This window comes from Zingiber officinale, chromosome 6A (assembly GCF_018446385.1).
Source record: "Zingiber officinale cultivar Zhangliang chromosome 6A, Zo_v1.1, whole genome shotgun sequence".
Classification (NCBI taxonomy): domain Eukaryota; kingdom Viridiplantae; phylum Streptophyta; class Magnoliopsida; order Zingiberales; family Zingiberaceae; genus Zingiber; species Zingiber officinale.
This window is the reverse complement of record NC_055997.1, coordinates 121,674,276-121,746,364: the sequence shown is the minus strand read 5'-3', so window position 1 is coordinate 121,746,364 and position 72,089 is coordinate 121,674,276. Positions and strand designations below refer to the sequence as shown.

Below are 72,089 nucleotides of genomic sequence, written 5' to 3'. Positions count from 1 at the left end.
TTCCAGTCGCTAGTCCCATGCAATCTACGAGGATGTTTATTTGTCTTTTTGTGTCTTTTACTAGACTATATTGAGACTTGTTTTATTTTGATATACTTGGAATATTATATAGACATTGTCGATGAGTTTTTATTTGGATTTGTTTTACTACATGCCTGCCTGGATGACAGAAGAGGTAAGTTGATCTTATCGTCGGATTTGAGCTTTATGAATGTAGTGGAGTAGGAATATGTTTTGAGCTTTATGGGTGTAGTTGAGTAGGGTTGCTTTTGAGTCATATTATCACTGTTACAGTTTCTTAAATTATTAACTGTGTGGGTGATTGTTTATATTATTGTTATTGTTCTTGTAACAATCCAAATTTCCTCCTTTTGAGTCCCAAAAATAATTTAAAAATATTTTAAAATGCTATAGAAAAATTCTAGAGATTTTAAGAAATTTTTAGAGTATTTTTATGGAATTTTTGGAGGTCGTTTGGTATTTTTACTAAAAGAAATAAGTTGTGACAAAAAAATATCCAAGCCGAGGCTCAAACCGGCAACCCCTGACCCGAGCAAAACCCGGCTAACCAACTGGGCTAGCAGTTGTTACTTAATCAAATAAAGGGAGAATTTTATTTAATTAATAGAAGTTAATAGTAAGAAATAATAGAAAGAAAATAGGTTGCAGTCGGGATTCGAACCCACGAGCCGGGCCTTAAGCAGAACGCAGCCCGCCAACAGACCAGCCGAACTTTTCTTAACTAAACCTATATCAAAATATATTTAAGTAGTACTAGTTAATAGAGACCTTAGAGTTATTAAAGGAGAACTTAGGTGTTAATTACCGTAACCCGAAACCTTTTCCCTAAACCTAATTTTCCTCTCCTTCCTCTCTCCCGACGGCGTTTCCCTTCTCGCGCGACTTCGACCTCAGCTCGGTGGACCGCAGCAGAAGGCAAGGGCGTCGATTCTGACGGTCGGCCAAGGTTCTCCGAGGGGTTCCTCCACCTCCTTAAGCTTTTCTTGACGAGGAGAAGTCGGGAGCACGAAGATGAGTCGGGATTTCGAGCTCGCCGAAAACCCTAGAAGTCTCCTTCTCGACTGTAAGTCCAAGAAACCCAAGGTAAGTCGCTACTCACCTGTGGTAAGAGTTGTTTGAGTTCGGATTTGTGTCTTCCTTGTTGTTATTGATTCAGTTGGAGATTCTTAATGGATTTCTGCGAGAATTGGGATGTTGCAAATTTTCTCTTTGCTTTGTTTCAGATTCGAGAGATGTTGTTTAGAATTGATGATTGTTTTGCTTTCCTGTGTGGTTTTGATTCACTGATTAATTGGTTTCCCCAAGGTTTCTTGCACTATCCTTCAAAAGGTTTCTCCGAATCAGGTTGGGCTTTTACCAGAGCGGTATAGATTTGATGATTTAGGTAGGGATTTATGATGTTTTGCTTCTTCCTATTGTTTCCGGAAGTTTTGGAGCAGATCATTGATAGATTAAGGTTTGATTAGAGAAGTTTTTCATTTTTCTTATTGCTGCTGATTAGTGGACTGATTGCTGATGGAAATAAGACCTAGGGATGGAGATGTATGTTTTTGTTATTGGTTCTGGAAACTTGGATTGGGTTTATGGGGACTAAGTTTTTGATTGATGATGTACTGTTGGAATTTTCTCTAGTGCTGTTGTACGCAGATTTTGATAGAATTAGACATAAGAATGAAGATGTTGTGTTCTTTGATGGTTTTGATCCATTTCTGTGGAAGGCTAAGGTAGTAGCATAAATGTTGATTGAATTTGTTTTCTCTTGATGCAATAAAGGTTCGGACAGATTATGGTAGAGTCAATCCCTGATATTTCCGTATCATTAAATAGCTAAAGTTTTCTAAAGGTTCGGACAAATTATGGTAGAGTTAATCCTTGATATAACGAGTCATGTATAAAGGACTTATAGGAATGAACAATCCGGTTCTGTGAATTTTGATTTGCTTTAGAGATTATAGTGTAGAAATTTATTAGCTAAGAATGCAGAATTCCGAGTAGCATGTTATGTAGATTCTTAGATAAGCTTAGTATGCAGATTTTAGATAAGCTTAGTATGCAGATTTTAGATAAGTTTAATATGTAGATTTTAGTTAAGCTTAATATGCAGATTTTTGTTTAAACTTGTATACAGATTTTATCTAAGCATTGCAGTGTTAGAATTTGTTTAAACATTTCAGTTTTGTAAGAAGCATTCTTTTATAAGAAAAGTATAAGAAAGATTAAGAAAAGAAAGAAAAAGGCCAAGGCCTTAAGTAAATCCCAAAGTCAAGACTTTAGGGATTTTGGCACACAAGGTGCTTATTAAAATGCCAAGGCATTATATATTAGAAGTATTAAAAGATAACAAGTATTCTACTTTTATCAGTGGCACTGTGCTGGACTCTCAGTTGTCCTTGGGTTGACCTAGTAGTAACAGCACAGCCGACGGTCGACGGTCGACGACCCGAGGGTTGCCAAATGGGCCGCCAAATGGGTCGGGTCGTTACAAAAGTAAAAGCACAGTTGTCGGGCCCAAGAGAAGTTGATTATTATTTTGAAGTATTATAAGTATAAGTTTTTGAACAAGTAAAACGAGTTTTACATAAGTATAAAAGTATTAAAGAAGAAGTTTTTAAACAAGTGATAAAATTAAGTTTAGAACAAATGAAATAAGTTTCATATAGTTCTAACAATCAGTAAGTTTAGTTCTTTATTCTACCATGCTTATCTAGTGGATGAGTAGTTCTCATGTTTACCTATTAGATGAGTAGCATGATTAGCTATTAGAATTACATGAGTAGATTCCTTAGCTTTTCTTTGCTATTAGTTTGACATGAGCAGTTATGTTTATGCTTTATTTCTTTTTAGAGCATATAGTTTCTAGTTCTTTTCGTATACATGCACATTCGTGATTTTGTGAGTTAGATAGCGCTTACTAAGCAAATTTTGTTTATAGATTGCACTTCCTCTTACTGCAGATACAGGAAAGGAAAAGATATAGAAAGGAAGGCAACAAGGAGGTGTTCAAAGGATGTGTGATGCCAGGACTATGGAAGCATTGAGACTAGGAAAGAAGTTTTATTTTAGTTTCCATTGTCTTTTGCTATGTTAGGAGTATTTGAGATAGTATTTGTTATTTTGATATGATTAGGACGTAGTAGAAGAATTGTAATCTTGTGTGATGATTTCTGGTGTTGTTTTCTTTATTTTGGATCTATTATACTGTGTGGTTGATTGATATGTGTTCCAGCCGCTTGTGGCTGAGTATATATTGCATGTATTGTTGAATATGGTCACCGATACAGGGGAGATTCTGCCGAAATTTTTCGGTAGGGTTTCCATGTGTTTTTTAATCATACCGGTTAAGTAGAGTTAGTAGTTAAGTAACGGTCATCCTTAGAGAGTAGTAGTAGTAAGAAGGGTGGTCGTTACAGTTCCGGCCGTGTTGGCCGAGGTATATGTGGCCCAGAGGGCGATGTAGAAAGTTTCAGATTGTCCGTCGTACAGGGGAGATGCTGTCGAAATTTTTCGGACAGGGACTCCTCTGGGGCATGACATTCCCTTTGCCTAACCGCTGCTAGGACTTTCCTGAAATACTCAATCATCCACATTAGATAAGAATTAAACTTAACTTTGAATCCCTTTGCCATTATCAAAACTTGAGTTTAATCGTCGAATGCTTCCCGCACCAACAATCTCCCCCTTTTTGATTATGGCAACCGAAATTCAAAGTTAAGAAAAAAAATGCAATAAAGATCAACATAAATTAGCACAAGCATAAATAAAACATAAGCATATTAAAGCTCCCCCTTAATAGAAGCTCCCCCTTAAAATAATTTCTTTTTTATTTTAAATTTTCTTTATTTTCTTTTGAATTTCCTTATACTCTCCCCCTTTGTCATATATCAAAATAAATAAGAGAGTAAAATGAGTACAGACATAAACACTTAGCTCTTTTAAAATTAGTTTTCTTGTAAATGTTTAGCTAAGTTGGAAAATTTGCCATAAGTTTGGAACCACAATTTTTTCAATGATTTTAAAATTTAAGTTTGAGAAGTAATTTTAAAATTTTTCAAATTTCCAAAGTATGCTTTTAAAAGATTTTTCAAATGATTTTTCAAGGCATTTTAAAAGATTTAAATGCAATTTTTAAATAAGTTTTTGAAATAATTTATTAAAGGATTTTAAAATAAGTTTTTGAAATAATTCTCAAAGGATTTTAAAATAAGTTTTTGAAATAATTTTTGAAGATTTTCTTTTTAAAATGAATTTTCAAATAATTTTTAAAGAATTTTTTTTAATGAATTTTCAAATAATTTTAAAAGAATTTAGGTTGATTGGGTTTAGTTGATTTTAATTAAACTTGATTAAGTTTTGAACAATTTGAACTTATTTGAACCTAGATCCATCTCACCCGATTCTAAATTATCAATCAGGTAATTTTAAGTAATTTTGTGAGATGATTATCTTTAATTTAGGTCATTTCTAAGGATTAATTTACATTTGAATTAAACTTAGGTTTTCCAATTAGTCAATTAAATATGTCTTTCCATGATTGATTCCCAGGTCAGGGCGAGGCTCTAGGTCTTCTTGGGTATGAGATCATCCACCCCTTCCTAGACAGAATCGCTCAAAGAAATATATATTTAATTTTCTTTTTGAAACTCCTAGATTTAACTAGCAAGTATAAATTATGCCTAGATCCTTAAGCTATCCTAGTCTAAGCATGTATATTGCAAGGAAAATAAAAAACAAGCATCAATCAGTTCTATCTATTGGTAAAGATGGTCTTTCTATTGGCTTTCCCTGGATCATAGCCTCGATATGATCTATCAAGGTAATGGATCTGATCCTTGGGGACCCAATATTGTCCAAGTCTAACTTGATTAACCAAGTTTAACTTGGGGACCCATGCATGAATTGTGTTTCTATTATTTCTATTTACTAACGACAGATATGATTTGTACTTTGTTTTGGTCTTAAATCCAAGTCCAGATTTGTTGTAAATGGCTCGCTATTTTCCAAGAATCAAATCCAGATTCTTGGAACCCAAGGTGAACCGTTCCAACGTGTCCTTGAGTTCTTTAATTTGAGTTTTCAAATTGGAATTTTCTTCCTCAAGTTGTTGGACTTGAGTTGAACTTTTAATTTGAACTGGCTTAATTAAAGAACTCGAGTCAGTCGCTTCCTTAAGGGCTATTACCTCCTTTTGGAGTGACTTGACCCGAACATTGGATTTAGCTAATTTCTTAAGCAAGTAAGGAATTAACTTTTGCAAATCATCTAATTGAGTTTCGGCAAGTAAGGTACTAACAGTGGGGTTTGGTCCTTCGGAAACGAATGCGGATTCGTGGCTTCGTTCGGACTCGGTTTCTGACTCGCTCTCCATTTCGGATTCGAACTCGGACTCTGTGTCGACAATGTTCGCTTGCACTGGTAACGCGAGGAAGCTCATCGGTTCTTCTTCATCAGTCTCGGATTCATCTGATGACTCGGACCAAGTTGCCTTCAATACCTTTCTTCTTTTCTTCTTTTCTTCTTGTTTGGATAATTTGGCTTGTAGTGCCCCTTCAGGTTACAGCTGTAGCAGGTGACTCCAGTCTTGTCCTCCTTGGTTGTTTGAGTCACCTTTTTTAATTTTCATATCTTCCGCACAACCTTTACTAGTTCGGAAATAACCTCATCGTCGTCTTTTGCGTCTGTTTCATCTTTGGACTTGAGTTTGGTTTTGCGCCTCGATGTCGGTTCACGCATTCTGTTGGTACCTGCAACCAAGGCAACACCTTTCTCGGCCGGACGTGAGTTAACCTGTTTGTGTAACTCAAACTCTGCAAATAATTCATCTAACTTAATCAAAGATAAGTCCTTGGATACCTTGTACACATCTACCATAGATGCCCACAATGTATTCCTAGGGAAGGCGTTTAAAGCATACCTCACGATGTCCCGGTTCTCAACTTTTTGTCTGATTGCATGTAGACCGTTGAGTAGGTCTTATATCCGGGCATGAAGCTGGCTGACCGACTCACCTTCCTACATTTTAATATTATATAATTTATTGAAAATTAAGTCCCTCTTACTTACCTTAGCGTTGGAGGTGCCCTCGTGTAGTTCAATCAGCTTCTCCCATAGCTCTTTGGCGCTTGAGAAGGGTCCTACTCTGTTGAGTTCCTCCTTTGTCAGCCCACATTGTAGCATGTAGGTTGCTTTGGCATCGGGTTCAACCTTCTTCTTTATACTAGCATCCCAGTTGATGCATGAGACTAGTTCTCCCGCGCCGTCACGTGGAAGTTCGAGACCGGTCTGGATGATAATCCACATCTCGACTTACGTATTGAGGTGGCATTCCATCCAGTTCTTCCAATAAGAAAAATCCTCGCTGGAGAAGAGTGGCGGGTGGACTGTGCTAAAGCCTTCTTGGAGGGCCATTTTAAACCTTGCACACAGAGAATATGAAAACAGAATATCGCAGGACTTGATCCTGGATTAGCAGTGCGGTATGGAATTAAAAAAGAAAAGTGAGCTCAAGTGGTGTTGCACCGACTTCGAGCAAAAATCAATTCGAATGAAAAACTAGATCGGAATATAGTAATTATACTAATTCCGATCGACTCCGAAAAATTTGAAAACACCACGAAAAATTTGCTTGACTGGTGGTTGCACCAAATCGAAGCGACCCCGCTCTGATACCAATTGTTGGATCAAAAATAATTTTAGATATCTCTACAATGGCATGATATTGTCCACTTTGGGTCTAAGCCCTTATGGTGTTGCTCTTGGGCTTTACCCAAAAGGCCTCATGCCAATGGAGATATCTTTTCTCTTATAAACCCATGATCTTTCCCATGTATTTTCAATATGGGACTATGTTTGCAACCTTGCAATCCCAACAACCTATGACACCAAGGTGAGTAAAAGAGACCTTTTGTTTAATAAATTATATAACCTAAAAATGTAGGACGGAGAGACAGCAAGTCAACTCCACGCACGCATACAAGACATTCTCAACTCCCTCCATGCGATCAGGCAAAGAGTCGAGAATCGGGATATTATAAGGTACGCTCTAAATACTTTTCCAAGGAGTACATTGTGGGCATCAATGGTAGATGCCTACAAAGTCTCCAAGGACTTATCTTCCATTAGACTAGATGAATTATTTTCAGAATTTGAACTGTATGAACAGACTAATACACAGTCAACCAAGAAGGGTATTGCTTTGGTTGCAGGTACCAGTCGAACACGCGAACCAAGATCACGACGAAGAACTGAACCGGAGTCGGAACACGAACCCGACTCAGACAATAAAGACGACAAATTGACCTCCGAACTCATGAATCTTGTGAATAAGCTCTATAAGAAGAAGAAGGGCTTCAACAAGAGGGACCTAAAGAAAGCAGTCCAATCCAAGGAGAGTCAACCAAGCTCAAAAGTCAAGTTCGAGGTAACTTGCTACGGGTGCAACCATAAAGGGCACATCAAGGCCAACTGCCCAAATTAGAAGGAAGCAAAGAAGCAGAAGAAAAAGAAGGTGCTGAAGGCGATATGGGACGAATCCTCAGAAGAAGATATCGACGATGAACTCGAACAGACGAGTCTACTTGCACTGATGGCCCGGGACCAGATCAATTTGTCCAAGAGTGAGAGCGAGTTGGAAGTCGAGTCCGAGCGAAGCCACGGATCCGTATCCGTTTCTGAAGGGCCTGACACCGCTGTAAGTATTCCTCGGTTAAACAATTTAGTTAATTACTTATTACGCAAATTAGCTAAATCAAACCTTAAGGTCAAGTCACTTCTAAAGGAAATAGCAGTCCTTAAAGAAGTAACTAACTCCAAAACCTTGCCTGACCCAGTTCTGGAAATTCAACTCAAGTTCAAGAACTTGAGGAAGAAAATTCCAGTCTGAAAACTCAGGTCAAGGATTTGAAAAATACATTAGAATGGTTCTTTTGGGGCTCCAAGAAGCTTGACCTAATTCTTGGGACACAAAAAGCCGTTTACAATAGAACTGGGCTTAGTAAACAGACAAAATAGTAAATCAATCCAAGCACGAGTACCCAAGTCCAACCTTATCAATCAAGCTGGACTTGGTCAATATTGGATCCCTAAGGATCAAATATATTACCTCGATAGACCATATCGAGGCTATGATCCAGGGGGATCTAGTAGAAAAATTATATCAATAAAAAGAACATAATTAAATAAAAAACAAATTAAAAATTAAAATTAAAATTAAATTCAAAATAAAAATTTAGATTAATTCAAAATTTAAATTAAATTCTTACAAAATCTTAAAAATCCAAGGGAAGGCTCCAGAATAGTTGGCACCTCCAACACTTAATCTACCCGACAAGGGTAACCAAGAGTAGACTACCCGGCAGGGTAATTAAGGTTAGATTAAAATGAGCTAGGTTTAACTTGACTCACGGTATTGGTGAAGTATTGGATGATAGTACGTTGGGGAAGCTTAGTCATCGCATGTCTAGGAAGATATGACTTCGACCTGGTGTGTTTGGCCAAGTGGAATTAACCAAAGCTACCCTTTATGGATCCTAACTAGTTAGACCAAGGTTTTGTACTAAATTCAATGGGTAGGACTATTTGGAAAACCTCGAAGGCATAATTACTTTAATGATGTCTTTGTGACTCACCATATCCCAGAAGTTTATCCAAAGAATGCCTACTTGTTGAACCCAAAACTAAACCTGAATCTAACACAAAGTTAAATCAAACCCTAAAATTGAACCATAATTCATCTCACAAAAATTATAGGATTCCCTAATTGAAAATTTAGATCGGGTGAGATGACTAAGGAATAGAAATTAAAAGAAACTCAAATTTGAAATTCAAATTCAAATCAAATTCGAAATTCGAAATTAAAATTCGTAATTAAAATTAAATTAATTCAAATTAAAATTTGAAATTCAAATTTAAAATTAAAATTCATAATTAAATTTAACTATTTTTCAAAATTTAATCAACTTAATTATCTTTCAAATTTAATCAACTTAATTATCTTTCAAATTTAATCAACTTAATTATTTTTCAAATTTAATTAACTTAATTATTTTTTAAATCTAATTAACTTAATTATTTTTCAAATCTAATTAACTTAATTATTTCTCAAACTAAATTAACTTAATTATCTTTCAAATTAAATTAACTTAATTATCTTTCAAATTAAATTAACTTTATTAACCTTCAAATCAAAAATTTAATTAATACTTTTTCAAAATTTAATTAACCTTTAATATCTTCCTCAATCCTAATATTTACTCAAATTTAACCACTTCACTTTCTTTTCATCAAATAGAGTCCAACACTTTATGTGTAGGAACATAAAGAATTGGATCAGTGGATGTTGGATAGTGGCTGCTCCAGACATATGACTGGAGATAAATTAAAGTTCACGAAGCTCAAACTAAAGAATTTAGGGTTTGTTGCATTCGACAATGACGGCAAACTTAAGGTAATCGGAAGAGGTAACATCGAACTCAAATCCGATTTCATTATTCAAAAAGTATTGCTAGTTGAAAACTTTAACTTTAATTTACTCAGTATAAATCAATTGTGTGATAGTGGTTATTCAGTTCACTTTACAAAATCTGAATGTATAGTTAAAAATATTGATAATCCTGAAATCATACTTAAGGGCACTAGGAGAGATAATGTCTACACAATTAACCTATTAACATCCTCAATAAAGTGTTTCTAACATAACAAGAGGAAACTGAGTTATGGCATAGAAGACTGGGACACACTCACACTAGACTCATGGTAAAAATGAGTCAAAATGGTCTAGTTAGAGGTTTGCCCAAATTAAAATTTATTGAAAACTCAACCTGTAATGCTTATCAACAAGGTAAACAAACTAAGGCAAACCATAAATTAACTAACCTTAATAGAACAACCTCAATACTTGAGCTCCTTCACCTAGACTTGTTTGATTCACATGGAGCCAAGTCACTAAGTAAAAATCAATATTGCTTAGTGATAATCAACGATTACTCAAGATTTACTTGGGTAAAATTTATAAAAAATAAAAATGAAACCTTTGAAGTATTTAAAATCTTCTGTAAACTAATAGAAAATGAAAAAGACACTCAAATAAAAAAAATTAGAAGTGACCACGGGGGGAATTTGAAAATCACAACTTTACTGAATTTTGTGAAATTAATGGGTATCAACATAAATACTCTTGCCCTAGGACCCCCCAACAAAATGGCCTAGTAGAACGTAAAAATCAAACCCTACAAGAAGCCGCTAGGACTATGTTAAATGAATACAAACTATGCAACCAATTCTGGGCTGAAGCGATAAATACAGCATGTTATATCCAAAATAGAATCTTAATTAACAAATCCCATAATAAAACACCCTATGAAATGTATTATAATAAAATTCCTAATCTAAATTACTTAAAAGTTTTTGGATGTAAAGTACACATTTTAAACACTAAAGACTACATAGGGAAATTTTCATCAAAAACAACTCTAGGAATATTTTTAGGGTATTTAACAACCAGTAGGGCATATAGGGTGTATAACAAACATACTCTAAAAGTTGAAGAAACAATAAATGTAATATTTGATGAAGATAATAAAATAACAAATGAAAATAATACATAAAATCTTAACCCAAGAATTATTGAAGATGATGAAATTCAATCTAACTCTAATAAACCAGAGGAACAAACCTCTGACCCAAATATAAGACCAACAAGAGTAAGTACTTCTCACCCACCTGACTAAATTTTGGGTGATCCAAACCTAGGAGTCAGAACTAGATCTTCCTATAGAAACCAGAGTCAGATTGCCCTTATTTCTAAAATTGAACCTAAGACCATTGAAGAAGCCCTACTTGACCCAGACTGGATCATTGTCACGCAGGAAGAATTAACCCAATTTGATAAAAACCAAGTCTGGGAACTTGTACCTAAACCCGTAGATAAGTCTATAATTGACACCAAATGGGTATTTAGGAACAAATTAAATGATCAGGGTGATATAGTGAGAAATAAGGCAAGACTAGTAGCCAAAGGGTTCAACCAGGTTGAAGGTTTGGACTATGACGAAACCTATGCACCAGTAGCTAGACTCGAATCCATTAGGATGCTACTGACTTATGCAGCACATAAAGGATTTAGATTATATCAAATGGATGTCAAGTCGGCCTTTTTGAATGAGTTTATTAAGGAAGAAGTATATGTAAGTCAACCTCCAGGGTTTGAGGACTTAGACAACCCAAACCATGTATTTAGGCTGAAAAATGCATTATTTGGATTAAAGCAAGCACCTAGGGCATGGTATAAACAGTTATCTAATCACTTGATATCCAAAGGCTTTAACCAAGGTCAAATAGATCCGACCCTATTTGTAAAAACCATAGAAAAAGACATCTTCATAGCCCAAATCTATGTTGATGATATAATTTTTGGCTCAACCAACTCTAAACTTTTAAAATAATTTATTAAACTAATGGAAAATGAATTTAAAATGAGTTTGGTTGGGGAACTTAATTTTTTCTTAGGCTTACAAATCAAATAAACCAAAGATGGAATCTATATTTATCAAACTAAATATGCTAAGGAATTGATTAAAAAAATTTGGCATGGAAAATTCAAAAATTATAAATACTCCAATGGCAACCAACATCAACATTGACTCTGACCCAGAAGGAAAACCAGTAAACCCAAAGTACTATAGAAGTACAATAGGTAGCCTACTCTACCTAACTACAAGTCGACCCGATATATTATTTGCAGTAGGTATGTGCGCAAGATACCAATCTTGTGCAAAAGAATCGCACCTAACATATGTTAAAAGGATACTTAGGTACATTAAAGGTAGCCTAAACGTAGGACTTTGGTACCCTAGAACTTGCACCTTTGACCTTTTTGGCTATTCTGATTCAGACTATGTCGGGTGTAAACTAGACAGAAAAAGCACAAGTGGTAGCTGCCAAATTCTAGGTTAGTGCCTAGTAAGTTGGTCAAGCAGAAAGCTACACTGTGTTCCTCTATCCACTACTGAAGCTGAATACATAGCCCTATGAGAGTGTGCCTCTCAACTTGTGGATGATGCATACACTAAAAGACTATCAACTAGAATACAAAAATATAAATATTTTAATTGACAATATGAGTTCAATTAATCTAACCAAAAATCCAATTCACCACTCAAGGACTAAACACATAGAGGTAAAACACCATTTTGTAAGGGATCATGTAGCCAAGGGTGAAATTATACTCAACTATGTTGAGTCCAAATCAAACCTAGCTGACATTTTCACAAAACCCTTACTTAAACTTGAGTTCAGTGCACTTAGAAGGCAAATAAGAATGTGTTAGGTAGAATAGATTTTGATTTTCAAATCAGTTTACTACCATTATTCTTATTTTCAAAATCATCTTGTGGTTTAAAAATTCTAGGAAAAATTTTGTTTTCAAAATTCCAATTTTACTAGATTTTCAAATTTGAACTTAGCCTAAGCTCTACCTTAGAAATCATGCTCCCCTAGAATTCAGCCAGAGCATCTCACAAACACCTAGGCTTACCTTGATTGTGCTTGAAAAACTTAGAATGGTGTGAGATGCATATGGTACAGCATGGACTCAAGAATGCTTATATATGTGCATCAATATGAGTCTGGACGTTAAATACCTAATATACAGTAATAAAGTCAAGTCATCCAGCTCTAGTCAAATCTAACTAGATCTATTGATTTAACTTGACTAACCAAGTGAAAATTGTTGTTCTCTAAACAATCAGCTAGTAGCTAGATGGTTAGACAAAGTTAAGTATTTGATCTTTTAAGGTTACTCAACTTACACATTAGGGCTCTGATACCTTACTAAAAGAACTTAGTGAACTTACAATCAAATTAACTCAACTCATGCTTGGACATTAAGGTTTAACCTTATTGCTCCTCCTTGGCCGTTAAGTATATTGGAATTCATTATTCAGTTAAATATTTTTCAAAAATAGTCTTAGACTTTCTTAATATTTTTTTTCAAAATCCTTTGAAAATTTAGTGAAGTTTATTTCAAGCTATTATTTAAAAAACTTGTTCAAACTTAAAAAAATATTTTCCAATAAAGCTTTGAAAATCTATCTAACGGAGTTTGAAAATTTATTTTTCCCCAAAGATTTCAACTAAGTTTCAAAATTGGCTAAAGTTATTTGTCAAAGTAAACTTTTTACTAGCTTAGTTGAAAGAAAATCATCTCTTTAGACATTTAGCTAAGAATTTTACAATGAAAATTAATTATAAAAAGCTAAGTGTTTGAAAAATTCTTTAAATTAGCCAAAAATCCTTTCCTTAAAGCTAAGTGTTTTATTTAAAAGTTTTTTTCTAAACTTAATTCAATTTTCGTACTTAAGAAAATCCCTTTTAAAAGACTTTTAAGTTTAACGAAAAATCTTTAAATAAAGTCTTTAAAAGCTTAAGTTTTCAAAATTTTGGCTGAACAGAGTTGTTTTGCACTTAAACTATTTTTACTTAGCAAAATTTTACTAAGTTTTTTCCTACAAAGTTTTCCCTACAAAGTTTTAAAAGCCAAGTATTTAAATGTTATTTTTGGGCTTCAACATTTTTCCAAAGTTTTCCTACAAAGTGTTTGATATATGGCAAAGGGGGAGAGTAGGACAAAAATTCAAATTATGATAAGAGTTCTCTTATTAAGGGGGAGCCTTAACTTTGTAAATTTTAAAGGTAAACTTAAATTTTAAAATCTCTTTAGCTTGTACTTAACTTGTTACTTAAGTATGCTTACGTTTGTGCTTAAACTTCTTATTTAAAAGCATGCTTATGTTTATTTATGCATTCTATTTTACTTAATTTTGAATATGAGTTGCCATAATCAAAAAGGGGGAGATTGTTGGTGCGGGAAGCATCAGACGATCGAACCCAAGTTTTGATAATGGCAAAGGGTTCAAAGTTAAGTTGTCTTGTGATCTAACAAGTTCATGGAGCTTGCAGGAAAGTCCTAAGTGGTACTTAGGCAAAAGTCCTAGCTGCAGTTAGGTAGGTGAAAAACCCTAGGGGGTGGTAACCCTAGGTCATAGGGGGTGGTAACCCTATGCGGAAAGTCTTGGTGGGTCGAGAGCTTCAGGCAAAAAGTCCTAGAGGGTGGTAACCCTAGGTGGAAAGTCCCTGTGTCGCGAACCAGGTGGAAGACTGGACGGGCCGGGAAGCGGAAGTCCAGCAGAAAGTCTGGAAGCTTCGAACGTTGAGCAAAAGTCCAGTCGATCTGGAGGATCGCACTGGCAATAGGTAAATCTCCTGAGTAAAGTAGGTGAGGGCGCGTTCCCCGTAGAGGGAACAGTAGGCGTCGGGTCGACCTAGGATTTCCGATTGGAAATTCGAAGTTAGACCCGGACAGTCCAATGACTGTCGATTATATCATTTATCATATTACTGTGCTAACTTTGTTTTGCAGGGTTTGTGTTTGGGACTAATACATTTTGCAGGAACAAAGAAGCAAATTTAACCTTGGATGAACAGTGTCCGAGACGCCTCCATGGGGCTTGGAGGCGCCTCGAGTGCGAGCCAGAAAAAGCCAGCGCGGCAGAGCTGAAGCACCTCGGACCAGGCTGAAGGCGCCTTGGACCAAGCTTTGGAGGCGCCTTGGATCAGTCTTGAGGCGCCTTCAATGGGATAAGGCGCGACCAGATCAGAGCTGATCCATGCGTGCGACTCGGCGGCCTGGAGGCGCCTCGGACAGCCTTGGAGGTGCCTCCAGCACAGTATAAAAAGGGGGTCGAGGCAGCAGCTCAAAATAACAACTTCCGAGTAACCCTAACACTACAAGCTGCCAACAAGACGATCCCGAAGTGCTGCAACATCATCCCGACGACCCGGAGCTCCAGATTACATTTCTTTGTTGTCGGTATTACTTAATTCTGTTGTACTTAATTCATGTCTGTACTATTGTGATTTAATAATGAATTGCCCAAAGTAATCACTCAACGAGCGAGGGCCTTGGAATAGGAGTCGTCCAAGGCTCTGAACCAAGTAAAAACACTTGGGTCCTTTCTATGTTTGGTTTTTCCTTTATTTCCGCTGCATTACTCTTAAACAATTTCCGAATACGAAACAAACGAAATAGCCACGAGCGCTATTCACCCATCCTCTAGCACTTTCGATCCAATACTACAACTTCATCCTTTAACGAACTATCTATAATAATACTCACTCTATTTCTTGCTTTACTTTTTCCTGTGTATCATAACTTAAAACCCGAGTTCTTATCATCTTTGCCTTCTTGTCTATCTATTTTATCTCTTGTACACACAAAATATTAATTATTCTCTTAATCATCATATATATTACCTCCATTGATTTACTAGTGAGGATTTATATATTTTATATTCTAAATCTTAGACTATTAGTTGCAAATGTATATCTAAACTTAAAAATAGTTCCAAGTTTAAAAAAAATAGTAAGACATCTAAAATTAAAGACCTTGAATTTTTTAGCTATTTTTCTAGCTGAAAATCATTCTTTTTCAAATCTAAGTATGTGTTGTTATTATTTTAAATATGTTTAAGAGTTTTTCTTAATAAGTATGATCTCAATTTTCTTTCTAATATTATATTCTTATTTATTATTCTATTCATCTTTGTATGTTCACATGTCCACTTCTAACATCTCTTCTTTGTGACTTCCTGTTAGTACATGGAGCACCAGACGATCGAACCTAAGTTTTGAGTATGACAAAGGGTCCAAAGTTAATGTTACTTATTGTCTAAAAAGGTTGAATGAGCTTGCAGGAAAAGTCCTAACTATTCTTAGACAAAAGTCCTAGCTGCGGTTAGGCAGGTGGAAAACCCTAAGAGGTGGTAACCCTAAGTGAAAAGTCTTGGTGGGTCGAGTGCTTTGGTGAAATCCTAGAGTCGGGGACTCTAGGTGAAAATCTTGGTGGTTGCGGACCAGGTGAAAGTTTAAACGGTTCGTAGAGCGGGCGTTCAACATGAAGACCTGAAGTCTCGGGCACTGAGCAAAAGTCCAGTCGGTATGGAGGACCAGTTTAGCAATAGGTAACTTCTCCTGAGAAGAGTAGGTGAGGACGTGTTCCTCGTTGAGGGAACAGTAGATGTCGGTTCGACCTAGGGTTTCTAGAGGAAATCCAAAAGTCAGAATTGGACAGTCCGAAGGCTGTCATAAGTTATTTTCATACATTACTTTATCATTTGTTGTTCATCTAACTCTATTTTGCAGGGAAACTAATACTTTTGCAGGTTAAAGTTTCGACCTTGATCGGTCGACCGAACCGGGGATCGGTCGACCGAACTGGGGATCGGTCGATCGAGCCTCCAATCAGCAATATCAGATTTCCAACGGGTGGACCAGGTTCGACCAGGGGATTAATCGACTAAACATCAAGTTCAGTTGATCGAACCAAGATAAGAAGCGACTTGATCGAGCTGGGTCAATCGGGTTGGAGATCATCGGCGGATTAGTTGATCGAACGGCGGGATCGATCGACCGAACGAGGATTTATCCAAGTAGCAGAACTTGGATGAGAAACTAGGCCGATTCAGGCAGGCTTGGTCGACTGATCCGGGGGATCAATCGACCGATTGGAGTTAGCTCAAACCTAATCCTGAGATTAGTAGATCTGGATCAAGTCTGAGGTGGCTATAAAAGGAGGGCAGACTAGCAGCTTCGAACAACACAATTTTCGAGATTAAGAACGAATAAATGTTGCTCTCTTCAAAGCTGCTTCGACAATCGACGAAAGACTTCTAATTCTATTATTGTCGATAACTTTGTTATATTGTATTTCAAGTTTTGTAATCTTTATTTGAATTTATAGTGATTGCCCAACGAAAGCGATCAACTATCACAGGCTTTGGAGTAGGAGTTGTCACAGGCTCCGAACCAAGTAAAAGAAATTATGTTAGCAATTACTTTTGTTTCTTTCTTTATTTCCGCTGCGTAGTTTACTTTGTGTTTTCTGAAACGAGTGAAAAAGCCATGCGCGCTATTCATCCCCCCTCTAGCACGTCTCGATCCTACAATTGGTATTAGAGCGGAGCCGCTTTGAATAGGTGAAACCACCATTCAAGCATTTTTTTTCCTTTTCGTGGTATTTTCAATTTTTTTCAGAGTCATCGGAATCGGTAAAGTTATCGCTCTCCGATCAGATTTATCGATCGAGTTTTTTTTGTTGGTTAGTCCTAGGAAGATAGTACCGGTTCCACTATACAAAAATTTTATACAAGTGTCGAACCTTTCCTAAATAACCTATTGTGTTCTTTAGAAGTTAAATTAGGAATCGCAAACGGAACTTAACATTATTGATTCCAAATTTAACTTATCTGTTCTTAATGGTTTAGACTTGGATCGCAAGCAGAACTTAACACTATTGATCCAAACCCACCTACGTTATAAATTTAATTAAATATTAATTTCCAAAATTGACTTACAGGACTACATGGTGAGGCACATGACCTTCTTGAGTATGGGAGCATCCACCACCGCCTAGACAAAGGCTTTTAAGGAAAGCTAATATTTAATTTCCTTATATAACTCTAGGTTTAACCAAAAAGAACAATCGAATCATAAATTCGAAAAACAAAGAAAAACATAAACACGAATTACTAATTCGAAAAACTAGATCTAATGCCTCTTGTGTTTGGAATTCATATAAAGAAAAATAACTAGCATGATGCGGAAAACAATTGCTAATTATATCTTTTCTTTGCAAGCTAATGACCTCGAGATCTTCTGCCGTATTCCTTGCCTCGCTTTGGACGTCGTGTGGGCGACGATCCTCCAAGATGAACACCACCCAAAGCCTTCTTCTCCTTCTTCTAAATTTCGGCCACCACCACCACAAAAGAAAAGAGAGCAAAGGGAAAGGGAGAAGAGAGAGGGCCGGCCACACCAAGAGAACCACCAAGCAAGAGAATAAGAGTTGTATCTCATGAGGCCTCCTCACCTCTGCTTTTATATTACTTGCCCAAGGAATATAAGGGAAGAATTTTTACAAAAATTAAAATCTTCCTCTAGTTTTTCCTTTTCCCTTTTATTTTTCCTTTTCTTTCCTCTTGATTGAATCAATCACCAAATCAATGATTGGCTTGATTTAATCTTGGTCGGCCCCTTGCCTGGGCACCAAGCAAGGGTGGCCGGCCACTTATAGGAAGAAATAAATTCTTTTTATAAAATTTTACAAGAAGAAATCCTCTTATAAAATTTTACAAGCTCTCTTTCCTAAAGTGGATGTTAAAAAGGAAAGTTTTAAAAATTAAAACCATGTTTTAAAATTTAAAACTTCTCTTAAAAAATTTCCTTTTTAACATGAATAGAAAATTTTAATTTTTAAAACTTCTCTTCCTTTTTTTCTAAAACCATGAGGATGGATAAAAATAGAAAGTTTTAAAACTTTTAAAACTCTCTATTAAACCATGTGGCCTAATTCAAATAAGGAAATTTTTAAAATTAAAATCTTTCTTTTAAAACTTATAGTTTTCTACAAAGAGAATATTTTAAAAATTCAAAACACCCTTCCTATTTGAATTTATTTTGGCCGGCCCCTACTTGCTTGGTCACCAAGCAAGAGGGTCGGCCCTCTTAAGGAGATGGTGGCCGACCATTGCTTGGTCACCAAGCAATGGATCGGCCTCCTTTCTTGGACACCAAGAAGGGCTTTTAATGAGTGGTTTATAGGGCACTAATGAGGCTACGACAGGGACCTAGAGGAGAATTGGTTTTGGCCTTCCGATAAGCTTGAGTATCCCGTGTTCACCCCAAACACACAACTCAAATTCATCAATAATAACTCATTCCACTAGAGAGTTATTGTTGCACTACCGCACCAATCCCAAATTACATTATGGGCTCCTTCTTACCATGAGTGTGTTAGTCTCCCTGTGTTTAAGATAACGAATGCCCACTAATTAAGTAAGTTACTGACAATTCACTTAATTAATATCTAGCTCTAAGAGTAGTACCACTTAAGAGTAGTACCACTTAATATCTAGCTCTAAGAGATAAAGGATTTCAGCCACACAAGAGGAAGAGAGAAAAGGAGAAGGGTCGGCCACACCAAGGAAGAAAAGAGGGAGAAAATAGAATAGAGTTGTTCACCATGAAGCCTCCTCTACCCCCTCTTTTATAATCCTTGGTCTTGGCAAATAAGGAAAATTTAATAAAAACTTCCTTAATTCTTTTGCCATTGAAAAAGAAAATTTATTTAATTAAAAACAATTTTCTTCTCATCAATTATAATGGCCGGCCACCACAAGCTATAAACAAGGAGAGTTTTAATTAATTAAAACTTCCTAATTTGTCTCCAGAAATTTATAAAATTTTAATCCCTTCATGATTGGTTAATAAAAAAAAATTTATAAATTAAAATCTTTCTTTTAAACATGTGGATAAAAAGAAAGTTATCTCTAAAAATTAAAATCTCTTTTAATCTACAAATAAGGAAAGATATCAAATCTTTTCTTAATCTCTTGTAGAAACTTATAAAAGAGAATATTTAATTTTTAAACTCTCTTTTAAATCATGAACATGGTTAAAAAGGAAAGTTTTCTTAAAATTTAAAATCCACCTTTTAATCAACAAATAAGGAAAGATTTCAAATTTTAAACTCTCTTTTAAACATGTAGATGATTTACAAATAAGGAAAGTTTTTACCAAAAAATTAAAACCATCCTTTTAATCTACAAATAAGGAAAGAGATTAATCTCTTCTCTTAATCTTTTGTAGAAAGCTATAAAAGGAAATTTTTAATTTTTAAACTTTCTTTTAAAACCATGGTATCCACATAAGAAATAATTTTAATAAAAATCCTTTTTAATATTTTTGTGGCCGGCCACCTAAGCTTGGGACCCAAGCTTTGGCCGGCCACCAACTTGGCTCATCCACTTGGTCTTGGCCGGCCCTAGCTTGGGTTCCAAGCTAGCTTGGCCGGTCCCATTGGATGGGTAAGAAGGTGGGTATGTGGTGGGTATAAATCTCTATATACAAGAGGCTACGATAGGGACCGAGAGGAGAAATTGGTTTTGGTCTCCCGATAAAAGTAAGCATCCCGTGTTCGCCCCGAACACACAACTTAATTTTATCAATAATAATTCATTCCACTAAAGAACTATTATTGAACTACCGCACCAATCCCAAATTATATTTTGGGCTCCTTCTTATTATGAGTGTGTTAGTCTCCCTGTGTTTAAGATGTCAAATGTCCACTAATTAAGTGAGTTACTTACAACTCATTTAATTAATATCTTAGTCCAAGAGTAGTACCACTCAACCTTATCGTCATGTCGGACTAAGTCCACCTGCAGGGTTTAACATGACAATCCTTATGAGCTCCTCTTAGGGACATTCTCAACCTAGATTACTATGACACAGTTTCCTTCTATAATCAACAACACACACTATAAGTGATATCATTTTCCAACTTATCGGGCTTATTGATTTATCGAACTAAATCTCACCCATTGATAAATTAAAGAAATAAATATCAAATATATGTGCTTGTTATTATATTAGGATTAAGAGCACACACTTCCATAATAACTGAGGTCTTTGTCCCTTTATAAAGTCAGTATAAAAGAGACGACCTCTAATGGTCCTACTCAATACACTCTAAGTATACTAGTGTAATTATATAGTTAAGATAAACTAATACCTAATTACACTACGACCTTCCGATGGTTTGTTCCTTTCCATCTTGGTCGTGAGCTACTGTTTATAATTTATAAGGTACTGATAACATGATCCTCTGTGTGTGACATCACACACCATGTTATCTACAATATAAATTAATTGAACAACTACATTTATCATAAATGTAGACATTTGACCAATGTGATTCTTATTTCTAGATAAATGTTTATACCAAAAGCTAGGCTTTTAGTATACATCCTAACACACGTAATCGGTCAGAAGGTGGAGAATCGCGACGTCATTAGGTATGCACTAAATGCATTCCCTAGGAACACCTTGTGATCCTCAATGGTAGATGCTTACAAGATATCTAAAGACCTTTCCTCAATTAGATTAGATGAATTATTTTCAGAATTTGAATTACATGAACAAACTAATACACCTTTGGTTGAGAAAAAGTATTGCTCTTGTTGCGGGTACAAACAAAACAAAGGAACCAAAAGTCAAACGTCGAATTGGAGCTGAGCTTGAAGATGAGTCAGACTCAGAGGATGACGATGAGATCACCGCCGAACTCCTCAACCTTGTTTGAAAATTGTACAAGAAGAAGAAGGGCTTCACAAAACGGGAAATCAAAAAGGTAATCCAATCAAAGATGACACAACCAAGCCCAAGCTCCAAAATGAAGATTGAAGTCACCTACTATGGCTACAACAAGAAGAGCCACATCAAAGAAGTCAACTGTCCAAATCAGAAGGAAGCAAAGAAGCAACAAAGAAAAAAGGCGCTACAAGCAACATGGGATGAATCTTCATCGAAATACTCCGATGAAGACCTCGAACAAACAAGTTTCCTCACACTTTCAGCTCGAGAGCAAGTCATTTCTGAGCTAGAGTCGGAAGCTGAGTCTGAGTGAAACCACAGATCCGTATCTGGTTCAAAAGGTTCTCAAACCAATGTAAGTATCTCTTTAATTAGATCGCATAACTTAATCTCTTACCTGTCGAGAAAGTTAGTGAAGTCCAACCTCTAGATCAAGTCACTTTAAGAGGAGGTCAAAGCCCTCAAGGAAGTGGTTGTCCCAAGTTCCTTGACAGAATCAATTCAGAATGGAACTTCAACTCAAGTCCAAAAATTTGAGAGAGAAAATTCCAGTCTGAAAAATCAAGTCAAGGAACTGAAAGATACATTAGAACGGTTCACCGTGGGTTCCAAGAATCTTGATTTGATTCTTGGAAAACAAAGAGTCATATATAATCGATCTAGACTTGGATATAAGTCTAACCGTAAATTTAGATCTTATTTAGCATTGGTGAATCAACAAGTAGAAAAACAGTCCAAGCATGGGTCCCCAATTCTAACTTTGTTAATCAAGTGGGACTTGGTTAATATTGGATCCCCAAGGATCAAATTCATTATTTTGATAGACCCTATCGAGGCTATGATCCAGGGGGAGCTAATAGAAAGACTATATTCATTAGATAAATCTGTTTGATGTATGTTTTACTACTTTCTATTATTCATGCTTAGATTAGGATAGATAAGGACTTAGGCTTAATTCATACTTGACTAGTTAGACCTAGGATTTTTAGAAAGGAAATTAAATATTCAATTTCTTTAAAAGACTTTGTCTAGAAGTGGTTGATGATCTAATATCCAAGAAAGCTTAGTGTCTTGCCATAGCTTGGAAGCCAATTATTGAAGGATATTTAATTAACTAACTGCTAAAGCTTAGTCTAACTTAAATATGAAACAATCCCTAGATTTTAACTTAAAGTAAAGATAAAATTAACTATCTCACAAAAACCCATAAAGTGTTGGTTAGTCCTAAGAAAATCGTACCGATTCCACTGTAGAAAATTTTTTTGTACAAGTGTCGAACCTTTCCTTAAATAACCTATTGTGTTCTTTAGAATTTAAATCAGGAATCACAGACGAAACTTAACATTATTGATTCCAAATTTAACTTATCTGTTCTTAATGGTTTAGATTTTAATCACAAGCGGAACTTAACACTATTGATTCAAATCTACCTAAGTTATTAATTCCATAAATATTAATTTTTAAAATTGGCTTCCAGGACTGCATGGCGAGGCACATGGCCTTCTTGGATATGGGAGCAACCACCACCGCCTAGGCAAATCCTTTTAAGGAAAGCTAATATTTATTTCCTTAAATAACTCTAGGTTAACCAAAAAGAACAATCGAATCACAAATTCGAAAAAGAAGAAAACACAAACTCGAAAAAACTATTTCGAAAACTCTAGAATCATATGCCTCTTGTGTTTGGTATTTCCATAAATAACTATATAAAGAAAAACTAGTATGATGCGGAAAACAATTACTAGTTATACCTTTCTTTGTAAGCAAAATAACCTCTTGATCTTCTACCGTATTCCTCTTCTTATCTCGGACGTTGTGTGGGCAACGATCTTCCGAGACGAGAACCACCAAGCTCCTTCTTCTTCAAGCTAGATTCAGCCACCAAGAATTCTCCATGAGAAGTAGAGGTCCGACCACCACCACCAAGCTCCAAGGGATGCAAGAAACAAAAACCTCCTTTCTCTCCTTCTTCTCCTAGCTTGAACCGGCCACCATCAAGAGCTCCAAGAGGGGATAAAACCGGCCACTAGAGAAGAAGAGAAGAGGAGAGGGAGTGTAACGACCCGGCCCTTTGGCCTCTTGGGCGACCCTTGTGGCGGCCTAACTAGCGGCCCTTATGTCGTCGGCCCATTTGGTGACCTCTCATGTCATCGACCGACGACCCTTTGGTTGTGCCATTACTCACTTTCATCTCACTTGGTTACCAGGATTCATAAACTCTAATACTTAAGCCTGGAGGTTTAGAGTTCGAATCCTGGGGGAGGCAAAAATCCACTGTCAGGGGTGGAAAGTCCTAGTGAGTAACGGCACGGCCAAAGGGTCGTCGGTCGACGACATGAGAGGTCGCCAAATGGGTCGATGACATAAGAGCCACCAGTTGGGCTGCCACAAGGGCCGCCCAAGAGGCCAAAGGGCCGGGTCGTTACAGGGAGAACATCTAAGGGCCGACCACACCAAGGAGAAAAAGAGAGGAAGAAAAGAATAAAGTTGTTCACCCATGAAGGCACCTCTACCCCCTCTTTTATATTTCTTGGTCTTGGCAAATAAGGAAATTTTAATAAAAACTTCCTTAATTCCTTTGCCATGAAAAATAAAAAATTATTTATTTAAAAATAATATTCTTTTCTTAATATCAATGGCCGGCCACTTATTTCCCCCAAAACAAGGAGAGTTTTAATTAAAACAAAAATTAAAACTTTCTAATTTGTTTCCGAAAATTTATAAAAATTTCTCCAATAATTTTTTCCCTTCATGGTGGACTATAAAAAGGAAATTTTATAAATTAAAATCTTTCTTTTAAACATGTGGATAATTTCCAAAAAGGAAAGTTATCTCTAAAAATTAAAATCTCTTTTCAATCTACAAATAAGGAAAGATATCAAATCTTTTCTTAATCTTTTGTAGAAACTAATAAAACAGAATTTTTAATTTTTAAAACTCTCTTTTAAATTATGATCATGGTTAAAAAGGAAAGTTTTCTCAAAATTAAAAACTCCTTTCAATTTACAAATAACGAAAGATTTCAAATCTTTTCTTAATCTTTTGTAGAAAGCTATAAAAGGAAAATTTTAAATTTTAAATTTTAAACTCTCTTTTAAAAACATGATATCCACATAAGAAATAATTTTAATAAAAATAATTTTTAATATTCTAGTGGTCGGCCACCTAAGCTTGGGACCCAAGCTTTGGCCGACCACCAACTTGGTTCATCCACTTGGTCTTGGCCAGCCCTAGCTTGGCCGGCCCCATTAGGATGGGTAAGAAGGTGGGTATGTGGTGGGTATAAATCTCTATATATAAGAGGCTACCATAGAGACCGAGAGGAGGAATTGGTTTTGGCCTCCCGATGAAATTAAGCTTCCCGTGTTCGCCCCGAACACACAACTTAACTTCATCAATAATAATTCATACCACTAAAGAATTATTATTGAACTACCGCACCAATCTCAAATTATATTTTTGGGTTCCTTCTTATTATGGGTGTGTTAGTCTCCCTGTGCTTAAAATGTCGAATGTCCACTAATTAAGTGAGTTATTGACAACTCATTTAATTAATATCTTAGTCCAAGAGTAGTACCACTCAACCTTATCGTCATGTCAGACTAAATCCACCTGCAGGGTTTAACATGACAATCTTTATGAGCTCCTCTTGGGGACATTATCAACCTAGATTACTAGGACACAGTTTCCTTCTATAATCAACAAGTCACACTATAAGTAACATCATTCCCCAACTTATCGGGCATTTTGATTTATCGAGCTAAATCTCACCCTTTGATAAGTCAAAGAAATAAATATTAAATATATGTGCTTGTTATTATATTAGGATTAAGAGCACACACTTCCATAATAACTAAGGTCTAGTTCTTTTATTAAATCAGTATAAAAAGAACTTACCTTAAATGGTCCTACTCAATACACTTAGAGTGTACTAGTGTAATCAATTAGTCAAGATAAACTAATACCTAATTACACTACGACTATTGCAATGGTTTGTTCCTTTCCATCTTAGTCGTGAGCTACTGTTTATAATTTATAAAGAACTGATAACACGATCTTCTGTATGTGACACCACACACTATGTTATCTACAATATAAATTAATTGAACATCTACATTTGGTATATATAAATGTAGACACTTGACCAATGTGATTCTTATAAATGTTTATACAAAAGCTAGGCTTTTAGTATACACACCAACATAAAGTTCTCTGATTGAAAATCTAGAAAAGGGTGAGATGGATCTAGGTTTAAATTAGTTGACAACTTAATTAAAATTAAACTAAATTAAAATTAAAAAATTAAAATTACTTAAACTTAATTAAATAAAATTAAACTTAATTAAAATTATTCAAAATTAAACTAAATTAAAATTACTGTAGGACCGTTAGATTCGATAGAGGGGGGGTGAATATCAATTCGAAAAACAAGAGTATAAGCGCAGCAGAAAAGTAAAATAGACACAGTTGTTTTACTTCGTTCGGAGCCTGTGACGACTCCTACTCGAAGGCCCGTGGTCCTTGACCACTTTCGTTGGGCAATCACTAGCAATTCGAAATAATGATTACAAAAGAATCGTACAGTGAATGCTAATGAAAACTAAAAACAAAATACCGACAAGAAGGGAGAAGAATGGAGCGTAGTGTCGGAGCTTTGTTGGCGTCGCACTGAACGTTGAGCAGCAAGACCAGCAGTAGAAGAATTCTCAGCTTAATTGATTGATTCTGAAGCTCCTGTCTGGGGCTTCTTTTATATGCTGTTCCAGGCGCCTGGATCCCTTCCAGGCACTTGGAATGTGACGTAGCTGCACAAACCATGATGCTCCACGTGGCGACGACTCGGCTAGATAGAATTTGCCTTCCGGGCGCCCGGATCCCTTCCGGGCGCCCGGATCCCCTCCGGGCGCCCGGACTACCTTGTTCCAGATAACTCCCTTTTCCTGCAAAACAAAGTTAGTCCGAGGCAGATGTATATCCTGTAAAACAGATTGTCAGCACAGTTAAAGTTCAACAGATAAATAAAAAGAGTATGACTTAGATTCCGTCTTTCCGAGACCGGAATCTAGTCACGATCTCGACTTAGACATCCGAAATGGATCTAAGCTGGATCGACGCCTAATGTCCCCTTCCCGGGAACGCGTCCTCACAGTCACTCCCCTCCAGTGACTTACCTCACTTACCTGCCAGACGTCCGGTCAGCCCGTCGACCCGTCTGGACTTCTCGCCAGCTATCCGGTCAGCCCGTCGACCTAGCTGGACTTCTCGCCAAGCGTCCGGTCAGCCCGTCGACCCGCTTGGACTTCTCGCCAGCTATCCGGTCAGCCCGTCGACCTAGCTGGATTTCGTGCCAGACATCCGGTCAGCCCGTCGACCTGTCTGGACTTTTCCTGCACACTTGATCAAAGTGTCAGACAACAACAAAACTAACTTAACCTATTTGTCATTCATCAAAACCTGGGTTAGACCGTTAGTGCTACCCGCACCAACAATCTCCCCCTTTTTGATGGAATGACAACTTGGTTAAGTTAGTGAAAACATATGCAAGAAGCAACTTGTATTTATGTGGTTTTTAAGTTAGTTTGCATTTTCAGTTAGGTTCAGCTAACATAACCTAACTTAACCATCTAACCCTCCCCCTTTGGCATTCATCAAAAATAAGCATGGATTAAGTAATTATAGACTTCAGATAAAAAAAATGTCAAGTTAATCTGGGGGAGTTTAAGCTTTTTGAAAATTCGTTTAAAGCATTAGCTTTTAGCTTTTAGAAAGCTAGCTAACTTTAGATAGTTTCATTTTCAAACATAAGTTTTCAAAAACCAAAATTCCAAAACTAAGTTTGAAAATTTTATTTTTCCAAAAACTGATTTATTTTTCAACACTAAGTTTGTAAACGATTTAATTTAAAACTTAAGTTTTGACAATGATTTAAGTTTGAAAAATCTAACTTTCATAATTTTCAACACTAAGTTTTTGCAAATCAAATTTCAGTTTGCAAATATTGATTTTGAACTTTACTTTTAGTTTTCAAAGGAGTTTGGTAGAACTAATTTTGATAAAGTAAAATAATTAAATCTAATTTTCAAAAATCAAAATTTTAAAGTTCAAAAGTACTAGTTTCAAAACCATGGTTTAAAATACTTAAAAAGTTGAGTTTTCAAAAATTAAGTAAAAAGGATAAAAAGTTTGTGATTTAAAAGAAACAATTTTGAGTTGAAAAAATTTTCACAATTTTAATCAAGTTGATTTTGAAAATTGATTTTTAAACTTTGATTTTCAAAATTAAGGAAAATGATTTTGAGAAGCTTAGTTTGTAAACTTAAGTTTTGAAAAATCTAATTTCCACAATTTTCAAAACTAAGTTAAATCTAATTTTCAAAATCAATTTTCAATAAAAAGTAAAACCCAATTCTTAAAAACAACTTAGTTTTATAAGAGTTAGTTTTCAAAAGTAGGTTTAAAAAATTTTTAAGAAAACATTTTTCAAACAAAATTTAAAATATTTTATATAAAGGGAAATTTTTAATTAATTCCTCCCCCTGAACCTGACATAAAATTTAAAAATATTTGCTAAAAATATTCAAAGTAGATATATATTTATTTTTTAAATTGAGGTAGAATTTTCTAGAGAGATTTTAAAGAGAAGATTAAAAAATAACACTTCAGGAGATAATTAAAAAATAAACCTCCCCCTTAATTTGATACTCCTTTAATTTATTAATCCTCCTTATTTTTTACTTCCCCTTAATATAAAATTTTACAACCGTAACATATTTTTGTACCTAAGTGTTTTAGACGATTGTATAATTATCTTTATAAAATTGTTCATTTAAATTTGACTAACCGTAATTAATGTTAGATTAAGTTGAAATAAATTAACCTTTAGTGTAATGTTAAGTAAGATAAGTTGTTATTAATTCAATAATTGATCAATATTAATAATTTATTGATTAAATTTTGCTATAATCTAAATTTTGTATTAATTGATGAAGGTGTTAGTTATAATTTAACTTTTCATTTACTTCCTTTTAAGTTGGATTGACTTAGTTTAAAGTTGGTGGTAATTTGAAGTTAAACTCGTTATTAAACAAGGTTAAGTAAGGTTCAATTTAAGTCAAACTTTAATTATGTTTTAATAAAAATAATTAATATTTTAAAGGTTGATTAAGAAAAATGACTTAGAGTAATTTTAATATTTTTACTAAGGTTAAACCTAGGTTCTGATCAAATCAAGCTTAGTTCTCAAATAAAGTTAAACTTAAATAGTTAAGTTCTACTTTTTAATTACATAATTAAGTTTAAAGTTGAAGTTAACGGATTTTAAGTTTTTAAGTTAGGTGTCTAAGTTTTAAATGAATTTAAAAGAATTATAATAATTATTATTTTTAAGGGATTTCTAACAAGAATTTAATGACACTTAATATACGTACAATTCAGTTTTGATTTTAGATTAAAATTAATATCAGTGATTAATTTAGCTTTAAGTTTTAAGTTTAAGTTAAATTTTTAAGTTTTAATTTTCAGTTAGGTTAAATTAAGTTGAAAAGTAATGTTTAAATTAAGTTTTAATGAGTTTTAATTTAAGATCTAATTTTCAGTTAAGTTAAATTAAAAAATAATTTTAAGGTTAAAATGATGTTTAAGAATAAAAATGAGTTTAAAGTCAAAATAATAATTTTTAAAGTGAAAATAGTCTATAATTTATTATTATTACTATTTTTTAAGTTAAAAGAATTTTATTATAATGAAAAAATAAGAAGAATTTTTCAAAATGATACATAATTTTTAAAATAGTTTTTAAATGATTTTTAAAAGTTTTTAAAATAATTTAAAAATATGATTTTTATATTAAAATAATTTTAAGTTAAAATAATTTTTAAGTTAAAATAATTTTTTAAGTTAAAATAATTTTTATGTTAAAATAATTTTTAAAATAACAATAATTTTTAAAAGGTTTTAAAAGAATTTTTAAAGTTTTTGAAAATGATTTTTAAAAGAGTTTTTTAAAAATAATTTTTAAAATGTTTTAAAAGAATTTTTAAAAGAATTTTTTTAAGTTTTTTTTAAAATGATTTAAAATAGTTTTTAAAATAATTTTTAAAATGTTTTAAAAGAATTTTTAAAAGAATTTTTAAAAGTTTTTTAAATGATTTTTAAAAGAGTTTTTTTTTTAAAAAAAAATAATTTTTAAAATGTTTTAAAAGAATTTTTTTTTAAGTTTTTAAAATGATTTTTAAAAGAGTTTTTAAAATAATTTTTAAAATGTTTTAAAAGAATTTTTTAAAGTTTTTAAAATGATTTTTAAAATAGTTTTTTTTTAAATAATTTTAAAAAAAAAATTTAAAGTTTTTAAAATGATTTTTAAAAAAGTTTTTTAAAATAATTTTAGAAATGTTTTAAAATAATTTTTAAAAGAATTTTTAAAAGTTTTTAAAATGATTTTTAAAATAGATTTTAAAATAATTTATAAAATGTTTTAAAAGAATTTTTTAAAGTTTTTAAAATGATTTTTAAAAGAGTTTTTAAAATAATTTTCAAAAAATTTGGAAATAATTTTTAAGTTTAGAATAAAATTTTAAGTTAAATATAAAATTTTTAAAGTTAAATTTAAAATTATATTTTTTTTTAAAGTTAATTTTTGTTTTAAAATAATTTTTTAAAGTTAATTTAATTTTTTTTAAAATTAATTTAGTTTTAATTCAAAATTTAATTTTTAATTAATTCAAATTTTAATTTTAATTTGAAATTCAAAATTTAATTTTAATTAATTTTAATTTAATTTGAAATTCGAAATTTAATTTTAATTTGAAATTCAATTTGAAATTTGAAATTTAATTTTAATTTGAAATTCAATTTAAAATTTGAAATTTAATTTTAATTAATTTTAATTTAATTTGAAAATTAATTTGATCCTTATTCATCTCACCCGATCTAGATTATCAATCAGGGAATCCTATAATTTTGTGAGATGAATTAGATTTAATTACAGAGTTTGGTTTAACTTTTGTTAGATTCAGGTTTAGCTTTGGTCTCAACAAATAGGCATTCTTCGGATAAACTTCTAAGCTTGGTGAGTCACTTGGACGTCATTAGAAGTAGCCAACCTTTCGAGGTTTTCCGAATAGTCCTATCCACGGAGCTTAGTATTAAACCTTGGTCTAACTAGTTAGGATCCATTTAAGGGTAGCTTCGGTCAGTTCCACTTGGCCAAATGCACCAGATCGAAGCCATATCTTTCTAGACATGCGATGCCCAAGCTTCCCTAACATACTATCATCCAAAAACTTTACCAGTACCATGATTCAAGTTAAACTTGGTCTCTTTTTAACTAATCCTAATTACCCTGCCGGGTTAGTTTGTTTGGGTTACCCTGTCGGGTAAGTTAGTTTTGGAGGTGCCAGCTATTCTGGAGTCTCCCCCTAAATCATTGGTCTTTAATTTAAGATTTTTGTATAATTAGAGTTGGTTTTAGTTAAGTTGTAATGTTTAATTTGTAATTTAAATTTAAGTTTTTAATTTTGAATTAATTAAATTGGTCAAATTATCTTTCTTTAAGAGAGTGTATTTAATATTTGAATGTTCTTTCAATTTCAATTTTATTGGGTTAATTGAATTATCTTTCTTTAATAGCTTATTTTTAAAGTTTAAGTTTTTATTTATTTTTAAATTTGAATTAACTAAACAGTTTGAATTATATTTTCTTAATGGTTTATCTTTTAGCTTTTTATTAATTGTTAATTTTGAAATTTCTAGATTATTTTTGTTTAATATGTTATCTTTAACATTTAATTTTAAGTTTGTTAAATTCCGTTTTGATTTTATCAAAGTGTTTGATTTTATCCTTATATTTTCCTTGCCTTTTAAATTGATATGGTTAATTGAATTTATTAGATTAGTTTTATCTTTAAAGTTTAATTTCTTATTAATTAAATTATCTTGGTTTTGGATAGAATTTTCTAGATTAAATCATTTATTAATTTTATCTTGATCAATATTGACCTTGTCATCTTTTTTGTTTGAATTTTCAAATTTGTTTAGGTTTAAATTCAAATTTTTAGATTTATTAATTATTTTCAGATTTTCTGTATTTTCTAAATTAATTATATTTGTTTTATCAGAAAATATCCTAGAGGTATTTTTGCAAGTATTGTCATGTACACTATTTTCACATATACTTTCAGACATATCCAAATTAACAGTCGCATATTTTAAACTACTACCAGCAAGGGTGTTTTGGTAAATATTACTAACCTTGAGCGCAACCCCTAATTCAGCAGGCTTCTCCGTTGGATCTGACTCGAGTTCAGATTCGACTTTAACTTGATCTTCTAGCTCCATCGGCATCTCGTGAACCTTGATCAACTGGGTCCGCAGCTCATATGCATTCTTGTACTTTTCTAATCTGCATAAAATATTGTTAGGTAAAACATTACAAATAATGTTACTTACCTTTTTGTTCAGTTCCGAGTTTTGAGAAGGTTTCCTCAAAATTAGCATATAATCGATGTCAACGCTTCCTAAGAAGCATTCCATTAATCACTTCCAATAGTTGAAGTCTTCATGATCGTATGGTGGCGATTCGCAGGGGTTCCGTCCTTCTAGAAGAGTCATAATTTCTTGCACACAGAGAAACAAACAAAAGATCCCAAGACTTGGTCTTGGATTAGCAGTGCCGAAAAAAAATAATATTTCACTGTTTTCGAAAAAAATAATAAAATATTATTAAAATATTAATAAAAAATATTATTTCAAATTGTTGAAAATGTAATATCTTGTCAATACTAAGCAATGGTGAAGAGATGACGATGTATTTTTCAAAAATAGTTTTGGAGGGAAAAAAAACGAAAGGCGTAAGGTTTTATTTTAAAGACAAACGATATCTAATTTTTCTTTCAAAAAGTCCCCCTTTTGCCTGATTGGTGGTTGCACCAAATCAGAGCGGTACCTGCTCTGATACCACTTATAGGACCGTTAGATTCGATAGAGGGGGGGTGAATATCGATTCGAAAAACAAGAGTATAAGCGCAGCGGAAAAGTAAAATAGACACAGTTGTTTTACTTCGTTCGGAGCCTGTGACTACTCCTACTCGAAGGCCCGTGGTCCTTGACCACTTTCGTTGGGCAATCACTAGCAATTCGAAATAATGATTACAAAAGAATCGTACAGTGAAGGATAATGAAAACTAAAAACAAAATACCGACAAGAAGGGAGAAGAATGGAGCGTAGTGTCGGAGCTTTGTTGGCGTCGCACTGAACGTTGAGCAGCAAGACCAGCAGTAGAAGAATTCTCAGCTTAATTGATTGATTCTGAAGCTCCTGTCTGGGGCTTCTTTTATATGCTGTTCCAGGCGCCTGGATCCCTTCCGGGCGCCTGGAATGTGACGTAGCTGCACAAACCATGATGCTCCACGTGGCGACGACTCGGCTGGATAGAATTCGCCTTCCGGGCGCCCGGACCACCTTGTTCCAGAAAATTCCTTTTTCCTGCAAAACAAAGTTAGTCCGAGGCAAATGTATATCCTGTAACACAGATTGTCAGCACAGTTAAAGTTCAACAGATAAATAAAAAGAGTATGACTTAGATTCCGTCTTTCCGAGACCGGAATCTAGTCACGATCTCGACTTAGACATCCGAAATGGATCTAAGCCGGATCGACGCCTAATGTCCCCTTCCCGGGAACGCGTCCTCACAGTCACTCCCCTCCAGTGACTTACCTGCCAGACGTCCGATCAGCCCGTCGACCCGTCTGGACTTCTCGCCAAGCGTCCGGTCAGCCCGTCGACCCGCTTGGACTTCTCGCCAGATATCCGGTCAGCCCGTCGACCTAGCTGGACTTCTCGCCAAGCGTCCGGTCAGCCCATCGACCCGCTTGGACTTCTCGCCAGCTATCCGGTCAGCCCGTCGACCTAGCTGGACTTCGTGCCAGACATCCGGTCAGCCCGTCGACCTGTCTGGACTTTTCCTGCACACTTGATCAAAGTGTCAGACAACAACAAAACTAACTTAACCTATTTGTCATTTATCAAAACCTGGGTTAGACCGTTAGTGCTACCCGCACCAACAATTACTTAAACTTAATAAAATTAAACTTAAATAAAATCAAATTATTAATCATTTCACAATCACCCTTAGGTATAACAAGATTGACAATCTAGACTGAGTGAGATGGAAAATCGAGGAGTTAAATTCAATCAAACTATATTTTAATCTATCAAAATTGGATCAAAATTAAATACTTTATGTGTAGTAACATAATGATTTAGACCAATGAATGTTGGATAGTGGATGCTCGAAACACATGACTAGAGACAGATTGAACTTCACTAAGCTAAAACTCCAGAACTTAGGGCCAGTTGCATTTAGCAATGATGGAAAACTTAAGGCAATAAGAATATGTAATATCAAACTGAGTTCTGATTTTATTATTCGAGAAATCCTATTAGTTGATAAATTTAACTTTAATTTACTTAGCGTAAGTTAACTGTGTGACTCTGGTTATTTAGTTACCTTTTCTAATTCTGAGTGTGTAATTAGAAATATTGATTACCCAGAAATTGCACTTAAGGGAATTAGGAGAAATAATGTTTATACAATTGACTTACCAACCTCCTCACTAAAGTGTCTACTGACACAGTAAGAGGAAATCAAGTTATGACACAGAAGACTGGATCACACTCATATCAGACTCATTTAAAAAATGAGTCAAAATGGCTTAGTTAGAGGATTACCCAAATTTAAAAATTTAGAAAATTTAATTTGTAATGCTTGCTAATAAAGTAAACAAACTAAGTCAATCCACAAACCAGCAAACCTAGACTGAACCAACTCAATACGTGAGCTCATACATTTAGACCTATTTGATTGGAGGACCAGGAGATGAACCCCACCTACTTAAAGGTGGGGTCCATCCAAATCAAAGGTCCTCAGGCAGTGGACCATCTCCTGATCCGCAATTTGTGGACCAGAGGATCCCTACTGATTTAATTCACACGGAGCCAAGTCTCTAAGCAGAAACCAATACTACTTAGTTATAATTGACAATTACTCAAGATTTACTTGGGTAAAATTCCTAAAAACCAAAGATGAAACTTTTGAAATCTTTAATAATTTTTGCAAGTTAATAGAAAATGAAAGAGATACTAAAATTAAAAGAATTAAAAGTGATCATGGAGGGGAATTTGAAAATCGTAAATTTACTAAATTTTATGAAATTAGTGGATATAAACATGAGTTCTCATGCCCTCGAACTCCCCAACAAAATGGACTAATAGAATGAAAAAATAGAACGTTATAAAAAGCTGCTAGAACCATGTTAAATGAATATAACCTAAGTAATCAATTTTGGGTTGAAACAATCAACAAAATGTGCTACATTCAAAATAGAATATTAATTAATAAAATTCACAATAAAACCCCTTATGAAATATACTATAATAAAAAACCTAATCTAAATTATATAAAAGTGTTTGGATGTAAAGTACACATACTAAACACTAAAGATTATTTAGGTAAGTTTACATCAAAATCTACAACTATCATATTTTTAGGGTACTCTGCAACTAGTAGGGCCTATAGAGTCTTTAACAAATATATCCAAAAAATTGAGGAAACGACAAATGCAATTTTTGATGAAGAAAATGGCTTATCTAATTTAATCAATGAAAGTAATCATCAAAATATAAGAAAAATAGATGACAAAGAAGATAATCAATTTAGACCTAAACCTAGTGAATCAGAAGAACCAAGTGTTGACTTTAACATAGGACCATCTAGGATAAGATCCAACCACCCATCTGATCAAATTTTGGATAATCCAACTCTAGGAGTATGAACTAGATCATCCTATAGAAATCTAAGCCAAATAGCTCTAATTTCTAAAATAGAACTCAAGATAATAGAAGAAGCCCTACTTGACCCAGATTGGATAATCGCAATGCAAGAGGAGTTAGCTCAATTTGAAAGAAACCAAATCTGGGAACTTGTACCTAAACCCACAAATTAATCTATAATTGACACTAAGTGGGTATTCAAAAATAAACTAGATGATAAAGGTGATATAGTAAGAAATAAGGCTAGATTAGTAGCTAAGGGGTTTAGCTAAGTAGAAGGGCTAGATTATGATGAAACATATACACCTGTAGCCAGACTTGAATCCATAAGGATGCTACTAGCCTATGCAGCACATAAAGGATTTAAGTTATACCAAATGGATGTAAAATCTGCATTCCTGAATGGATTTATCAAAGAAGAGGTTTATGTAAATCAACCCCCAGGATTTGAAGACCTAGACTACCCAAACCATATCCTTAGGTTAAAGAAAACCTTATATAGACTAAAACAAGCATCTAATGCTTGGTATGAACGACTATCAACCTATCTAACATCTAAGGGGTTTAACCAAGGCCAAATAGACCAAACCCTATTTGTTAAAACCTTAGAAAACAATATTTTTATCGCTTAAATTTATGTAGATGACATAATATTTGGTTTAACAAATATAAAATTCTTAAAAGAGTTTATCAACTTAATGGAAAACGAATTCGAAATGAGTTTAGTAGGGGAACTCAATTTCTTCTTAGGTTTACAAATAAAACAAACAAAAGAAAGAATTCATATCTTTTAAACCAAATATGGTAAGGAACTAATTAAAAAGTTTGAAATGGAAAATTCCAAAAATATAAGTACCCCAATAACAACTAATGTTAAAATTGACTCTAACTTAAAAAAAAAATTAGTAGACTTAAAATACTATAGAAGTACAATAGAAAGTCTATTGTACTTAACTGCAATTCGACCTGATATTTTATTTGCAGTAAGTATGTGTGCTAGATACCAATCCTGTGTAAAATAATCACACCTAACCAATGTAAAACAGATACTTAGATACGTTAAGGGAACCCTAGGTGTAGGACTTTGGTCCAAAGTTAAGTGTTTTAAGTTTAAGGTCCTAGAGTCCAGGCATGAGTGCTTTTGAAGGTTTTGTTACTTTGAATACTCATGCTTGGACTCTAGGACCTTAAACTTAAAACACTTAACTTTGACATTAATCAAGGGGAAGTGACAAGAGTTAAGACATTAAGTTAAATAGTTTCTCGAAGTTAAAAGTGCACTATGGTTTCAAAATCAGACATCATTTGAAACTTTTTGTTTAGTTTTATTATTTTTTTGAAAATCTTTCAAAGCTAAGTCTTTTTGTTATTTTTTTTTTAAAATATTTCAAAAGCTAAGTCTTTAGTTAATTTTTTTGAAAATATTTCGAAAGCTAAGTCTTTCATTAATTATCTAATTTTTTAAAAAGCTAACTATTTGATAAAATATTTTCAAGTACTTGAAAATATTTTCTTAATTAAGTATGTATACAAGGAATTTTTTTTGAAAAAAAACTATGGAATTTTAAAATTTAAATTTATCCAAGTTTTTTTAAAAGGTAAGTATTTAGCTAAATATTTTTTCTTTCTAACACTAAGCACTTAGTTAAACTTGTTAATCTTTTAGAAGCTAAGTATTTTAAATCCCTTTTATACTATATTTGTTTAAAGTAATTCAAAAGAACCTTCAAATTAAAATTTTGAAAGAAATTAAGAGTTAACTGTTCTTCTCTAACTTAATATCTTTTTGATTATGTCAAAGGGGGAGAGAAAGTTACATGTTAGAAAGATAAAGTTAAACATATAAGTTTTGATTAAAGGGGAGTATAAGCATATAAGTTTTGATTAGGGGAGCAAATGATTAAAGGGGAGCATTAAAGGGAAAGTTTGATTAAGGGGGAGCACATGATTAAAGGGGAGCATTAAAGGGATTTTTTTTTAATTTATTTTGCTTATGTATAAGTTCTTTTAATTGTTTCACTTATGCTCATGCTTAAGTTCTTTATATGTTATTGTTACATTTTACTTAACTTTGAACCAGGTTGTCATAATTAAAAAGGAGGAGATTGTTGGTGTAGAGAGCACTAGACGATTGAATCTAAGTTTTGATTATGGTAAAGGGTCCAAAGTTAAGGTTACTTGTTGTCTAACAATGTTGAATGAGCTTGCAAGAAAAGTCCTAAGTGTTATTAGGCAAAAGTCCTAGCTATGGTTAGGCAGGTGGAAAACCTTAGGGGGTGGTAACCCTAGGTCCTAGGGGTGGTAACCCTAGGTGGAAAGTCTTGGTGGGTCGAGTGCTTTGGATGAAATCCTAGAGTCGGGAACTCTAGGTGAAAATCCTGGTGGTCGTGGACTAGGTGAAAGTCTGAATGGTTTATGGAGCGGACGTTCAACATAAGACTTGAAGTCTCGGACGCTGAGCAAAAGTCCAGTCGATCTAGAGGATTGGTCTGGCAACAAGTAACTTCTCCTGAGAGGAGTAGGTGAAGACACGTTCTCCGTTGAGGGAACAGTAGGCGTCAGTTCAACCTACGATTTTCGGAGGAAATCCGAAAGTCAGAACCGAACAGTCCGAAGGATGTCATAAGTTATTTTCATACATTACTTTATTATTTGTTATTCGTCTAACTCTGTTTTGTAGGCAAACTAACACTTTTGCAAGTTGAAGTTTCGGCTTGATCGATCGATCAAATTGGGGATCGGTCAACCGAACCTCTAATCAGCAAGATTAGATTTCCAGCGGGTGGATCGGGTTCAACCAGGGGATCGGTCGACCGAACCAAGATAAGAAGCGACTTGATCGAGTCGGGTCAATTGGGTCGGAGATCATCGGCGGATCAGTCGACCGAACGATGGGATCGGTCGACCGAACGAGGATTTATCCGAGCAGCAAAACCTGGACGAGAAGCCGGGCCGATTCAGACAGGATCGGTCGACTGATTCGGGGGATCAGTCGACCAATCGGAGTCGGGTCAAATCTGATCCCGAGAGCAGTGGATTTGGATCAGGTCTGAGGTGGCTATAAAAGGAGGGTCGACCAGCAACTTTGAACAACACAATTTTCGAGATCAAGAACGAACAACTGCTACTCTCTTCAATGTTGCTTCGACAACCGATGAAAAACTTCTAATTCTATCGTTGTCGGTAACTTTGTTATATTGTACTTCAAGTTTTGTAATATTTATTTGAATTTATAGTGATTGCCCAACGAAAACAATCAACGATCGCGAGCCTTGGAGTATGAGTCGTCACATGCTCCGAACCAAGTAAAAGAAATTGTGTTAGCAATTGCTTTTATTTCTTTTTTTATTTCCACTGTGTAGTTTATTTTGTGTTTTCTGAAATGAGTGAAAAAGTCATACGTGTTATTCAACCTCCCCTTATAGCACGTCTTAATCCTACACTTCCATCTTTTATTTGCTTGCTTATTTTATAATTTAATATTTAATTTCAAATAATCTAATAGATCTAATTATCATTTTATAAAATTTTATTTTAAAGTTTAGATATCCTTTACTATCACAAAAAAAAAAGCTTGTCGTGTTCTTTCATTTCAACCCTCTCATTTGTATCAACCCTTTTATTTATAAAAGTGATTTTAAATATTTAAAAATTTTAATTATAAGTAATGTCCTCTCTTAAATATGTTACATTTTTATTTTATTAAGTGTGAAGTCATTTATTTTTAGTATCTTTCATCAAGATTGGAATTTAATATATCTTTTTATAGATCAAGATAATGTAAATTACAACATGACTTGAAAAAATAATGGATTTAGAGTTTACTATTGATATAATCTATCAATTAAGAATAATATAATTGTGACTCAGAAGTTCTAAAGAATCTAATACCATTTGTACTGTTTTCTTAATTAAAAGGATCTCACCTGGTGTATAACTCAGTGAAAAGATCTGGAATCTCAGGGGAAAAAACAAGTAGTTTCAATGATTTCAACCGACTTTGTAAACTGAGTTTATTTGGATAATCTCTCCGTAAGATTGTTTCATTTACTCTATTTCAAGCAAGGGAAAGTAGTTTTTTTTTTGCTTTGGAAAAAAAGGCACTGTCATGTGAGTGTTTTTATTAGATAAAAGCATCCATAATTAAATTAAATATTTATGATACTCATTTTCACATTATTTATTAAATATCTTATTTCTTAAATATCTAAATTCTACAATCAAATATTCTTTCAACTAAATATTTATGAGTCTCACCTACTAAATATCTCACTCACAAATATCTCAAAATTCACAATGAGTCTCATTATTATTTTATTAATTTACATCTAATTTTATATTAAATAATATTAATTATACTAATTTCATAAATATTTTAATTAATATTTATTTACTAAATATTTCTTATTTAATATATTTACTTAATTAAAAAAAAATACAACAACTGCTACAACAGCTTCTTTATTTATTTTGTTTATAAAAAATCCACGAGAGAAAGAAATCATTACAAGGAATTATGTGGGATGACTTTTTAATATTCCCATCATCTATGCTCATAATGAGGAATATTTGATTTGAGAGGATATTTAGAGAAATATCTCCTCCAAATATCTCTCATTGTAGATGCCCTAATCCAAACAATTCAATTGATTTTGGAGACTGGTAAAGTCTACATAGTAAAAATCAATTTTTACATTCTTCAGTTGGAAAATTGACTCCAAAAGTATTTACAGTCGTGAAATTTCTCTATAAACTCTTTCGTTATTATATCTGTATCACGTCAAAAGTAAAAAATCTTATACATCTTTTTATTATAAAAAACTCTAATCAACTTCTTTATGATTTTCATATTTTTTTTCATTATATTTTATTTTATGTATAAATAAAATTTAAATTCACAAATTATCATTAAATAATATTAATAATTAAAAAATATATTATATTATTTAAAATAAAAGATTAAAATAAAAAAATTATTAACTTTTAAAATAAAAATAAAAATATTTATTTTAATTAAAAATATAAAAAAAATTAGGAGCCGCTTCTTTCTAAAAACTGAGGGAGCACCTTCTGCCATATTTATAATACAAGTTTTCATTTTGGATGCTCATGAGGCGTCAGCTGAAATAGAATGAAATGAAAGCATCCTACACTACCGAACGTCAACTTCGAAGAGAGTGGAATGAGGATCCTATCGCAATAGAAAATAGAGCTTTCTTGTTGACCACTCAAACAATTTCTAATAAATCAATTTTAATTTTTTTATTTTGACATGTCGTTACCTTCTATCATGCATGTGATTGAGTCGTCCTGGGAGGTCAGAAAGCAGAGTATAGTTGACTTGTTAGAGCATTATTCATAATGTATGATTATTATAGTATTTATCCTCTCATTAAAAATATAAACTCATTATTACATATTTATTATAATAATATATTTTTTTATTTATATTTTTTAATATTAACCTTCATTATTTATAAATTTCATCGTCTATTCACTCACTCTAAAATTATATCATATTAAATAAATATATTTTAAAATATTTAAATTATTATTATTATTATTATTTAATAATAATCTTACTGGTAAAAAAATAATTTTACTATTTATTTAAATAATATTAAAAAATGTTATAATTAAAAATATATATATATAAAAAATTGAAAGATCTTCTTTCCTTTTTTTTTTTCTTTTTCTTATCATTTATAATGAAAAAAAGAATGTTAAATAGATATTATAATACCTATTTAACACGGCATAAGGATGCTTTTATTTAGGATCCTGTTCAATTCAGTCGCCCCTTTCCTCACTTTGTCCGATAGCACGTGTCTCTCTTATAGTGGGATATCTATGTTTTATTATGTTATTTAATTATTAAAAATTAGTAATTATTTGTTATTTATCTTTCCGTATTAACTTAAGGATACACTGTGAAGTTAAGGATGAGCAAATACTCTTTTACACCCACGAGAATATGTGAGAAGGTTTCGGCTCCACTAACCAGGAGAGGAGCGATTTATTGTGTGATACCGATGTTTCAACTGACGAGGAGAGGAGCTATTTATTGTGTTGTGATACCGACCCACTCATTCCTCTAACTGAGATGGAAGGGCCCCCTTGCTGACCCTTAAAGATCCCAACCTACTCTTTCCCGATCAGCAGAATCTTGCTGTCGGGAGCAAGTCCCGGGCATGCCTATGAAAGTAGCCCAATTCATGATGTGCCATACATTTATTTGGGTCCGATTAATTAATTTGATAATTGCACTATAAACTATCTTTATAATTTACATCTTTTCATATAATCTAAATGGTAGGACTAAAAGGTTAGGTTTCTGGATCAGATCAAAATCAAGAAGGTCAATTAATATAACAATCAAGGTCAAGGAGGGATTAATACTCAGACCCATGACATACGATCATCCCGACCGAGTGATCATCCGATCGGACCCTTATAGTGGTCGGACCCCGAGCCCATCAATATCGATGAAACTCTAAGCCGAGTCAGTGACTCAGTGTCATCTAGAATGAGGTTCTCTCCATCACTCGGTGCTATCAAGATTAACTAGTTTGGCTAAGTAATCTAGTCGATCGGACAAACTTGACACTTGGTCTGACCAAGCTATGGGGCCAAACAAAGCGGTCAAATGAAGTACAAGTCCTTGACCACTTTCCTCAAATCCGACCTGGTTGCTCGAGTACGTGACAGTCGATTGGACTACAGGAAGGGACCCGATCAATTTGTTAGCTAAGCATATTCAAGGCCCTTTAACCCAACAGTTTCACATTCGTTTTTAACGTTTTGTGCTACTGATAACAAAAAATATTCCATATACAGGCTATACCCTGTAAGCTTCCAACCCATCAAATATAGGGATTGTGGATCTATTTTAGAAAATGTGTCAAAGTATTTTTATGGTCGGTCATTTTTTGAAAATGTTTTGAGATTTGTGTATAAACTGACAATAGTACTATAAAAGGGATTTCGTTTATATGTACAGGTACGCGATACTACACAACTTTACACATCCATAACTACTATTTATTCTATTGTTCATCATCTTCCACTAGATCACTGACTTGAATATTGGAGTGTTTGTGTTGAGACCTCTTCCTTGATTCGGTTGTAAACGCTCATTTTGAGACAAGACTATTTGGAATCATTTTTTCCAATGAGAAAATTTCACTCAGCCAATATCAGAGTCACATGTCCAGTAAATCATATTCTCCATTTTTTGAGAGAACTATAATAGACACCTATAATAGTAAAGTAAATTTTGTTGGCCAAAATCTGACTAGCGAGAAATGAATTGTAATTGATACGATGAAGAGATAAGAGGGGGGGTCATTTTGGACATTTGACATCAATTAGGTTTGGGTTTTAAAAGGGCGGCACTGTTCACCAGCAAAGGGGAGGTTTTTTCGTGCGCTGGTTTCTTCGCCGCCAGCTCCCTCACGCGGGGGCTCCTGGCCGGCGTCAGCCGCCAGTCGCCGGCCGCCATTCTTCTTTTCCTCCTCACACCACCGACACGAACAGGGGGGAGGAGGGGGCGGGCTCATGTTGTGGTTTCCACCGCCAAGGAGAGGAGGGTCTTCTTCCTCCTCAGAGTGCTCGCCGACGATGAGGCTGGCCTCCCATGGCTCCGATCTCCTCCTCTTCTTCTTCCGGTCACCGCCTCTCCTCTCCTCCTCTCCTAGACAGTGTTCGCCACAGCATCCGGCGGCTTCCATCGCAGTCGACCACCGAGACATGTCTTACCGTCGCCTCCCACCTCCGATAGCCACTGCCACTGCCGCCTCCCGCGGCTACTACAGTGGCCTCCGGCGGTCACCACCTCGCTGCCGTTGGTGGCCATCGCTGTCGTCATCTCCAGGGACTACCACAACCACCTCCAGTGGTCATTCTCGCGCGCCTCCAGCGGCCTTCACCGTCGACGCCGCCTCCAGCATCCACCAGCGCCTCACGCCGCTGCCGCTAGTGCCTCCCGCCGTTGTCGCTGGTGCCTCCCGCCGCTGCCGCCGACACCTCACGTCGCCGTCGGACATGCTGGCACCCACTAGGCCACCAGCGCCTCACGCCGCTGCTGCCGGCGCTTCACGCCGCTGCCACCTCCACCACCAGCCGACCCACGGGCTCCATGATTTGTATTATGTTTTGTGCATTATGTTCCGGCCATCGAGTCGCTGAGTTACAAGTATTATCCGGCTTGCATGCCGTGTGTCGGCTTGCGAGCCATCATCATACCCCGACTTGTAAGCCGTTATAGTATTTCAGCTCAGGAGCCGTCGTCATATTTCGACCGATATGCCGCCTCTTGGATCCATGCTGCACCGAATTCCATGTCGTCACCCCTAGATCCGGCTCCTCAGCTGGTTCACACCTACCTACTCGTCCGGGCCGCTACGACTCGATCAGCATCTTGACCAGCTCATCGACCCATCCGAGGGCGTCCTCGGGGGCCAGGGTACGTCATCGTACCCTTCTTATATTTATTTCATTGTTTTGTTATTATTCGATTGCTCATACATTCGTGAGACCCGCCTTGAGCATCGGGATACTAGATATCGAGACAACCCGATCGCTGGATACGAGTACTGTTGGCTAGAGAGTTTCGGGCGGCTTGGTCAACACAGAAAACAACTCATCATTCTGGTCATGGAGATGCGGTCAACATTCCAGGTATGTCACACCGACAAGTTCGTCTTCTCAGATTTTTGACAGAAACAGTAATGTATACATATAATTAATATATAAATATGATATTATTAAAATATCTTTTATAATGATTTACAAAATATATTCTAGCTGATGAAATTTTAATCATTTAACATTATCCTAATAATAAAAAATGAAATCCATCGTCGAACAACTCGACGCGATAACTACGACGGACACCCATGTGGCAAAAGGTGATTCGCTCGCTCCCAGCACCCCCGACAACCCGTCCCTTTACACGGGTGACTATTAGCCATTAGTGCAAATGACCAAGACATGGGGGAGGTTATGCTCGGTCACACCGAGTTTCGACCCCAAGACCTCATTGACAACACCCCATATCTTAACCATCGTACCACCCCGAGAGAACCAACTACCATGGACACCCAGTACTATAATAAACTCGTTGCCCCGTACAAATTAGCTCTATAACGATCAAGTCAATGGTCAACAACAAGCAGCCATGGAAACGTAAGCTCCAAGGGGAGATGCCCCCAGGGCGTAGCACAGATGGAGAGTGCATGGTTCTGTGGCTAAAAGGTCCAGGGGTCGATTCCCGGGGTGTCACTGCCTCGGGTTAACGTCTCCGCTATGTACTTTCCACCTGTGTATCTGTATTTACCTTCCTCCATATCTATGGGACCGGCTCTAAGGGGGTCACTAATGTGACGATTCCACATTTTTTGTAAGCTCCAAGGGGAGAGATTCCAAGGTGGCTGTCAACTAAAAAAAAATCTAATTAGAAGAGTCTCTATGTGATACAGTAATAAATGATTTAGAAAAATAATTAAGAGGATCTTTGAATTTAATTAGACAAATATTTTAGAGTTCAACATTGAGTGTGTATAAATCAGATTTACCAAATAGGCAAATTAAGGAGAAAGCCTGTCTATCTAATGTTAAAAGAAATAATAAAAAATTATTATTTTTATCTATTTATATTTTCATGATTTAAAAAAATAAACAAAGTGACAAGACAATTTTACATCTATAGTCAACATATTGTCTTCAAGTCAACTTGATGATCTTAATTAAACGGCATAAATTAAATTAAAGGTTGGCATATTTCAAAGACATGAAATATAATTAGTATAAAGACAATGACTTGATAATTGTTGACGTAAAATATGAGAAATTAACTAATAATTTTTGTACTCAATACGTAAATTACCTAATAATATTTCTTAATACCAAAATGAGTAGTAAGAACGAGTTCGGTCAAATTGATTGAATGGACCCAAAACTAGTTGGATTTATTCAATATGGATACAATTCAATCGAGGTGAAGGACTCGAGATGAGACAACTAAGTTATAGATATAACTTGACTTAACAACAAAAATTGACAAAGATTCATGTCTTTGTGATTGTAAAACTTGGGTGGGTCATTTTGAAATAACCCAAGGATTTTTTGTTTTTTTTTTTGTTTTTGTTTATAAGATACCCATCCGCGACTAGGGATGGCAATTTTCCCCGCGGGGCCCCGGATGACAATTTTCCCCGCGGGTTTGGGGCCCCGCGGGGAAAACCCGAAATGGGGATGGGGATCCCCGATTTTTCGGGGATGGGGCGGGTATGGGAATACTATCCCCATCCCCGAATCCGCCCCGAATATATTATTATTAATATTAATAAATAATAATATGATTTTTTAAAAAAATATTAATAATAGTGTTAATATTAATATTAAAAATTTTGAAAATATTATTATTAATAATATTATTAATATTGATATTAATATTAATGGTTGGTGATGAATGATGATGATATATGTTCTTCAGTTTAGGAATACTTTCATAAATCATATTGTATAATTACTTTAAAAGGAACAAATAATTAAGTGGAAAAACTTGGTCTAACAACTCAGATCATTTTGTACTCTTCTCATTCAATTTCGCTGATGTACGAGGAACCTGAAAGCTCAGCCCATGTTTCATAACTTGTCGTGACCAAAGTTGTTCTCTAATTCGGTTCAAATACTAAATTTGGGAATGGGGCGGGGATGGGGAATCCCCGAACCCGTGGGTTCGGGTTCGGGGAATCCCCGAACCGGAAAAAATGAAAACGGGGCGGGGATGGGAATGGCAAACCCGCCCCCGCCCCGCCCCATTGCCATCCCTATCCGCGACCGCATCTCAATCGCCGCGTTTTTTGATTTTTCTTCTGCAGCAGCAGCTTCCTAGAATATGGGCGGATCTGACCCCAAACTGCTTACCCTAATTGATTCCTCCCTCGTTTCTTTTACGCAATCGACAATAAGGAAGGATTATTCCTGCCTCACCGGTCGATACCCGGCAACGCACCCCTTATCGCCTTCTTTCCTCTGCCCCATCAACCTCATCGTCCGCCGCTCCTTCCATAGCTTGCACCGCAAGGAGCCGCCTTCCTTCTCTATATTAACCAAACACCTCCTCAAGCAGCAGCAGCAGAAGAAGAAGTAACCATGTCGATTGTTTCATTTGTTGCCATGCCGGCCGATGCGGCGTCGTCGATTTTGCAGCCCGTCGTCGTTCATGGCTTCTTCGTCTCCATCCATCTCCTCTTCCTCGTCGCCTTAGCCTTCTTCTGGATCAAAACTGCCACAAAGCACGCCGGCAGCGCCAAACGAATAACAGAGCGTCGCAAGTCTCTGTTTCGGGGATTGCTGATCTCGACAAGCGCGGCCGTCGGTGTGTTTTATCTTTCTCTTTGCGTTCTCACCTTCTTGTGGTACAAGGACGGACGGCGATGGCAGCGTGATCAGGCAGTCGCTCTCGGCGACGCCGCCCTCCGAGCCGTCACTTGGCTAGCTACCGCCGCTTACCTCACCGTCGGTCTCCGCTCTCCTCGATTTCCGAATTTTCTTCGGATCTGGTGGGGATTGTTCCTGTTTATATCGTGTTCCTCCCTCGCCGTCGATTTCGTCTACCTGAGAAAACGAGCTGTTTTGTCCATTCCCGCATGGGCGTTTGATATCGGTTCCGCCTTCTCGGCTCTTATTATGACTTCCGTCGCCTTCTTTGGGAACACCCGTGAGGCGGAAGGGGTGTCTGATGTCGAGGAGCCGCTGTTGAACGGCGTCTCTGCAAATGCAGAGAGTGTCACAGGGAACATCTCTTTGTTCGCTAATGCTGGGTTCCTCAGCTCACTCACCTTCTATTGGATCGGCCCGCTGCTCACCGTCGGCAACCGGAAAACCCTCGACCTCGCCGACGTGCCGCAGCTGGAGGCACGCGATAGCATTAACGGTGTCTTTCCGGTCTTCAAAAGCAACCTCAAGTCCTGCTCCATCACCGGCGGCACTTCTTCCGTAACCACATTCCAGCTGGCCAAGGCGCTGCTTCTCACCTCATGGCAGCAAGTGGCGATCACGGCCATTTATGCGATCGTGTACACCTTCGCCACCTACGTGGGCCCCTATCTTATTGACTTCCTCGTTCGCTATCTCAACGGCGACCCTCTGTTCGCCGGCGCCGGCTACTGGCTTGTGGCTGCCTTCATTGCGGGGAAGCTCCTGGAGTGCCTCTCGCAGCGCCACTGGTTCTTCCGGTTACAGCAAGCTGGAATCAGAACCCGCGCCGCCCTCGTCGCCATGATCTACCAAAAGGGGCTCATCCTATCGAGTCGGTCGAAGCAGAGCCGGTCCAGCGGCGAGGTCATCAACCTGATGAGCGTCGACGCCGACCGAATCGGTCTCTTCAGCTGGTACATGCACGATCTCTGGATGGTTCCGTTGCAGGTCGCGCTCGCCTTGCTCATATTGTACGCCAATTTAGGCCTCGCTTCTGTCGCCTCTCTGGTCGCCACGGTCCTTGTAATGCTGGCCAATGTGCCTCTCGGGAAGATGCAGGAGAAGTACCAGGACAAGGTGATGGAGTGCAAGGATACGAGAATGAAGGCGACGTCGGAGATCTTGAGGAACATGAGAATTCTCAAGCTGCAAGGATGGGAGATGAAGTTCTTGTCGAAAATAATCAAGCTGAGGGAGAACGAGGAAAGCTGGTTGAAGAAGTTCGTCTACACGTCGGCCATGACAACCTTTGTGTTCTGGGGCGCGCCGATTTTTGTGGCAGTGATCACTTTTGGATTCTGCATGCTTGTGGGGATTCCCTTATCATCAGGGAAGGTTCTGTCGGCGCTGGCGACTTTTAGAGTGTTGCAAGAGCCCATCTACAACTTGCCTGACACAATATCCATGATCGTCCAGACCAAGGTTTCTCTTGATCGAATTGCTTCATTCTTACGCCTCGAAGAGTTGCACTCTGATATTTCAGAGAGGCTCCCAAGTGGCACATCGGAGATTGCAGTGGAAGTGGTAAATGGAACCTTCTCGTGGAATCACTCTTCGGATTCTCCGACCTTGAATGATTTAAACTTCAAGGTGCTCCGTGGCATGAAAGTTGCTGTTTGTGGCACTGTTGGTTCTGGGAAATCAAGCTTGTTGTCTAGCCTGTTAGGCGAGGTGCCAAAGATCTCTGGAAGTGTTAGGCTCTGTGGCTCAACTGCATATGTTCCACAGTCACCTTGGATACAGAGTGGTGAAATTCAAGATAACATTTTGTTTGGTAGGGAGATGGATCGTGAGAAGTATGATAAGGTGCTTGAAGCTTGCTCATTGAAGAAAGACTTGGAGATCCTGGCATTTGGAGACCAGACAGTGATAGGAGAGCGGGGCATCAACTTAAGTGGGGGACAGAAGCAAAGGATTCAGATTGCCCGGGCTCTGTACCACGATGCTGATATTTTCTTGTTTGATGATCCTTTCAGTGCTGTGGATGCTCACACAGGAACCCATCTGTTTAAGGTACACATTTTTTTCATAATCTAATATGGTTTGACGAACTTCTATAATGGTAATGCCTCACTCATAGGCTTTACATTAATTTTTTTAGATTAAATTTAGACTCAATATTTTACACATTATGGTTGAATAATTTCCAACTATATCCACGTTTTTTCTTTTAGCAAAAATAACTCTTTGCAACTTTTATTGATGTTTGCACACTGTCAAGTAGGGAATTTCCTGCCTGTGGTTGAAAGTCTTTATCTTTAGATGAAAAAGCCTTTATCTAGCATAAGTAGGATGCATTGCTTCCTCCAACTTTAATGATCATATTGTACTTTTGTAAACTGATAGTGAAACAATTGGCACGTATCAAATTAAAAGCTGGTTTACTCTAATTTCTATCTTTTTTGTGTGTGACTGTGATCTTAAATAGGAAATCTAGTCTTTTATTAGCATAGAGATCATTAGCATATTCATTCGAGAGTCATCTTTTTTCCCCTCATAATCTTCTGAATTGCAGGAATGCTTGCTTGGTCATCTAGCTTCAAAAACAGTAATATATGTCACCCATCAAGTGGAGTTCTTACCTTCAGCTGATCTTGTTTTGGTGAGTAATGCCCTTTTCTTTCCTTCTTCTTCTTGATTATTGCTTCATGTGATTGCTACATAGGCTTGTTAGGGAACATAACAAATGTTGCTTTCTAATCCGTAGTGCATGAAAGATGGAAGGGTTGTACAAGCAGGCAAATACTATGACATGCTAAAGTCAGGGACAGAATTTAGGGAATTGGTTGGTGCCCACAAGGATGCTTTAGCAGCACTTGACTCCATTGAGCTTGACAGTGATGCTCCCGATAACAATGCACAAGTTGGTAACACTGACACAAAAATTGGTCTAGGATCTCCCAGCCTTGGGATCAACAGCGATACACAAAATGGTAAGGCAGATGAAACATATAGCCAAAAGGGACAACTTGTTCAAGAAGAACAGAGGGAGAAAGGCCGTGTTGGATTTTGGGTCTACTGGAAATACGTAACAATGGCTTATGGAGGAGCCCTTGTTCCTCTAATTTTGTTGGCACAAGTTTTGTTTCAAGTACTACAGATTGGAAGCAATTATTGGATGGCTTGGGCAGCTCCTGTCTCAGAAGATGAGGAACCTCCTGTTAGTGGATCAACGCTCATCTATGTTTATGTTGCACTGGCTGTTGGAAGTTCCTTTTGTGTACTTATGAGAGCTATGCTTCTTGTAACAGCTGGATACAAGACAGCAACACTTTTATTTAACAAGCTGCATAACTGCATTTTCCGTGCATCTATGTCGTTCTTTGATTCCACGCCAAGTGGCCGTATCCTTAATAGAGTATGTAATTTCATAAATCATCCTAGCAGTGTTTTGTTTGCCATGTGTAATCCCTCATCACTCTTTTCACCTTTATTTTGCAGGCATCAACAGATCAAAATGCTGTTGATACTGATATTCCTACCCGAATTGGTGCAGTTGCATTTAATTTCATTCAACTCGTTGGGATAGTTGCAGTTATGTCGCAAATTGCATGGCAAGTATTCATTGTCTTTATTCCTGTGATTGCAACCTGCCTTTGGTATCAGGTACTTGTTTCCCCTATTAAGGTTGTTTTCTTCTATTTATTCTGTGATTTTAGTAGTTAAATCAAATGTTTCACAAATTTTACAATACTGTTACTGGCCTAACATAGGACAACAGAAGTCCAAAATCTGCCTAGAAATTTGACACTATGGTTATTATATTGCTTTATAGAGCTCAAAGACAGACAAGATTATACAGTCAATCCAAAATAATTAAAACATTCAGGACTTGGCTTCTTGCTGATGATGTATGTTGTTGAAGAACATGAACCTAGATTTTATTCCTCAACTTCTCTATCTGTTATTACTAATCCCATGGGTAGGAACACATATTTGTTGTGCATGGGTAGGACCACATATTTCTGCATTGCTTTGGTCGCTTTGAAATCAAACTATTTAATCCACAAGGACTGCTATTAGTCAGAAATTGTGTCCAAACATGGGTGCTATTTTGTTGATTACTTGATTCATCTCCTTTCTATACATTGAGACACTTCTAGGCTAATAGACAAATGATAGCTTTAACAGAAACATGAAATGAAAGAAACTTGTGCCCAGTAGGTTCCTTTACTCTTTTGTCCCCTAAAATTTGCAGTTCTTATGATTTAGATTATCTTTTCCCATCATATTTAGGTTAATCCCCATGATGAGAATTTCACTAACTCTGATATGCTGTTATTTCCTCTCCTAATTCTTTGCTTGCTGATCATGTATTTGTTCTCCTATTGTTGAAGAACTATTACATAGGTACAGCCCGAGAACTGTCCAGGTTGAATGGCGTTTGCAAAGCTCCAATCATACAACATTTCTCAGAAACCCTGTCTGGATCAACTACTATTAGAAGCTTTGATCAGAATCAAAGATTTATAAACACTAATTTCAACCTGTCAGATCAGTTTTCTAGACCAAAGTTTCACACTGCTGCTGCAATGGAATGGCTTTGCTTTCGTTTGGATATGTTGTCGTCACTTATGTTTGCTTTTTCTTTAGTTTTCCTAATCTCCATGCCAAGAGGGGTGATCGATCCTGGTAATTTCCTTGCCGACAGTTCAATTCTATGTTATTCAAGTACATCTGATACTAATTTCTACCATTTTGGAGTGGCATCCTTTTCCTCTCAGGTATTTCTGGCCTTGCTGTCACATATGGACTTAATCTTAATATGCTACTAGCCCGGGTCATATGGAATCTCTGTCAACTTGAAAATTCGATGATATCTGTTGAGCGAATATTGCAGTACATGGCCATTGACAGTGAACCACCTTTGTCAATAGAATCAAATAAACTTGACTCAAATTGGCCATCCATTGGAGAAATTGAACTTCATAATTTACAGGTAATTCTGATTTGTGGCTTCTTCTTGTCGGTTGTTAGATTTATATCATCATCAATAGTATTTTGATATTTTTATTGTTCATTCTCCTTTTTTATTCTCCTGCTGAAGATAGATTTAAATGTATATATATTTGTCGATCCTATCTTATTTCATGATTTGATGATTCAGGTTCGCTATAGACAAAACATGCCTTTGGTATTGAGAGGCCTGACTTGTACCTTTCCTGGAGGAATGAAAACTGGAATTGTGGGTAGAACTGGCAGTGGGAAATCTACTTTAATACAAGCGCTCTTCCGCATAATTGATCCAACTGTCGGCCAGATAGTTATTGATGGGATTGACATTTCCACAATAGGACTTCATGATCTAAGATCAAGATTAAGCATAATCCCACAAGACCCAACGATGTTTGAAGGAACTGTTCGTAGCAACCTAGACCCACTGGAGGAGTACAAAGATGAAGAGATATGGAAGGTGAACTCATGGCTAGCTCTCAGTTGTTTATTCAGGCCTGCCAAACTGTTGATCTAATTCAATGCAAATGTTTTAGGCCTTGGATAGCTGTCAGCTCGGGGAGGAAGTGAGGAAGAAAGAACTAAAGCTCGACTCGGAAGGTAAAAGACCTTCATAATTAGATATAGTAGCTTATCATGCTTTTGGCTTGAGACTCCTTCACAATTGAGTTAAGCCTATATTTTCTATGGACTCAATCTTTCCAGTGACTGAAAATGGAGAAAATTGGAGCGTGGGGCAACGTCAGCTTGTTTGTTTGGGTAGGGTGATCCTGAAAAAAAGTAAGGTGTTGGTTCTCGATGAAGCAACAGCTTCGGTCGATACTGCTACAGACAGTGTGATCCAGAGAACCCTGAGGCAGCAATTTTCAGAATCTACTGTGATCACTATCGCGCATAGGATTACATCTGTTCTTGACAGTGATATGGTTCTACTTCTAGATAATGGTCAGTAAGCTAATTATTCATGCCTTCAACTCAAGTTACCTCATTCTTCATTTCAGATGCAATTTCTTCTCTTTGGCCAGGAGTAATTGTGGAGCATGACACGCCGGCAAGATTGTTGGAAAACAAGTCGTCTTTATTTGCGAAACTCGTTGCAGAGTATACGATGAGATCTAGTTCAAGTTTTGAAGATCCTACAACTTGAAAAACTATGTTAATCCCGACATATCAAAAATTTAATAAATTTCATATATTCTCTTATAGTTCTAAGCTTATTTTTTGTCAACTAACTTACATGGGATCTCACTGTAAGAACAAGGAATGATATAGCGTAGTTTTTGTTTTCTACTAGAAAATTTAAAAAATAAAATGCATAGTTTTAAGACTAGAAATTTGGTAGAAATTCTATTAAATTTTGGATAATCAGGAAAAAAAGATATAGATTCTATATGTTGGGATATGCTGGCCTTGTGTGTAGCTACTAGGTTTATTATACATGTACCATTTGAACCTAGGAATATTAGGTGGATAAGGCAGCTGCAGCTTGGATGCCAAATTCCAAAAGATGAACAAGCCCACAAGTTGGTCAAGAAATTTCAAGCAATTCTTTTAGAATCAATTGCACACCTTAGACAAAAATTAAAAAAAAAAGTAGAGCGCTAGTGGCAGTGGTGAGTATCTAGTATATATAAACTTTGAGATTGCCATTCTTATCATGCTCTTGCCACATTACATGAGACTAATTCTTTTCACTAAGATTCTTTTGACCTTTTATTAAACAAGCTGGCAAAAAGAACTGCAGATAAAAGTGATTGACTCTCCTAAAAAGCCAACACTTGGATGCAAATACATTAATAATAATCAAACCTTATTATACTAGATGTGATTAGCTATATCGATCCTTTTATACCATTAGACTCTATCTCTTACTATATCATCATCTATATTTAAATAAATTTTATCTTATCTTTTTTGTTAATAACCAAATCTTTTTCGATCTTTTTCGTTTGATATATGTTTGTCATAGTTTCATATTTTCTAACTTAAATATTTATTGGTCGTCTAAGTATATGTATGCACCATCTTAAATCTGTCTCTCGGAGTTCTCTTAATAGATATAACTTCGATTTTCTCTCTAATGTTCTCATTTCTTATTTTGTTCATCCTCATATGTCCACACATCCACTTTAATATCCTCATCTCTCTGCAATTATTATCTTTTACTGATGTGTTCGAGTTATAGCCCAACATTCCACTCCATATAATATAACAGGTCTAACTGTGGTTTTGTAGAACTTTTTTTTAAGTTTTAGAGGTACTTTATAGTTACATAAAATACCTAACACTCTCATTCATTTCAACCATTCTACTTGTATTTTATGTAAGACATCTCTCTCAATCCTTCTATCATTTTACAAAAATGATCTTAAATATTTAAAGCTCTCGGTTCAGGATAACTCACCATCTCCTATCTTAATAATTGTCTCATTACATCTAATATTGCTAAACTTAAATTCCATATATTCTGTCATTATTCTACTAAGCTTAAAACATTTCCCTTCTAGTGTTTTCCACTAAGATTCTAGTTTAGCATTTACTCTTTCACGTTTTTATCTACCAAAATAATATCATCTGCAAACAATATACACCACGGTACTGTGTCTTGAACCTGTGTAGTGAGTTCATCCATAATTAATGTAAACACATAGGGGCTTAGAGCTGATCCTTGATGTAACCCTATATTTATTGGAAATACTTCAGTTACTTAACCTAAAGTCTTTACTCCCGTCATTACATTCTTGTATCCTTAATTAATTCAACATATGTTATGCTAACATCTTTCTTTTCTAGAATTCTCCATATAATTTCTCTTAAAATGCTATCATAAGCTTTTTCTAAGTCAATGAATATACATGTGTAGATCTTGTTTGTGCTCTCGATATTTTTCAATTAGTTATATAAGAAAATGTATAAATTTTATTGCCGACTTTCTAAGTGATGTGGCGGTTTAGAGAGGACGTCACGTGTCGTCAAGAAGTCAATAGAAGGGATAATGTGGCAGTCAGAGTCACACTCAATATAACCCTATTATAACTAATCGACTATAGACCCTCTCAATCAAGTGTTAATTGAGCAGATCAGTCATAGACATAACACTCACATGTCCCTAAATAGACAAGGTATATCTTTGGAACACTGATCAATCTCTTATCCTATTCTAACATCTCTTGTAGCTGAGTCACTGATCGGGGAACCTATACCCTCTTTGACTCGGGAAAAATCTTATTTTGGCACTATTTATGTTTCGGTGAATTAATGTCGTCTGCATTAAATGCCTATTATTAGTCCCCTAGTGCATGGAAAAGGGGAACAATCAGAAGGAGCAAAAACGGTAGTCTCTCTCATTTGATGTAGTTTCATTAATTATGCAAGTATTATAACTACATTAATATATATAGAAGAAAAAAGAATAAAGATCCTTTGTAATTAATGCAACACCATTAAATAGGGAAAGAGGAAGGGTCCACCAAAAAGGTATAAAAGGATAGCACTAAGTGAAGAAAAGAGGTGGATGATTCTTCTTCCTAAAGAATCAACTTTCGACTTGTCTCTGAGAGTAATCTCTTTTCAATAGTGGTCAACTTTCCTACCAGTAAACCGGCGAGTCAACAATGAGGTTTTTTGAAGCAGAATTACTAAGTATGAACCCAAATTAATTTTCGATCACCGTGATCTCCTTTTTTAATCATTTTTCTATTACTTTTTTCTAAAATTTCATGGTATGACTTATTAGTTTAATGTCTCTATAGTTTGCACAATTTTATATATCTCTCTTATTCTTATATAAGGGAACTAGAGTACTTACTCATCATTGATCAAATATTTTTTTTCAATATCAAGTTAAATAATTTTGTAAGTTATTTAATACCTTATTTCTCTAAATACTTCTATACCTCTATCGGAATATCATTTTATCCAACGATTTTTCCATTGTGCATCCCATTTAAAGTTTGTTCTTCTTTTGAAATTTGAATTCTACGATAAAAATTTAAATTTCTATACTCATTTAGCCTACTAAAATTACCTAAGTTAAGTTGGTCATCAAAATCTTCATTAAAAAGTTGATGAAAATACCTCTTTATCTTGTACCTTATTATACTCATCTTTAATATATTTTATTTGGATAAGATTTCTTATCTTCCTTTCTCTTACTTTAGTTATTCTATAAATATCTCTTTCTCTTTCTTTTGTATCCAATTTTTGATATAATCGTTCAAAAGTTTCATTCTTTGTTTCATTCATTACTTCACTATGTGAAAATTTGTATTAGACTTCGCCACTGTTTACTTCGGTAATCAGTAATTATGAAGTAATATATTATAATTAACTTTGGTACAAAATTTAATATAGTAAATACTATTTTAGACTTCATAGATTAAAAAATACGGATTTTACTTCTAATTTTATCTAATATTTTACTTTGTGATATATATTTGATGAAGTAATAAATCACAAAATTAAACTATATGTCTAAAAGTTGAAGTAATAAGTTATAACTGGTTAAAAATATTTTCCTAGCTGAACCGGTCGGTTTATTTTTTTCCCACGCGGGAACCCTAGCTAATTACTTTAGTTTTTTCCCCGTCGTGCGCTCTCTATCTTCTTCTATCTTCTTTGCATTTTTTTCTCCTTAAGCCCTCTTCGTGTTTTTTCACCCGTCGCATTCAACTTCACTCGACAACCTTCGACTCCCCCAGCAGCCTTCGACTCATCGCCAACGACCTTCGACTCCCCCGACAACAAATCTACTTCACCCAACCGACGGTCTTCGAGTTGTTCCCCCGGACACACAAAGATCCTTTCCTCTTTACAGGTTTGTTCCCTCTTCGACCTCTTCTTTCCTTTCCTCTCTGCCTCGCCGTTAGGTTTCTCTTCCTTTCCTCTCTGTTGCTTTGTCTCTAACTGATCCTAGCTATCATTTTTTTGTCGTGCGCCATCTAGGTCTTCTTCGTGTTTTTTAGCCTTACACCCTTGTTTTTTCGCCCGACGCAAACAATCGACTTTAGCCGGCGACCTTTACCTCCCCAGCGACAGATCTACTTTACCTGGCGGCTACCCTTTAGGTTTTCTACAGCTCTAGGTTTGTTCCCTCTCCAAACCCTTCTTTCCTTTCCTCTTTGCCTTGTTTCCTCTCTGCCTTGTTTTCTCTCTGCCTTTCCTTTCCATCTACTTGTGCCATTTTAGGGCAACCACAACTTAGCTTCATCATCCATATACAGCCATTTAGTTGGCAGTGAAAAGTAGATAAATTGAACAATTAACACCAATTGCTTCTCCTTTAGCATGAAAGTCGACAATTTAAGTTGAAAAACATAGGCAATTTTTTTAGGAATCATATATCATCATTGTTAACCACATAATTTCATCTTCACACATTACACAGTCCAGAAAAATAAAGAGCTTGTTTTTCTTCTTGTTAATATAACCTTGTTACTTTATAATTTAGCTAAATTTTTATTTGACCCTCCATTCATGATGTCAAACCTTAAGTTTAGTTTGTATCTTAGAAATTCATCAGAATTGATAATATTTAGTAAAAAAAAGTTGAATAAGTACCGAACATAGTCATGAATCATGCAAATAATTTCTTCGAGTAAAGCAAAGGTTTAAGGCTTCAAATGAATAATTAAATTGAAATTTTGTTATATTGGCACTAGGACATTCAGACTTCTTATTTTTGTTCTTATTGGATAGTGCAAAAACAGAAGAAGAATAAATGAACTTCATATAGACAAAGTCAAAAAAAAAAATCATATAGAGCAAGCAACAGAAGAAGAAAAACTGAACTTACTAAAACCAAAGTCAAACAAGCAATATCGTGGCATCTTGATACGTTTAGTCTTTTTCTTGACAACTTTAACAGATTCCTTTTTGCTCTCACCAACATTGGATGTTTTACTTGTGATTTTGGTGGTAATAGCAAGTGCCTTTTTAGATGACTTGGATATTGTAGCATGTGTTATTATCTTCTTTCCTTACATTATTTCATTGCTCATGCATTGTGGTAGCTTACAATATTCTAATATGCTTTCTTTGCATTAGAAGCAGAATATATTTTCTTTCCTTTGAGAATGGTTGAAGTTCTAAATTTGTATATAACTTAATTACATAAGAAAACAAGATGAGATTATACTTGGTCATTTTTGGAAACATGTGTAAGGTGAATTTGTCATGATTGCTTGTAGGGTAAACTTGTCACCATTATACTACTGTCATGATTATACTTCGGTCTGGAAACATTCGGTCGTTTTTATTATCCTTCTGAACGTTATGTAAAAAAAAAATTCATACCACACACCTACCTCTTTGAACGGTCTCTTCTTATTTCTTGCATTAGAATTTATAAATTAAAGTTCCATGGATTTTACATTTTAAACTACATATAGTATTTTTTTAACTTTTGTTTATTCACTTTAATATCTTTTGATTTTGACCTATTTGTTTCTAGATTTTGCTTGATTGAAATGGATAAATCTTGGATATACTTGGATAGAAGGTCCAAACAGTTTGAGGAGGGTGTGAAACAGTTCATTAGCGATTGTTTACAGAATCCTAATATTGACCCAAATAATATTCATTGTCCTTGTTGCAAATGTATCAATCTTAAAAAAGGACCGGTCAAGTCCATTTTAGAGCATCTTTATTTCCATGGTTTTAGTCAAAATTATGTGAATTGGATTTGGCATGGTGAGCCTGCCAAAGATGATAAAGTAAAATGGAGTGTCAACCAAGAGCCAATTGATAATTATTATGACAACTTTAAAACCGCTCATCTCTGTGAGGCAGTGTATGATAATTATACAAAAAACCTTGAAGAATTTATGAAATTTTTAGAGAAATCAGAGAAGTCATTGTACAAGGGATGTCAACGTACACAAAATTGAGTGCACTTGTGAAATTGTACAATACCAAAGCAAGGCATGGAATGAGTGATGCTCTATTTTCAGATCTACTATTAGATTTTGGGGATATGTTGCCAAATAATCATAATCTGCCATCCTCAATGTATGATGTAAAAAAGACGTTGAAATGCTTGGCGTTGACTCATGAAAAGATTCATGTTTGTTCCAATGATTGCATTCTTTATAGGAAGCAATATAAAAACTGCACAAGCTGCCCTAAATATAGCTTGTCACGGTGGAAGCTAACCAAAAACAAGGTTGAGAAGAAAGGTGTTCCCTCTAAGGTGGTTTGATATTTCCCTCCTATACCTAATAGATCGGAAACTTGCGATAGAGGAGGGGGGGGGTGAATATCGCTTTTTAAAACTTTTCTTTATCCTTTTTAAAAACAAAGTTAAGCAGCGAAAATTAAACGAAGAGACACGTTCTTTTACTTCGTTCGGAGCCTAGCTCGACTCCTACTCGAAGGCCCACGGTCCTTGACCGCACCGATGGGCAAATCACTATAACCCTTCTCTCCGAAATCCTCGGAGAGAAGCAGATCGTACAAGTACAATAGAATAAGATAGTAACAATCCTACTATCTTATTGAAATTAAGTGCAATATAAAAATATACTGACAATTATGTGTGTAGGTTGAAGCTCGGTCGGTACTTCCGGACGGAGTAGATTTGTAGAGTCGATGAGGGCTTGTAGCACAATTCGTACGCAGAGAGAAGACTTGGAGATAATCAGAAGTTCTGTTTAGCCTCTGTTTTCGAGCCTATTTTTATAGGTGTACTGGAGGTTCGGTCGACTGATCCCACTGTTCGGTTGACCGAACCTGCTCCCTTCCTTCCTGGCTGAAGTTTGAAGCTGACTCGATCTTTTGCATTTACTGGTCTTTAATGGTTCAGTCGACCGGACCATCTTTTCGGTCGACCGAACAAGCCTTTTCCTTGTTCGTCGAAATCTGCCAGAGATCTTCTTTTTAATGTTGTTTAATGCTGATTGGATCGGTCAACCGATCCTCTGGTTAGGTCGACCGATCAGCCTTTTTTCCTTTCCTACTGATCGCTGCTGATGATCTGTCCTGTGCTGAGTCACCCTGGTTCGGTCGACCGATCTTACTTTTCGGTCGACCGATCATGCTTTGACCGGACTCTAGTCTGATCTGTTCTGAACTGAATTACTGCTTTGAGTTTGCTTTGTTCGGTCGACCGAACCACTGGTTCAGTCGACCGATCCAGTCCAACCTGTAGCTGTAAAGCCCGAAAAATTCCCGAATTTATTTTAGAATTATTCTACGATTTTTCTGGAATTTATAGATATTTTTCCGGAATTTTCCGAGTAGCGGAAACAGCAAAAATAAATAGAACCGCAAAATAGCTTAGGCGGGAATCAAACCCGAGACCTATGGGTTGCGGATAATGTTAGAAACCAGTGAACCCAGCAGGGCCGTGCTGAAAGAAAGGAGAACCAAATATATTTATATTAGAGTTGGGTTCATTGAACCACTTAATATAAATTAAGAATTTAAAGAGGGTTTGGTTTATTTTAGAGTTTGGTTCGGCACCTCCTCACCTCACGCCACTTTTCTTCTCCAAAACCCTCACCGACGCCAACCTCTCTTCCTCCCCTTTCTCTCGGCGCACCAAGGCTAGGCCCCAAAGACACCTTCCGGCGACGACTCCAACACGAAAGAGGTTCTTCTCCGCGAGAGGAACGCGAAGACGTGATCGGATCGTCGAGGAGGTCATCTCCACCGGAATTCTAGCGAAAGGAATTGTAAGAAAATTAGCGTATGAGGTAAGAAACCCCTCACCTGTAGTATAATAGCTTCCGATTGAGTTTTTATGATTTAGTTAGGATGTATGCAGATTTTTATCGATATCTAGGGTGTATTTAATTCTCTTCGCAGATTAGGGATTTAGTTGAACACCTCTAGATGGGCCGGACACGCTTTCTCTCTTTAGATAGGAGGTTAGACGTTGTCGGGTGCCTAGAGGTGGTCTCCCTAATAGAGAGGAGAGTTAGGGCACACTAAGTGTTCGATAAAATAGCTAGTTTAGTAAAATGCACCATATGCATCTCCAACAGCTTAGTTAGATACATTAGAAGTATCTATTCAGTATTCTCAGTTTATTACAGCTTATATGGATCAGATATCCAATGGGTGGGCTCCCACAGTCGCCTCTAGGTTTAGATAACCTAGCTCTAGGTTCAGATAACCAGAAAAAATAGTTAGCTATTTCAGTATTTTATTTTCAGTGGCACTGTACTGGATCAGATATCCATTGGGTTGGACTCCCACAGTCGTCCCTAGGTTTAGATAACCTAGTTAACCCTACTAAATTCGGGACTTGCAAACCCGGGTCTAGTTAGGGATGCGCGCACATCAAGTACAGTTGCCGGGCCCAAACAGCATGATTATGTATTTTCACTTACTATGATATTAGTTTTCAAACTCTTAATCTAATCCAGTGATTATAGTTTAAGATCAGTTTTAGCGCAGTTCAGTTTCAGTTCAGTATCATGCTCCAGTTTAGTTTTTCCCTGTGAATATGCATGATAACTTTATGTGCAGTTGTTATACATGTATTTTATGTTCAGCTTATGTTATGCCATGTAACGACCCGCCTTCTACCACTAGGCTGTAAGGCTGATCGTCACATTATGCTGTGCTAAACTATTCCCTGACCATTCAGTAAGTCTAGATGCGGAAGCTGTACTAATTAAAATTTTACTAAAACACTGACATTTCTTGGTTCTATACATGCTAAGGAAGGTAACTAACTACTCATAACATGTCTTACCTTCCCCATGGCCAAGGAACTGGACTTAGACACTCCCATGCTGATACCAGACCTCCCAATCGATCCACGGATCGATTGGAATAGTCGGATCGATCCAGTGATCGATCCAGCATTGTACACGGGACATAAGTTGGATCGATCCATGATCGATCCAGCGCTTATCGTGCCGGACGATAATTTGGATCGATCAGTGATCGATCCAGTTGATCAATCGACCCGATGATCGATCCCGTGGCTCTCGTTCGATCGAAATGGCCGGATCGATCGGTGATAGATCCAAGGCCTCATGAGTAGATGCCCAATCGATCACCGGATCGATTGAAACCCTCGAATCGATCAGCTGATCGATTCGATTTATTTCGTGCCAAATGTCTGATTTCAGCACTGTTCCGTGCCTCAACCACATTACAAGTACTAAAATGACTAAGAAACACTCTAATGACAACAACTAACATTCTAACAACATAAAAGGGGTGTTATAAGCATAATCAAGTGCATGGTTAACTAATTCGTAAGGAATAACATACTAAAGTGCAAGATGATAAAAAGAAACACTGAAAAGTTCTAATGTTTGAAATAAAGCTTGCTAAGGTTCCCTAAGATCTTCTTCCAGGTTCCATCCACACACATCCTTATCAGTGCATTGACCTCCAGCCTCCGCTAGTCCATCCTTCCTTTACCTTTATCTGCAGTATAAGGAAAAATAGAATCTGTAAGCTTAACGCTTAGTAAGAAACCATCTACCTCACAAAATCATGCATTCGATGCAGTATGCTTTTAAATCATGCTATTTGAAAACATGCACTGAACTTACTAAAACATGGTATACTGAAATCATAAGGCATAACATATAAGCATGGCATAAGCACTGAATCATGGCAAAGCAACCAAATGAACATTGAACTGAATATGGTCTAAACTAACTGAAACTGAATCTGTAACTGGAAACAAACTCAACTAGCATAATTGATTTTGAGTTTTGAAATCTAATACATAATAAGTGAAAATACTAAACATGCTGTTGGGCCCGGCAACTGTACTTGCTGTGCGCGCATCCCTACTAGACCCGGGGTTGCAAGTCCCGAATTTAGCAGGGTTGTCTAGGCTATCTGAACCTAGGGACGACTGTGGGAGTCCAACCCAATGGATATCTAATCCAGTACAGTGCCACTAAAAATAAAATACTGATATCTATAGCTAACTGATATAACATGCTGTTTCTAGGTTATCTGAACCTAGAGCTAGGTTATCTGAACCTAGAGGCGACTGTGGGAGCCCACCCATTGGACCGTAGTCCCATAAAACTGAACTAAACTAATGTGCTGGTTTAAATGCCCCTAATGCATTTAATTGAGCTATCAAACATATCTGAGGTGGTATTTAGCTACACTAACATTTTACCGGACACTTGGTGTGCTCCAACTCTCTCCTCTAATAGGGAGATCACCTCTAGGCACCCGACAACGTCTAGAATCTCCAACTAAAGGAGAACAACGTGCCCGGCCCGTCTAGAGGTGTTCAACTAGATCCCTAAATCCTCGAGGAGGGTTTAACATACCCTATGTGCCGGAAAAACCTGCATATAGCTAAAACTAATGCATAGGAAACCAACCGAAGCTATTATACTACAGGTGAGGGGTTTCTTACCTCTTGATCGTAATTTCTTACGATTCTATTCGCTAGAGTTCCGGTGGAGGTGATCCTCTCGACGATCCGATCACGTCTTCGCGTTCCTCTCGCGGAGAAGCACCTCTTTCGTGTTGGAGTCGTCGTCGGAAGGTGAACCTATGGACCCTTGCCTTGGTGTGCCGTGCGTGAGGGAGAGGAGAAGGAGGGAGAGGCGGCGGTGAGGTTTTGGAAGGGAAAAGTGGCGTGAGGTGAGGAGGTGCCGAACCAATCCTAAAATAAACCAACCCAACTTAAGTTCTTCTATTTATATTAAGTGGTTTAATGAACCCAACTCTAATATAAATATATTTGGTTCTCCTTTCTTTCAGCACGGCCCTGCTGGGTTCACCGGTTACTAAACTTATCCGTAAACCATAGGTCTCGGGTTCGATTCCCGCCTAAGCTATTTTACGGTTCTAATTATTTTTGCTACTTCCGCTACTCGGAAAATTCCGGAAAAATATCCAAAAATTCCAGAAAAATCATACTGTATTTCTAAAACAGTTTTGAGAATTTTCGGGCTTTACAATCCCCCATACCTTATAAAAAGTTCATCCCCGAACTTAAAACAATTCTGGGTATTTCTGTCTCATGCTGGCCTCTGTCTCCCAAGTCGCCTCTGCTGTTGTGTGATTTTGCCAGCTGACTTTGACTAATGGTACTTCCTTGTTCCGTAATTTCTTTACTGCTCGGTCTATTATCTGAATAGGCCGACTGTCATAGCTGAGATCATCACGGACCTGTACCAACTGGGGCTCAATCACCTGGGTGGCGTCTGGGATATGCTTCTTCAGCATGGAGACATGAAATACGTTGTGGACAGCTGACATCTCCTGAGGTAGCTCTAGCTCATATGCTACCTTGCCCACTCTCTTCGTGATAGGGTATGGTCCCACATATCTGGGAGCTAGCTTGCCCTTCTTCCCAAAACGCATGACTCCCTTCATGGGAGCTACTCTGAGGAAAACTGTATCCCCAACTGAAAACTCTAGGGGTCTGCGTCGTGTATCAGCATAGCTTTTCTGGCGGCTCTATCCTTGCATTGCAGTTTCTTCAGCGAGTTTTCAGCACTAGATACAGATTGTGATACCTCTTCCTCCTGCTATGCAATATAACGTGCCCAGGAATCTGAGTTTTTTTACTCGGATCTTTGCACAATTTTGCGTAAGTCTTTGGTAAGGGAAAATGGACTATTAAATCCCCAAGATTAACTTGAGTATGTTTATGATTTAGTCTCCGGCTGTCTGGGGATGGAATGTCATCTTTGAATTTCAATGGTGCCAATCGTGTTTCTGGTTACACCTATTGAATTGCTTGAAATGATGGTTCGTGGAATGCCTAGTACTATTCCAAGATTAATCAATTAGCTTCTCCATGGTGGATATCTTGATAGCATAAATGTGGGCTGATTTACCTGTCGATTATTACCCAGATGGCATCAAAACCATTTGTGGTTCCGGGTAGCCCCACTATGAAGTCCATCGAGATATCCTCCCACTTCCATTCTGGAATCTGTATAGGCTGCAGAACTCCTCCTGGTCGCTGATGTTCTGCCTTGACCCTCTGACAGGTGAGGCAGATGCTAACATATCTGGCGATGTCTCGCTTCATCCTGGGCCACCAAAAGCGTTTCTTCGGTCTTGATACATTTTGGTGGAGCCTGGATGCATCGCATAGGGAGTCCTGTGAGCCTCATCTAAAATCATCCCGTAGCTCCTCCCGATCCGGAACACTGAGTCTATCACTAAAATACAACACCCGCCATTCGGACACTCAATTCTCTACTTTCGATTACATAGCCCTTGCTTGATTTTCCAATTTCGTGGTCCCGGTCCCGAGCCGACTGAATATCACCAAGCAAGGTAGACTCTAAGGTCATAGTAGAGAGCTGTCCGACAATGAGTTCGAGACCAAAATCCGCGATCTCCTTCTGTAGGGGTGGTGACATGGCTGCTAGAGATAATAAGGTAGCGCTGGATTTTCTGCTAAGTGCATCTGCTACCCTATTGGCTTTCCCTGGGTGGTAGAGGATGTCTATGTCATAATCTTTGACTAGCTCTAGCCACCTGCGCTGTCGCATATTCAGATCCTTCTGAGTGAAGAAGTACTTCAGACTCTGATGATCTGTATACACTCTGCACTGAGCTCCATACAAATAATGTCTCCAAATTTTGAGAGCGAACACTACTGCTGCAAGCTCAAGATCATGAGTAGGGTAGTTCTTCTCATAATCCTTGAGTTGTCTGGAGGCATAGGCGATTACCTTGCCATCTTGCATCAGCACTGCTCCTAATCCCAATTTAGAGGCGTCACTATATATATCGAAGATATCTGTATTTTCTGGCAGTGGTCAATCGCCCCTTGAGTTCGCTGAAGCTGTTCTCGCAGTCCTCTGTCCACTGAAATTTCTTGTTCTTCCTGGTGAGAGCTGTCAGTGGGGAGGCTATCCTGGAGAAGTCCTCTACAAACTTTCTGTAATATCCTGCTAATCCCAGAAAGCTCCTGATCTCGCTGGCGTTCCTAGGTCTCCTCCAGTTACTTACTGCTTCTATCTTGCTGGGATCTACCATAATACCATCCTTTGAGATTACGTGACCCAGGAAGGACACCTGATTTAGCCAAAACTCACATTTCGTGAACTTGGCGTATAGCTGGTTCTGCCGAAGGGTCTGCAATACTAGTTTCAGGTGCTCTGAGTGTTCTTCCTGAGTTCCTGAGTAGATAAGAATGTCATCGATAAACACAATAACAAACTTATCTAAATACTCCCTGAATACCCTGTTCATGAGATCCATGAATGTAGCTGGAGCATTTGTCACGCCAAAAGGCATGACTACGAACTCGTAATGTCCGTATCTGGTCCTGAATGTTGTCTTCGGTATATCACCCTCCTTGACCCTGACTTGGTGATATCCAGATTTGAGGTCAATTTTTGAGAACACTGCTGCTCCCTTTAACTGGTCGAACAGGTCATCTATTCTGGGAAGAGGATACCTGTTCTTGATCGTGACCTGATTCAGTGCTCTGTAGTCTATACATAGCCGCATGCTTCCATCCTTCTTCTTCACGAATAGCACGGGCGCTCCCCATGGTGAGTGACTAGGGCGTATGAAACCCTTGTCAAGTAGCTCCTGTAGCTGCTCATGAAGTTCCTTCAGTTCTGCTGGAGCCATGCGGTAGGGCGCTTTGGATATAGGATTGGTGCCGGGAAAGAGCTCTATCTCAAATTCAATCTCCCTGACTGGTGCTAGGCCTGGTAACTCTTCAGGGAAGACGGCTGGGTAGTCACATACAACTCGGACCTCTGCTAGCTGTTGGTCCTCGTCACGGCTGGTATTGACTACGTGTGCTAGGTACCCCGTACATCCCGAATCCATCAACTTCTGTGCCTTCATAGCTGAGAGAAATTTTCTGGCTTTTCTCTTTGGTTCTCCGATGTACTCGAACTGTGCTTCTGCTTCGGGTTGGAATACGACTTTCTGTTTACGGCACTCTATGGAAGCACCGTATTTGATCAGAAAGTCCATCCCAAGGATGACGTCGTAGTCAGTCATTTCCAGCAGGATCAGATCACAGAAGAGTTCCCTGTCTACTATAATGACTGACACTGCTCTGAGCCAGTGCGTGGATGCCATGACCTCTCCTGAAGGTAGTGCCATCAGAAACTGACCACTGAGTACCTCTGGGGGTATTTCTAATTTCTCGGAGAACACCCTGGCTATATATGAATGGGTTGCCCCAGTATCAAATAGAACAGTAGCACTATGCTGAAAAATGCTAATCTGACCTGTGACGACTGTCGAGGCATTTGCTACGTCCTCTCTGGTGAGTGAGTAGATTCTCGCGTTCGTCATAGCTGGAGGGGCTTCCAATCGGCCCTGGCTGATAAGTGGACCTTCTAGAGCGGCCTGCATCTGATGTAACTGAGCTGGCTGGCCTGCATACTGGATCTGCTGTGGCTGAGGAAGACCGGTCTTGTTCGGGCACTGCTTGGCCATGTGCCCTTCTTGTCCACATTCAAAGCATCCTCGTGTGCCCTTGCGACAAACCCCTGGGTGGAATTTCCCACAAGTGGCACACTTTGGATAACTGGGTCACTTGCTAGATGGTCCTCCTTTTGAGTCACTCCCTGATTTGCGCTTGCTGTTGGAGTTTCCTTTCCAGTTAGAGCTGTGGCCTTGCTGTTTTTGAGTGTGAGAGTTTCCTTGGCCCTTGGACTCTGAGGAGACTTGCTTCTGCTGCTTTATGTTGTTCTGGTAATGCTCTGTGGTCAAGGCACTGCTCACTAACTCCTCTGTGGTTTGTGGCCTATGTATGCCACCAGCCACGTTCACTGCTATCTCTGGCCTCAGCATCTTGAGCATCAACCTGATCCGTTCCTTTTCCGTGCCGACTAGCTCTGGGCATAGACGAGCCAACCTGTTGAATTTCTTCACGGCTTCCTCAACTGAGAGGTTGCCCTGCCGAAACTCAGTGAACTCGTCATAGTGGCGGTTTGTAACCCGCATATGAAAGAACTCCTCAAAGAATTCTTTCTCAAAGTCGGCCCATGTCATCTGGTTCACTGGGCGCTTCGTTCTGATTCTTTCCCACCACATGCGTGCATCTCCTGTCAGGCAGAAGGAGGCACACTTCACCTTCTCGTGTTCTGGCCAGTCCAGAAGCTCCATCGTGCTCTCCAGTGTTTTGAACCAGGCTTGTGCATCCCATGGTTCACTAGCGCCTGAGAAGTTCTCTGGCTTGACTCGCTGCCACTGGATCAGATAGGCTTCCTTTCTTGGCTCAGCTGCTGGGACTGCTGGTGCTGGTACTGGTGCTGGCGCTGGTGGAACCTCTAAGACTTCTGGAGTCGTCAGGTTCGGTTCCGGGGTGACTGTGGGGGTACTCTGCTGATTAGCCTTTAAGGTGGCTATTTCCTGTTGCTGTTCAGCTAGCTGCTGCTGTAACTGAGCCACCAGTGCTGTAAGGTCTGGAGGAGGCACTGAACTGCCTGCCTCTTGCTGGGGCTCAGTAGCTAGTGCCCTTCTAGCTGGGCGTCCTCGTGCCATTTCTAAAGACATAGAGAACATAGGTATAACTAACACTATCACAGTTATCTAACTACTGATATCATGTTTAAACTATCACATACTAACAAGCAGTAGGTATATAAACATGAACTGTAATAATGAACAAGAAGCATAAATAAAGTAGAGGTGTTCTTACTTGGAAGCTGCAGGTACAATGCTGATGTGTGTGTAGGAAGTATGGAACACTGCTCTGATACCACTCTGTAACGACCCGCCTTCTACCACTAGGCTATAAGGCTGATCGTCACATTATGCTGTGCTAAACTATTCCCTGACCATTCAGTAAGTCTAGATGCGGAAGCTGTACTAATTAAAATTTTACTAAAACACTGACATTTCTTGGTTCTATACATGCTAAGGAAGGTAACTAACTACTCATAACATGTCTTACCTTCCCCATGGCCAAGGAACTGGACTTAGACACTCCCATGCTGATACCAGACCTCCCAATCGATCCACGGATTGATTGGAATAGTCGGATCGATCCAGTGATCGATCCAGCCGGCAACTGTATGCGGGACATAAGTTGGATCGATCCAGTGATCGATCCAGCATGCTACTGTGGCCGGGACGATAATTTGGATCGATCGGCTGATCGATCCAGGTTGATCAATCGATCCAGTGATCGATCCCAGGGCTCTCTGTTCGCGACTGAAATGGTTGGATCGATCGGCTGATCGATCCGAAGGCCTACTGTTCGCGGAGCAGATTGCCCAATCGATCAGCTGATCGATTGGAAACCCTCGAATCGATCAGCTGATCGATTCGAGTTACTGATTTCGTGCCAAATGTCTGATTTCAGCACTGTTTCGTGCCTCAACCACATTACAAGTACTAAAATGACTAAGAAACACTCTAATGACAACAACTAACATTCTAACAACATAAAAGGGGTGTTATAAGCATAATCAAGTGCATGGTTAACTAATTCGTAAGGAATAACATACTAAAGTGCAAGATGATAAAAAGAAACACTGAAAAGTTCTAATGTTTGAAATAAAGCTTGCTAAGGTTCCCTAAGATCTTCTTCCAGGTTCCATCCACACACATCCTTATCAGTGCATTGACCTCCAGCCTCCGCTAGTCCATCCTTCCTTTACCTTTATCTGCAGTATAAGGAAAAATAGAATCTGTAAGCTTAACGCTTAGTAAGAAACCATCTACCTCACAAAATCATGCATTCGATGCAGTATGCTTTTAAATCATGCTATTTGAAAACATGCACTGAACTTACTAAAACATGGTATACTGAAATCATAAGGCATAACATATAAGCATGGCATAAGCACTGAATCATGGCAAAGCAACCAAATGAACATTGAACTGAATATGGTCTAAACTAACTGAAACTGAATCTGTAACTGGAAACAAACTCAACTAGCATAATTGATTTTGAGTTTTGAAATCTAATACATAATAAGTGAAAATACTAAACATGCTGTTGGGCCCGGCAACTGTACTTGCTGTGCGCGCATCCCTACTAGACCCGGGGTTGCAAGTCCCGAATTTAGCAGGGTTGTCTAGGCTATCTGAACCTAGGGACGACTGTGGGAGTCCAACCCAATGGATATCTAATCCAAACAGTGCCACTGAAAATAAAATACTATATCTATAGCTAATTATAATATCTTGCTGTTTCTAGGTTATCTGAACCTAGAGCTAGGTTATCTGAACCTAGAGGCGACTGTGGGAGCCCACCCATTGGACCGTAGTCCCATAAAACTGAACTAAACTAATGTGCTGGTTTAAATGCCCCTAATGCATTTAATTGAGCTATCAAACATATCTGAGGTGGTATTTAGCTACACTAACATTTTACCGAACACTTGGTGTGCTCCAACTCTCTCCTCTAATAGGGAGATCACCTCTAGGCACCCGACAACGTCTAGAATCTCCAACTAAAGGAGAACAACGTGCCCGGTCCGTCTAGAGGTGTTCAACTAGATCCCTAAATCCTCGAGGAGGGTTTAACATACCCTATGTGCCGGAAAAACCTGCATATAGCTAAAACTAATGCATAGGAAACCAACCGAAGCTATTATACTGCAGGTGAGGGGTTTCTTACCTCTTGATCGTAATTTCTTACGATTCTATTCGCTAGAGTTCCGGTGGAGGTGATCCTCTCGACGATCCGATCACGTCTTCGCGTTCCTCTCGCGGAGAAGCACCTCTTTCGTGTTGGAGTCGTCGCCGGAAGGTGAACCTATGGACCCTTGCCTTGGTGTGCCGTGCGTGAGGGAGAGGAGAAGGAGGGAGAGGCGGCGGTGAGGTTTTGGAAGGGAAAAGTGGCGTGAGGTGAGGAGGTGCCGAACCAATCCTAAAATAAACCAACCCAACTTAAGTTCTTCTATTTATATTAAGTGGTTTAATGAACCCAACTCTAATATAAATATATTTGGTTCTCCTTTCTTTCAGCACGGCCCTGCTGGGTTCACCGGTTACTAAACTTATTCGTAAACCATAGGTCTCGGGTTCGATTCCCGCCTAAGCTATTTTACGGTTCTAATTATTTTTGCTACTTCCGCTACTCGGAAAATTCCGGAAAAATATCTAAAAATTCCAGAAAAATCATACTGTATTTCTAAAACAGTTTTGAGAATTTTCGGGCTTTACATGCCATGCCATGCTTGCATATTCAGTATGTTTTTCAAATAACATGATTTAAAAGCATATTTGCATCGCTAGCATGTTTTTGTGAGGTAGATGGTTTCTTACTAAGCTTTAAGCTTATAGATACTACTTTTCTTATACTGCAGATAAAGGTAAAGGAAAAGTGGATCAGTAGCGGAGGCTGGAGGTCAATGCAGATCAAGATGTGAGTGGAAGGAACTGGAATAAAAGACCCTCTGGAGATTTAGCATTTACTTTAGCACTTTACAGTTATTAGTTTCAGTTTACATGTTTTATACACTTTTGAACATTAGCAAATTTAAACAATTAGAACTTTTAGAAATTTCTACGTTCATGCACTTTAAGTTGTTAAAATGCATGTTAGTGAGTAAAATGCCATGAACCAGTAAACCTTGCTTTAGCTTAAGTTTAGAATTGTTACTACATGTTATTAGGATAGTTTATCATGCATTAGATAGTTGTTATATGGTATTTTGGCACACCAGAGTGCTGAAATCAGAGTCCCCGGGCGAAATCAGACTCTGATCGGTCTCCAGACCGATCAGAGCCTGGGCAGTGCTACTGGATCGGTCAGCCGACCGATCCAGACAGATACAGTATGCTACTGTATCCTCCTGGATAGGTCAGCCGACCGATCCAGCACGATACAGTAGCGTCCCAGGAGATTTCAGGTGCCTGGATCGGTCAGCCGACCTATCCAGACATACCTGGATCGGTCAGCCGACCTATCCAGACATACCTGGATCAGTCCGACCGACCGATCCAGCCACACCTGGATCGGTCTGCCGACCGATCCAGCCACACCTGGATCGGTCTGCCGACCGATCCAGTTGGGAACAGAACATTCCCCAGCTCCGATCGATCCACGGACCGATCCAACCAAGAGCAATCGATCCAGTCCAGCTTGGATCGATTGGGAAGCTCAGGTTTCGTCCAAGAAACTTATCAGTCCAGCTCCTTGACCGTAGGGGATGTAGGATACACCAGGTATCCCTTAGATCATCTCCCTTAGCACAGGTAGAACCAATAACATGTATTAGATCAGATATCAGTAGCATAAAAACTCAAATTAGATCAGTTTTCCGCATAGCCAGTACAGTAGTAATGTAGCGATTCGCCTTACAGCCTAGTAGTAGAAGGCGGGTCGTTACAGCAGCACAGTGTTACGAAAAAACTTTCCTGCAAAATAGATGTTAGTGCAATAATATAAAGCAGGAATAAAATGTAAGACAGTAGAACTGTCTTGATCTCAACTTTGAAACCTTCCCGGTTTCTTCAATTGGATCAGCGACCTAAGGTTGTTCCCTTCAGGAACCCGACCTCCCTGTCGCTCCTCCAGTTGTTTACCTCAATCTACCTACCAAACTTAGATCCTCCGATCTAGTTTGGACTTTTCACTCAGCCTTGATCGGCTCCTCAGGACTTTTTCTTTTGATCTTCGGTCCTCCAGACCTCTCGATCACACCGCCAAGCGTCGGGTCCCTTTGACCTGCTTGGACTTGCACCTGGGTTCCATGATCTGCTAAGATTT

General features: G+C 37.1%; 1 protein-coding gene across 2 annotated transcripts; it reads left to right on the top strand.

Annotated features, from left to right (window-relative positions):
* The first annotated feature begins 45,945 nt into the window (after positions 1-45,945).
* On the top strand, positions 45,946-52,695 carry LOC121997822 (ABC transporter C family member 3-like). 2 transcript variants are annotated; one of them, XM_042552449.1, is made up of 10 exons: positions 45,953-48,550; positions 49,053-49,139; positions 49,245-49,895; positions 49,979-50,143; positions 50,875-51,169; positions 51,262-51,476; positions 51,645-51,950; positions 52,027-52,090; positions 52,196-52,435; positions 52,516-52,695. In XM_042552449.1, the coding sequence occupies exons 1-10, from the start codon at positions 46,211-46,213 to the stop codon at positions 52,635-52,637; spliced, it is 4,485 nt and encodes a 1,494-aa protein (XP_042408383.1). In that variant the 5' UTR covers positions 45,953-46,210; the 3' UTR covers positions 52,638-52,695. The 2 variants fall into 2 exon arrangements, with proteins under 2 accessions (XP_042408384.1, XP_042408383.1); XM_042552450.1 differs by lacking the exons at positions 51,645-51,950; positions 52,027-52,090; positions 52,196-52,435; positions 52,516-52,695 and having other exon boundaries at positions 45,946-48,550; positions 51,242-51,455.
* Positions 52,696-72,089: the final 19,394 nt, after the last annotated feature.

Coding starts and splice junctions, on each gene's coding strand:
- LOC121997822 (XM_042552449.1), top strand. CDS start 46,211: ATGTCGATTGTTTCATTTGTTGCCATGCCGGCCGATGCGGCGTCGTCG. Junction 48,551..49,052: donor CAGGAACCCATCTGTTTAAG/GTACACATTTTT, acceptor TCTGAATTGCAG/GAATGCTTGCTTGGTCATCT. Junction 51,477..51,644: donor TTGAACTTCATAATTTACAG/GTAATTCTGATT, acceptor TTGATGATTCAG/GTTCGCTATAGACAAAACAT.